Raw genomic sequence first — 63441 nt, forward strand, 5'->3', positions numbered from 1 at the left:
ACAATACATCGTTTTTAGACTGGCAGCATATGCAGAGTGCCCTCACTCTCACAACCTATTCTCATAAAAACGAATACATCAAACACTCATCATTGTGACTATGAGGGCGCTATTCATCTCTACCCTGTTTACAGACTAAATTTTGCATTGACTTTCTGTATACCAACACAAGCTAACACTACGACATATCATGAAATCAAGAGTGAAACAATTATGAGTTCATTGACTAAATTACTATTCAAATATCTACAAAATGCAATATAATAATAATATCTGTGAAATCTAAATTTATCTAAATTTTCTATGCATAGGAAAAGTTTTCGAGTTATGTTGGTCCAAGAATTCAAGTGAAAATACAAAAAAATATGTATCCATGTGCTGAAAATTTGGCAGATTACTGTTTAGTAGTGAAAGACTAAAGGAACTAACTACTCCCTATTTTCTACAAAGTACACTGATCCACTAAAACACTACAATAGGGTGAAACCAAAATTCATGGAAATATGGGGTTGGGATGGATAGCCAAATAGTCACTAAATACTTTTTTTTTTTTTAGGTATTCAGCATGGTGGTCAGTTTTTGATTCCAACTCACTGGATGACTAGACATTGGTTCAAATACACATCCCTATTTTTATCAAATCAACTAATCCACTAAAAGAATATAATAGGGTGAAACTAAAATTACTGGAAGTATGGGGTGGATAGGGTACTACATTAGTTCTAATAATCTCTTTGCATTGAGCTTCCAGTAAAATGGTCAGTTTTACATTCAAATTGGGGACATAAATATGTACAAGTACAAACATCCCTATTTCTTGCCAAGTGAACTATTCCACTAAAAGAAGACAATAGGGTGAAACCAATATTCAAAGTACAGAGTAGGGTTTAGTTTGGTCTACTGTCTAGTTCTACATTCTAACATATTTTACAGGAATTGAGTTTTATCATAGAAGAAGTAGTCTGTTTTTATTCTGACTTGGTCAAAGATATAGTATTGATTCAATCAAAAGTACCTGTTTTCTATCGAGTGGATCAGTCCTGTAAAATACTACAATGGGTTATACCATTATTAATGGAAGTATGGGGTTAGCCCCTTACCTAGTACTAGTCTCTAATACTGTTTAAATGCATTGAGCATTTAATAGTCAGATTTTATTTCTGGCTTACTGAGTGTAGTGGTTAAACATTTCTTAATAAGTTCTGTGAGCCATCAAAATGCCAAAATGGGTTATTCTCAGAAATGTGGATGAAAAGGTAAACTATTTCATACTACCAAAAACTTTCTAATATCAAATGAAAATTAGTACTCACTGAATCAAAAAAATGTTTTGGGAGCGAATCCCAATGCGTTATCAGGGGTGTACTACAATGGGCTGCTACTGGGAGTCACTTCCAAATTTTCATTTTTAATCTGCGAGTAGAATTGCCTGAAAGATTCAGTTGTTGTTCTGCTTTAATATGTAATACGATAAACCCAAGTGGTTATATAAGCAGACCTACCACTGGATCTTTCAGACTATAAGTAGAACTTTCCTCTTGTAACTATGTAGAGTTCATGAACATTCATTCTCATCTTTCTAATACTCTGTACGCAACGAGCTTCTATTTCTAGTTTAGTGGTGTTTTTGATTCCAACTCACTCAACCACATGAACATTCATTCTCATCTTTCTAATACTCTGTACGCAACGAGCTTCTATTTCTAGTTTAGTGGTGTTTTTGATTCCAACTCACTCAACTATATAACTGTGATATAAATAGACACATCACCTCAAGATGACACATCATAATCAAGTTAACTAAAGGAACACAACAAGTGATACAAACTTTCTCAGAAATTTTGAGATCGAACAGACAACATTTAGTACCAGCCGGTAGTTTTGTACTACTGACTAGGACAAACTATTAGTTGAGGACATAAATTTCATACAAACAAACACACATGGAGACATTATTTTTACGACTTGTGATGAGTACTGTTTTAGTATTACTTCGTTTACATTGTTTCTAAATTTGGAATAATTTTGTGTTTGTTAATAAAGCTATCAAAAAGATTATTTTTCTTTTATTTTAACTTTAATTTTTTCAATTCTAAAAATCCCATTTTTATGTATTAGTATTTTTGTTTGCAAAGTTGTCACTAATATTGCATTTATTTAAAGATTAACCTAAAGATGCTACATGATTGGTTGTGCGATAATGTATTCAAGGTGTGATACTAAATTTGCATATTAGTTCCTCTTACCCAGCTGGTGCTACAGAAGTCAGGTGTGATTTCAAAAACAGTATGAAGTTGGTATCTATTTTTACAATAGGACACTACCAAATTACCAAATAGGAAGAGACCTTTTAAACAGTGTTATCAATTACAATTCTTATTAGCTGGATGTACAGTAAGAAAACTATGTTGCTAGTATGAATATTCAATTGCTTGTAAGTTTTCATGTCCCTTGCTTGCCACAGCAAAACATCTCTTATAAAAGCAGCCATCTTGGATTTTCCCATAATCCTTCTCTATGTCAAAGGTTGGAGGTCAAACTCTGAAAAAACTGCTGCATCCGATAAATATTGATTATAAGCATAAATATGAATTTAAATACGATAAGATTTAATAATTTAGATTCAACTAATTAATTTACAATAAATTATCATTTAATATTAATAATATTTACAATTATTTGGAAAGAAAGAAAAATTGAGACCTAAGGCTGCCCTTTTGACCTTTAACACAGGGAATCAAGATGGCTACTATATATGTAAATGCCAAACTTTGAAGAAAATCAATGACATAACAGTCGTACCATAATAAAATATGTAAATGAATATTGACTTGACTTTCACTGGGTAATAATATACCATCAAACATACATGTAGCACCCCTGAATACTGTCTAAATATTGTTATACTGTCTAAATATTGTTATTTTGTGCATATTTGACACATGAATTTCAAACAATTTTGCAAACAGTATCATGAGCTTAAGCATTTTAGGGAAGCAAATGCAGCTTAAGCATTTTAGGGAAGCAAATGCAGCATTAGTACAAATGGGTTGAGCACCTTTCATTTCAAACATTCCTGCAAGCCACAGCTGATATTTCTTCAATGACACTGGGAAATAACAACCTCTTGACAGGCGTGTCTTAGTCGTACGATGCCGTAAAAGAGGCTGTGGTTTATGATGACAATTTTACAGTGCAAAGTCAATGAGTGTGAAAACACAAACTTCAGATCTAGATTAATTATGCATACTAATTCTAACTGTGAAATCCTATATATGGATTCAATGAACTTCTTATTGCTAAGTGCTTGTGTATATAGCAAAAAGTAGATTACATAGTTATCAATTATAATTTTAGACGATGAAAAGAATTACAACCCGGTCACTGTAACTGGATGTCTTGTTTTCTTAATTTTTGCTCTTATTATCGACTTATGTATGTAGATGTACTTGCTGTGTAAGTAACAAGTACTTGTCATAGTTCATACACTTAATATCAAATAAATTCCATGACTTTCCAGGAGTTTTTCATCTGTTCTCAACTTTGATCATTTTTCAGGATTGTCGACTAATGAAATACGCTTTATTTGTCAACACACCTGCTTTTTTAATATAAAATTCATACCTATTTAACTGACACTTTTACAAAAGTAACATCTATCATTCAGTCAATCATTTTTCCCATGAGTTTCCAGGGATCAATTGCATTTATCCAGGACTTTTCAAGAGTTTCCTGGAGTCTTTTGAAATTGTAGGACTTTCCTGGAGTTTTAATTAGAGTATGAATCCTCCTTTTTGACAAAAAGTGGGGTTATTGGGGACATTAGAAGTCTCACAGTACTGGATTAGTGTTATCATATCAGTGGAGCCATAAGTATTACATAGGATTATATTTATGGTCTGAACTATAATTTACTATAGCTCTAACAAACAACTCTTTCTCATGGCTCCTAATCTGAACTGGGCCTTTAAAGGTAAGTGTCCACTTGGTGAAATGGTACACTTAATCTGTAAAATACAACATGTCATGCCATGCCAGTAAACTGTAATCCATTTGAAATATCAGTGTACAGGGACATGTTAGGGTTTTGTAGAGCATAGTGTGAGTTAGAATACAGCATTCTATCATATAATATATATATAAAAGAGCATTACTGTGGGGAAAAAATCTTGACTAGTACCCTAGTATCAATTCTATGAACTGTTACATAACTTACACTTAGGTCTCACACATCACATTCATTTTTAATTCTCCAAAGTCACTACACTTCACTGTCTAATTGATTCTTGGAACCATGAACACTATATATTCCATTCACACGCATTTTCTGGACCAGAAACTTGGCAGTAGTTCACCTTTGACCCTGTTGTCATAGCAACATCCCAGTATCACCTCTTGGGGATGGCTACATTCATTTTCTCTAGTAGGTTCTTCAATTCTGTTCCTTCTCTATCAGATGATATCAATTCGTCCTGCATATGTGCTAGTGATGCTATAAGCAGGGAACGTTCTTTCTCAATATTTGTCAGTGCAGATCTGGTGACATCTAGCTGTTCTTTCAGTTTCTTGTTTTGCTGTTGTAGTCGGTAAGATTCTTGTACTGAAAGTGTTCCGCATGATGCACCATCTGGTTCTGTTGTGTCGTTCTTCTGATCTGTGGCTACATTGGAATAAAAATATAATCTATATTGACAAATATATAATTGATTTCACAACATACTAGTACATGAAACAGTATCCCCTCTAATTAGAAACAAAACTTTTGTTGGTGTGGGTCAAAATGATAAAAACTGTGCTCTCTTTGTGAGTCACTGCATCCTAAGGGATAGGTGATTACAAAATCTTGGTACATCACTGGAAATTTCTTTGTGACATCGACACATCAAATTGGCTTAAGGAACAAACTGACACAAAATCAATAGCGAACTTGTAAATAGGCCATCTTGAATGGTGCATTGTGGGAAAATGATATCATTCCATAAATACACATACATCAATCACTGTTGCGAAAACTGTCATTTGTGACCCCAAATAATCTATATAGTCAACTGAACTCTTCAAATCATTCTGAGGGTGGACAGATATAAATCAGTGCTCATCAGCAAATCCAAACTTTATTGACCAGAGGTATGAGAGATGTTCAATAAAAATACTTACAATTGAGGTGATAGACACCGTCTAAGGTTCTCTTCACAACAGCTGATTCTAGATATAACCCTATTGGTTCATCACAATCTGGGCGAGTTAGGGGGTATGCTGGTATAGTGTCACTCTGAAAAAAATTACATCATAAATGCCATGTTTATAAAGTGCATGGCAAACTTGGCTAATCATTGTTTCCATTTGAGTCATAAATATTATTTAAATTTTTTGAGCAGTTTTCAGGAGAATATCAAAACTTTTCAATTATATCCATCTTGATATTGGCAAAGAACAAATGAACCATATCAAGTGACTTGTAACTGCAACCACACTAAAATCAATTTCCACTTTTTATAAAAACCTGTGTTCTTACATCAATTTGGATATTGACGAGGAGTAAATGAATCCATATAGATAGAAACTGCTGTCCATCATATGAACCATATCAGGTGACTTCTTGTCGAAATCAAATTTAAATCCTTCCCCAATTTTTACAGAAATTACCATTCTTACCTCCATTTTGACGTTAGCATTCGATATCCTTATATCCATAGGCATGTAATCACCAATAGTTTCTTCTTCAATCAGACTTAATACATTAGTGATAGTTGACATTAGTATCTGTGTATCCATACCCTGTACTTCAACACCTAGATGTCCACGGTCACCAACACCGGGACAGTATTTCTCTGCATAGTTACCAAGTGTCAGTCTAACAGCCAACACTGGGTCTTCAATCGTAGGAGGGTCCTCTGATGGCACTTTACACTTACTTGATCCTTCTGTAGTGTGATTACAAAAGACAGTAAGTAAACAAGATTAGGTGTTATTCCCCATTATTCTTCGTTCAGCCAAGAAAAATATTAGTGACCTAAGGAGCCTTGTCACTACAAGTCATTAGCCTCGTAGTAACAATCCCTTAGGTCATAAATTTATTCCAGCTGGATGAAGTAATATATTAGGAAGTAATCCAATTAAATCTCCTCAAGCATATTTTATGGAAAGAAAACTGATGGTGATTTAGAACATTTTGACATATATTTAGTGCACCGCAGAACCAGTGACATAGAAACGAGTTGTCGTGATGTACAACGCGTTAACGACCTGGGTATATATTCCATATTTTCTGTTCAGAGATATTTTTATTGGCTTGTGCATGATATAAGTGTTTGAATATTTCATGAGGACATATATGTTGATGTTAACATAATGCACAAGTATAGACAGATTCTCATGGGTGAATTTTACCTACTAAATATGCAACCTCAACAAAAAGACAGTTTTGTGTCAAGACTAATCTTTTTAAAGAAGCATACTTTAAACTTTGTCAATTTTAATCTTTACAGCTTCATTATATTTACAAATAATTACATGGAATTTGTACCTTCATAACTATCGGTATAATTTTTCTGGTTAAGTATTTGAACACTATCACACAATTATATCTTTTTACTTTTTACAACTGTTACATTCTTGACAAGTTTCATCTTTTTTTGCCATTTTTCATACTCCATACAGATTTTTCAGTTGTCAATGTGATTTGACAAAGGATCCTGATGTGTTATTGTGTCTTTGTTATTGTTAATCTAGAGTTGAAATGTCTCTCTTTGTGTCAAAAACGTAATGTCCCATGAGTGAAACACCAAACCAACATCATTTTAACTGTATGTAACCACTTGCTACTCTTTAATGTCTCGGTTTATTAGGACATAAGTAATTCTGGCAGGTTGAGCATATATTACATATAAAGAAACAACTACTGGATCTTTAAGATCAGACTACATGTACACACCCTAGTCACTAGCTATAACTGATAACAACTACACACAACAATTTTTGTCATTACCTGCGATTCTCTTGGACAGGAACCACTCCACTTCATGGTTACCTTTCTCATCTGCCTCAAAATTACCAATAACTAATTTGATGGCAGTGTTCTCACCATCAAATTGTAGATTGAGTTGTAAATCTTGCAGATTTAGATCAACCACTGATGCCTGTTAAAAGAAAGTATAACAATATCAGAATAACAGTCTTTATCATTTCCATTTTACTATTCTAGAAAAGTTACGGAAACGGTGAGGAAGCCTCTCAAAAGGAAAACTGCTATTAACATAGATATGATTTGGGGTGATAAAATAGCACCTTAGTAACTTGTTCAACTTTGAAAGTTTGTAAAGAAGCTCTACTGCACTTGAGATATATTGGGTCATTTTGGGGATTTCCTGCAAGGGCTTGTGGGAAAACTTCTGGCGATGGCATCACATTTACCATAATGTCTTTGTCTTGACAGACTTTTACTTGCTTGTGAATTCCGATAGTAGATATGGCAAAGGGTGAATTAAAAACAAACAAAACAAGCTGGTTCTAGCTATCCTTAGCACTGGCATCTTCAACTTCTGATGATATTGCAAACATTTGTATAATCACATACACGTAACACCATAACTCCCACTATAGATCTTAGAGCACCCATTTCAGGGGTTATGCTCTCATCAACAAAGTAAGCAATTAGTGCAATAAAGCTGTACACTTGTTCAGCTATACTTACAATTTGCGGTTTTCTTTCCACATAACCAGCACTGCTGACCACAGAAGGTGTACTGGATCTACTGGTTGTTCTATCTTCAGTGACGATAGTCAACGGAATAGCACCAACACTCTCATTACTAAAGCTGCCTTCAGATTCACCATCCCCTGACACATATGTCCCAGCACCACCATGTGAGCCTTTGAAAGCCTCACTGTTCAGAAGTAAGTACTGATCACTCACATCACTTCCTACTGACATGGTTTCCCACTGGGATCCTGAATCCACAGATGAAGCATCATCTAAAGATGTCTGAGAACTTGCTGAATTTATCAAATCTGTGAATGAAGAACTTTTGAAGGTCTTCTTCATAAACCCAGCACTTTTATTTGCAAGGATTTGGAAAGGGTTGCTTTCGGGTTTAGGTTGGGGTGTACTTGGAATGAATAGGGGACTCGTGTCACCTCTCAGAGGTGGGGTTCCTGGCACAACGAGGGTGTCTCCTTCCGGTGGTTTCTGTAAAGAGCCAAATCTTAACTCATTCGCATTTGCTTTGTACTGAACGCCCTGACTAGCAGGTATTGCGAGACCTCTTCCCGCTTCCTCTGTTTGCGTTGATGGATCTAACAATGCTGCCTCTTCAGCTGATTCAACTGAAGCTGTACTTGATTCATTTTCCAACTCCAGCTTCACCTTTGTGTCATCACCAGAACTACTTTCGCCTGCATTCTTGTTTCCTGTATCATCACTGGCTGATTCCGCACTCACCTTTGCATTTCCATCAGTTTTTGTCTCTGTGGTTGGAGTACCTAGCCCACTATCCTGAGAAGCGATGCTGTCCGATTGCACACCTGCATTCTGGGTATCAATGCTCAGTAGCTGCATACCCTTCTTTTCTTGGTCTGTACTCTCCTTCTCATCTAGTTCCTCCTCTGGTTTTGGAATAGGAGCCATCAGAAGTGTCAACTCAGCATAGTGAAGCCTGAGATCTATAACCATTGACTTGATTGGACTCGGTCTTTCAAAGAACATGACATAATCTTCCTCTAAAGCTGCTATCAGGCTAGAGAAGGAATCGACCAATCTCAGCAGAAATAACAGCTGATAATGATTTAACATTATTCTTACTTTTGAGTCTGAATGGAGAACAATACATCTGTCAGGAACCTTTGCTTCTGCATCACTTGTCTCCTCGGAAACAGCTTCCTGCTTGTCAGTGATGGAAGAAGCCGAGCTAAAGACGCTATCATCTACAGTTGGTGAAGAGTCTGTGCTGTCAATACTCAAGCTCTGTACAATCTGTCTTGGAGGAGGTGGACTGCTGGTTTTCGAGTCGCTGTAATAATCTCTGGAGTCAGAGAACTTTTCTGTATGTGACCTAACATACACGGAGTCAGACATGGATCTGCTGACCCAATCTGGTGTGGTACCACTTGGAGAGGAATCTATGCTTTCTGTGGAAGATTCTGATTTGTAATAATCCTGGAGTAACTTTCTCCTGTGTTTCCTGTCCAAATAGTGTATTGCTTGTGGCTTGGAATGTTTACTTGTTGCATCATCTCTAGGTCGGTCCTCTTTAGGAATCTTCTTATTGCTCATTGACTTGGTATATTCCCTGCTGTTTGTAGGAAAGCATGCCCAGATCATCAGAGGGGTTGCTTCAACAAGCGACACGGGCCTACCTTTGGCACTCTCCGTTCCAAGGAACTCGGCCCACACTTGTTCAAAGTTTATGCACCACACATCTTCAGATGCAAAGGTAGAAAATGACTTGGCATGCAGAGGTGGGCCTTGAGGAGTATCTGAACTGTCCGTGACCTTATTGCCTTGTCGATCTTTTAAGTCGACATCACTCTGTTTGTCCTGAGCACCTTTCTGACTTTTATGGTCATCTGATTCTCCAAGTACCTCCCATTCTTCATCTTTCTTACTCCCAACACATTCTGCATTATCATGATCTTCCGCCTTCTGCTTCATGCTTGGTACTACACCATTTTGGTGCACCTTTTTCACAACCTCCTTAGCTTGACCTGATCCTAACAACTCTCTGTGCTCTGTTGTGTATGCGTGATCCCATAACATCTTAGGAAGAGGTTGCACATCTTCTGGTTCATTAGGGAAGACCTCAGTCTCATTAAACATCTTTCCACTGTACAGTTTCTGTAGAGTTGTTCCAAGGTCTGACTTGGATGAGTTGGTGGCAATTCTAGAGTTGGAAATGGTGAGTTGGGAGGACAACAACTGTAAGGACTTTGGTCTGTCAGGCTGATTAGTGATCTCATTCTCAGCAGGTAAAGTTATCTATAATGAAATACAAATATTGTATGTTGTAAAAGTTGATAACTGGTCAAATATAAATGTTTTGTATATTGAATAGTTGACAACTAAAACTACATGTAAAGTCTAAATTATATCAGTTTGACTTTGATTGGGAAAAAGTTGGTCATGTTTGGACAAAACATGTTGAATACATCCACTTGGAACATCATTTTTTATTTAATCTTTTTACTTATTTATTTATTTATTTATTTTTTATTTGTTTTGTTATTATTATTATTATTATTATTTATTTTATTTTATTTATTTTTTTTGGGGGGGGGGGTAATGTGTGTGTTGTGATAAGTGCTGATAATGATTATAACACCAGTTATAAATTTCATTATTAATATTCATAGCCTGCATGCAATTTAATGGAAAGTTAAAAATTGAAAACACAATTTCTTGATAGTAAACAGTACCAGAAACTTACCTTTGGCATAAGTGCATCTATTCTGATATCCCGGTGTTCAAACTCCATTGGTGGTCCACTATCATCCTTCTATCGTACAAAAATAGTGTTTTTTAATCGTTATGTTTATGACATTTTAATAATAGGGCTGAAAAGCTACTATTATCAAATACTGCAACATACTTTGTGTGAAGTTGTAAATATTTTTTAAAGTCTTTCCTCCAGAGGGCGCACTTCAAGCCAAACGATGCACACACACATATGGGTAGACTGAAAGCTACTGGTATATAAATGTGAACACTTCTTACGGATCACTCACAAGTGACTGGGTGATAAAAAGCAAGCACAATGACACATTTTTCGGTCTAATGTGCGGTTGAAATGTTTGATGTCTAAAACAGTGGCATAATGTTACCAAAATTAAATTTCTTACATGAGACTGAATATTTCTATGAATGTTCTTCATCATCCAAACTGTTGCCATTCAAAACAACAGCAAGTCCAGTAGGATCGATTATAATTACTTTGTTATCAGAGATTGAATATTCTTTCTCTAAAACTTGTCTTATACATCTCTGACAAGACACATGGTGTCAACCCTTTGTAGCATCCCTTACAAAGATGCTGATTGAACGTCACAGAAAAAAAGGGATTCGTTTTCCAAAAATGTTTGACCATGTGAGTAGACATTTCCATTCACAATTTCAAGTCCTTGTTTTTTCATTCATTTTCATAAAGTTATGAGACAATCGTAGACAATATTAAAGTAACGTTATTCATAACTGTCACTCAATATGTCATCTTTCAAAAAATATATATTAATTGTCATTTTTAGACTGGCAGTTATTTCCAACAACTGAACAACTCATAAGTCAACTTTGTAGAAAGAATATTAACTTACCATGCCAGTAGCCATATTATTTGCAAACTGGTATAGCCACAGAATAGTTGTGAAGTCTAAAGTTAAGTGAACTGGATTCAACTTAGCAAACACATTTGATTGGGGAACTGCAAAAAAATGTATAAATTTAATATTGAATACCGATTGTCAAATACAGCAGCAGCTTGGGTACATTTTAAGCAAAACATATGATGGACATTGGTAGGTGTTATGCACTGGATTCAACTTAGCAAGCACATTTGATTGGGGAACTGCACAAAATAAATGTACAAATATTGAATATTGATTGTCAAATACAACAGGAGCTTGGCCACATTTTAAACATATATGTATCAAATATGATGGTAAGTGTTATGCACTGTATTCAACTTTTGAAAATGTATATACATATTGAATACTGATAACACACAAGGAGCTTGGCTACATTTTAAATGAAAACATACAATGCATGCATCTAATATGATGGTACATGTTCTATGCATATTGTTTTGTTTCCTGTGTTATTGTAACAGAGTATTTGAGAATCTTGAACTCCACGAAAATGTCAAAGGGTATTTATCATACCTGGTACATTTAGAGAAGCTATTTTGCATAACTTATTATATTTGAATTTCTGTATTGTATCACAAAAGGTAGAATTTTCAATACACAGCATGAACTCTTTGGGTGTTAGGGACGATCGAACAATGTCACACAAGCTAAATAAATGAACTTCGTTTGTTTAGGACAAACCCCATTCCCCCTAACGAACCTTCACAAGTGCGACATCAACACATTTATATACGATGTAAACCATGATGAAAATTGTAGCAGTCACACTACCACTGTATGATTGATGCAATGTAAAACCATGATTGGTAGTAAACACATTAAAATACTACTGGAAACCCAACACTGTATATAAGAAGTAAATTTTAATCAACTTTTCAATATCTTAGTAGTAAATACAGAACCTGTTACCACTGAAGGTGTGAAAGTTTTCGAAATTTGGTTAGAAGTCAGAAAATGAAGTTCAGTAATCGCACTGATGCCAGACCCCTCCCCCATTATATGAATGAAGTTTGTTTATTGAGCTTGTACAATATCGTGCTATCGTACCTTCACAATGATGTCTGAAAAAGCGTAATACTTACGTGGAAAATCCAATCCTTCTGGGAAGTAGTACGAGGTGTATTCAATATGTACAGATGACATCTCTGGTGGCAAGAATAGAGCTTTCTTATCTGAAGTGATGAACTTCTTAGATGGAGCTTTATGGCTTGACTGAGCTGTAGACACTGAAAACAATGTAAAATCTTCAAGTCGAATTACTACTGTATTCTCTAACAACCTTGCTTGCTTCACTTGGGGTTTGGAAGATGTTTGACCTTTGAACTGGGGACCTCTGACATCTTTAGATTGACCTTTCAATGGTTGTTGACTTGGGTCATCTGTGGAAGGTTTCTTGGGTCTTGTTTTGAAGCGCCTGCCTTGTTCTCTTGCACAGTTGACTTGGTGTCTGAAGTGCACCATTAGATGTTCCACCCAGCTATCTCTGGCTGACATGGCTTCATCAAAACGATCCCAATGAGCTCGACTTGTGTCTGTATGGCAAAAAAAGACATTATATACGGTGATCTAAAATCTAAAGTCTAACTTGCTATGTGGTAGGGATATACATCCACTGAAAGTGTCTGACTTACTTGCTATGTGGTAGGGATATAGATCCATTGAAAGTGTCTGACTTACTTGCTATGTGGTAGGGATATAGATCCATTGAAAGTGTCTGACTTACTTGCTATGTGGTAGGGATCTACATCCATTGAAAGTGTCTGACTTACTTGCTATGTGGTAGGGATATATATCCACTGAAAGTGTCTGACTTACTTGCTATGTGGTAGGGATATACATCCATTGAAAGTGTCTGACTTACTTGCTATGTGGTAGGGATATACATCCATTGAAAGTGTCTGACTTACTTGCTATGTGGTAGGGATATACATCCATTGAAAGTGTCTGACTTACTTGCTATGTGGTACGGATATACATCCATTGAAAGTGTCTGACTTACTTGCTATGTGGTATGGATATACATCCATTGAAAATTTCTGTAGTGTGATCTGCATAGCGCCCCCTTCAGTTCGTCTTTTGAATCCAGCTACAAGTAACACACAGAGAATGATTAGTAAGTATAAGACATACATGTAATCAGCTAAAGTCACCAGCATCATGCCACAGTAATGACGTAAGCTGTAATTTTACTTATACCGTTAGTTTTTCCTACGTACTGTTAATAAATATAAATTGAAAATTTATCCAAACCATTAATGTTTTCTGGAGTATTAATTCCAAACACTAATAAGAACTAAAACTAACACACTGTCTACTCTAACTACAGGAACTACACAAACACACTAAATGTAGCATAGCATGCAAATTGCAAGCCACAATAAACATGTGTACTGATTTACTTATAACTACAGTGACAGTAAGGGAAAGTGGCTTTCATAGTTATTGAAAATCATGGTCTTTTTTTCCAGCTTCCAACTTCTTTGAAATGTGTATTTTTTACTTACTAGTTGTTTAGTTATTGCTAGCAGGATGTTTCACTTCAATGTGGGTTTAGTTTGGATTATTTGCAAATCTCAGTACAGAGTTTATTCGCTATAACTCACTGGATAATTTCAATTTTCACCAAATTAAAGTAGTGCCTTGGAAATCTTATACTTTTGGTACTGATTTGCTCCAGAAAACTCAAACTCATTCTCATTTGGATTCAAGAAACACTTTAAGGCTCTGTCATCGTGTCACCGTACAAATTTTTTGAAATAGGTCAAAATAATATCAAAATTAACCCCTTTTAGAATCCAATATGGCTGCCAAATCCAATATGGCTACCAAATCCAATATGGCTGCCAAATACATAACTCTATGATAAAATTAAAGATTGTTGATTCCTGAAAACAAGATGGTGAACCTCCAAATTTTGTCACTTTCACAAACCAGAGCTGTTATTTCTTCCGTGACACTGCGAAATAATGGTGCCATAAAAGAGACTGTGGTTTATGACGAATCAGATGCATTTCGTTCATTATTTTAAAAGGACCTTCCCAAGGCAAACTTTGGAGAGATTTTTAAGAGCATTGATTTCCACTCAGAGAATTATTCCCCGAGGCACATTCTACCTTAAGTCAGTTTTATATCACATATAACGTTACAATATACGCAGCATTATCATACACTCCTGGCTTCTTCAATTTCATAGTAATTAAGGGATCTTGTTTTTCATTTGAGCAAAAAATGAAAATAAGTACTGAGACTTGCCGGTTTTAATGACGTCTCCAGACATATACATGCTGCTGTGAGTTTTTAAGAAGACAATCACGAAGTGGTTTCTAATATTTTAATAACTAAATAATCTTAAAAGCTTTATGTTTCCTGCAGCCAGCATTATAAGACAGACTTTAGACCCAGAAAAACTATTTGGCGAAAAAGTCAGATGTTTTTGTCACAAACGTGTGTTAATGCAGTCTACACAATACTTCAGTATAGGAATGGATAAATATCCTACAAATTCAATGAGTCAGGCACACAGAGCATGAGTAATACATTGTATATTAAATGTTAGACGCTTGGCCCAGGCAATGAATTAAACATCAAAAACTTGTCTCAAAGAAATCTTGTCTTCAAAATAACGATAGGGGTTAGGAATTTCAGTGACCTTTCCTCTATTATGCTTTAATCCAATAGGGAACTTGCAATCCAGACTGAGCATGCTCAGATGCAAAGGATTATGGGATTATCTGTGGTTACTGTAATACCTAATCTGGAGCTACCGATAAAATAAACCTCCCACAATGGTCAGGGTGACTATAAATTGATTATCTGTGGTTACAATGTAACAATATTCTTTACAATACTAATTAATCAGTATTTATTATCACATTTCCCATGATGCAACATTCAACATGGCAGGTTTGCAAGTTCCCTATTGCAGTATTAATACATCCATATATTGAAAGCTCTAAATCTAAAAAAAACTTTGAAATGCTACAGACCAAAAAACAATGTGTAAAAACAAAAACTGTGTAAGTGGATAAAATGTGGGTAAGGTGTACATACTAATCTAGATTAATTAAGGTGTTAATTACTAAACAACCCCACAAACATTAAGCATTGTGAGTACTGAACAGCAACAATACCACTGCAAAATAAAAACCACATCACAATCTAATACTTTTATCGCAAATCATGACAGTTATGATGTGTTGTATAGCATTGTGAGTCAAAATGTGTAAAAAAAAAAAAAATTAAAAATTTTTTTAAAAAAAATTATCAAATAAATGTATTCCAGCAGTAATATGGATAAGAAATGCATAATTAATTTTGGATTTTTAATTACTAAAACAACTTTATGATGTTTTTCTACTTGAAAACACAATGTGAAACAACATAGACCAAATATGGAAAAGACCTTGCTCCACAGAAAGTTGAAAATAGTTTTAAAATGTTCAAAGTTGACCAAGTCTGTGTTAAATGGCTTATAAACTAAATGTGCAAATGCTTGTTATTGTACATACGTAACAAGAAGTGACTTGTACATGAACTGGGTTTATTTTTGACTTTATATAGATCAGGAACTCAATTTGTACATACATCTTACTTTGATATCACTTCTTTATGTAAAATAACAAACTTTTACACATTATTTTAGTTTTTGCTGTTTTTTTATTTACTAAGTATCAAGCACAGACTACATTTAGGATAAGTTGTTCACATTATTTTTTTCGAGTAGCAAAACATAGTGAAGTTGTTTTGTTAATTAAAAGTACAAAATAAATGTAATATTTCTCATCCATACGGCCACTTTTAATAAGTAACTAAACAAATAGCTAAATAAATAAATAATTGGATATATATAAATAAATATATACAGCAATAAGTACATTCTGCAGCTATGCATTAACAGTTATTTCTAAGATGCTGCAAAGCAACTAGCTATGCCATTGAAAATATTAACTTTTACACACAGAGGGAAAATAGTCAAAAGAATAAAACTGTGTAATATTTTCTTTCTCTTTTTTGTGTTTACTTTTACCTGCTCCGCCTGTTTGTGTGTAGCAATGGCAGCACAGATGGAAATAAATTTTGTGATGTTATTAAAAAAAAAAGAGAACTGAAACTGACTGGCATTTCAGTGAAGAAAATAATTGCAAGGACAAGATGATAATATCAAAGTAGCACAAGCTGAGTTCATAACAATGCCTTTTAACTCGCTGATTAAAATATACTTGATGGAGTATATAAAACGTTGATAAAACTATTCAAGTGTAATACTGATGTTGATGTATGTCTGTGATGACATTAAAAATTGTCCCAGTGTTGTTAGTACAGTTCTTGCCATAAATAGGTGTTTTTTACGACCCTTTTAGTACATGTACATGTAAGTATGCATACCAAATCATATCTAAATTACTGTGCCCTCTAATGATAGTTAAATTTTATTGTTGTGAGAAATGAGAAAAACTGTGATTTCTTGTGAGTCACTACATAGTAAGAAATAGGGGAATACCAAATTTTGGTGTGTCACTAGAAATTGTGTGTGTCAGTGGCACATCAAATTGGTTTAGAGGGCACACTGGTCACCACATAGTAAGAGATTGGGGTACACCAAATTTTGATGCATCACTAGAAATTGTGTGTGTCAGTGGTGTGATTAATTGGCTTAGATGGAACACTGATCACCACATAGTAAGAGATAGGGGAACACCAAATTTTGGTGTGTCACTAGAAATTGTGTGCATCAGTGGCAGGTCAAATTAGCTTAGAGGGCACACTCATGGTCACCCACATAGTATGAGATTGGGAACACCAAATTTTGGTGTGTCACTAGAAATTGTGTGAGTCAGTGGTGTGTCAAATCATAGACCCTCCTGGGTGGAGGGTCTATGGTCAAATTGGCTTAGAGGACACACTGGCACACTGCTTATATCATAATAATACAAGGTCTATAATTTAGATCTGCCAATAGCAAATGATGGTTAGGTATACTTATACGTAATAAGTAGATTAGAAAAAACAGTATGACTAATAGTAAAAATTACCAACAAACAAAGACAAACTCAGCTTATGCCCTTTAATTCAGAATGAAGCAATGACTTTTAAAAAAGCATCTATTAGTCATTTCCTGTTTGTGAGCTCATATTGGTGTACAAAAAAAATTACTCATATAAATATGTTGAATGTAACAACACAAACTGATGCAAACTGAAAACCTGTTACTGTAACAGTATTCTCTTAAGCCATGCCATAGAAGGCACCCTAATCCTGTTTTCAACTGTTGTAGAAGGCATCCGTTTCATTCACTTTTCAACCCAGCCATAGAGAACTGATAGTGTACATAATTAGTATTATGTTTTACACTATGCCATAGAGGGCACCCTACCCTTTGTTTTCAATAAAGGGCACCCTAATCACATGTTTTTCAACCTCCATAGTTGGTGCCCTAATCATGTGTTTGTCGACCCTGCCATAGAGGGCATCCTATAGATGATGATAAGACCTCACCTTCTGATTCTGGTCTGTTTTGTTCATCACACAAATGTAGGTCTACCCTGTTCATCACAATATGATAGGATGTCTCTACTACATCATGCTTCTCAAAGAATTTACTGATAGCTTGGGCATCAGCTGACAGATTCTGTTGCTGACTTTGTGATGATTGGTTCTTGTTGCCCTGGGCAAGGGTCTTGGCCTGTAAGTGAACACCTAGAGGTTAGAACCACATACTACACAAATACTATGAGAGGACCCCAAAATTAACATGCGAGTGCATGCAATGAAATCGGGATCCTTGCACACGTACTTTCAGTTTTCTCACTTTTGTGAGTGTAGCAAGCACCCTAATCACTACAAAGGCAAGTGAAAGTACAATGGGTACAAGTACAGCTACCCTAAGTACCAACACCGTCACTCACACATCATAGGATTTTCAGTTGTGTTTACCTAGCAACAGTGTAGAAATTATTGTACAATCATGTGATTTCCTCTACATCAAATGCTTGTGTGTTCATTTGTATACAACATTGTCTTTTTTTGTTACACAGCAGTGATAATATCAATAGTATTAGTGTGGTGTGCATACTGATGCAAGTAATCATTTTGCACTATTGATTTTTTAAACTACGTTGAAGAGGCCTGTTTTTCCTGCTATAAAATATTCGGCAACTACACATCCAGAACATAAGTTATTCCATATAGTCATTTTTGCATGTAAAGTGAAATTATAAATAGTTACAAGTTTACTAGACTGTAAGATATGTCATGTCGTTCCACCCTTACCGATGACCGATGTGTGAGGGCGCCCTGTCACGGCATACCTTATAGACTACAACCTTACCTGTGACTGTATATTGGTATCAGTCTTGACTTGGTTCTCAGACTGTTTATGTAGACCACCTAAATAATGACAATACTCTAGTACAGCCTTAAGTTGTGAGTCTGTTAACACCCATAGTAGATCCTCTAATAATAGTTGTACTTTAGACGTCACCATCATACAATCAGACAGTCGCTTTTTTATCGTAAACCGAACTTTGCCTTGATTTGTGATCAATCGTATTGCAGTGGTTGGACGATTTGGATTTTTCTTGATAGCATCGACTTCAATACGTAACGTCATCCAATCAGCTTCTTTGAAAATAAGTATTTCTCCACGGTTGTTATCTTTGATGCGTGTGAAGCGTAAGTCTGCAGTTTGCCAGGATGGATTGGTGCTTCGTATCCGAAATCTTGAAATCTATCAGGGAGTGAAGTAATGTCAGAGTTTTGTGAGAAAAGATATCCATCCTTTATAATATCTGCAATGATTGATAACTGATATAGGTTTGGATATTAAATACTAAGTACAAGATACGTAGATTTATTTTTGCATCTTAACTTTCATATATCCATTAGTGTTATTACATTATTAAAAGTAAATACATGTGTACAATATATTTATTACAAAACACAAACACAACCTGTAACACCCAACTACAGTGATTTCCTGTGTACTACTTAGTCTGGCTGTCAACATGGTCTCTAAGGTGTAAATTGTAACGATACCGTATAGGAACTAGACTATGTGAGTGGAGGTGTAAATTGTAACAGTACTGTATAGGAACTAGACTATGTGAGTGGAGGTGTAAATGGTAACAATACTGTATAGGAACTAGACTATGTGAGTGGAGGTGTAAATTGTAATGATACTGTATATAGGAACTAGACCGTGCCATACTGTAAAATCACAGTCACTTGAATCAATCTGTATGATTTTTTGTTTAATTACTATACATTAAAAAAAATACAGATTGATTTGAGTGCCTGTGTGTAAAATAGTACTATTTCACTTCATTGCTTTATTCATGAACCCTGTATGTGGAAGCTGTACATGTAATCAATCTGTAAACAATGCTACCAGTACAATGCACAGCAAGTAAAATACCAGTTATTAGAATGTACACATTGACACCATAAAACACATCATCTAGATCTCTCATTGAGAGCTAAATATAATCAACAGTTGTGATACATGATTCACTTAATGTACATTGTAACCCTGGAATGACACATACCAGGCTGATATTTAAAGCAATTCTAGGTACCTGCAATGGAATTCTATCATCAAGGTCTGTCAGAAAAGTAATGACTATTCGATTTTTAGGTCGACACCACAACTTTTGCTCCATGCTACAAATGCATTGCTATAGGAGCATGTGAAAATAAGTCAACCTTCTTGTTCTATTTTGACCCTCTAGCATGAGGTGAAATGCTACTGCAGATACCAAGAATTGAAACAGTATAATTCTTTATTTTATATGAATGCTATAAACAAGCGTGCTATACAGGGGAATCACATTACTTGGGTGTTACTAGTTGTAAAAGATTGAAGATAGTTGTTGATAGGTGATTTACCTGTGCTGAGGCATGGAAAGCTTTGGAATGAAAGTTGATATTGACAGCATTGACAATGACATAGAGACCGTCTATTACTTTGTCTGAAAATCCATACTTGCCTCCAGAACTGTAACATAATATATATCAATTTCAATCAAATAGGAACCAAATTAATGATAGAGTAGATGAGAGAGGTTAAACTGGTGGGTAATCTATAAAGTAATTATCAGGAGTGCATGGAGCTAGATAATAGATTTGTATGAGACAGATTGTCTTGCTAGAAAATACATCTTATTTCTTTTTTATACTTTGCTACCCAAATTCTGTCTGTCTGTCTCCATCTAACTCTCTCTCTCTCTCTCTCTCTCTCTCTCTCTCTCTCTCTCTCTCTCTCTCTCTCTCTCTCTCTCTCTCTCTCTCTCTCTCTCTCTCTCTCTCTCTCTCTCTCTCTCTCTCTCTCTCTCTCTCTCTCTCTCTCTCTCTCTCTCTCTCTCTCTCTCTCTGGTGTGTGAATATATGTGGTGTGGGGGCATTGTGTGTGTATGCGTGTGTTTGTGTGTGGTACAGACATGTACATGTGCATGACATGCTAGACATAAGAGAGATTAGAGGGATCTATAATTTAATTATCAAGAGTACATGGAGCTAGATAATAGACTTCAATGAGGCAGAGACTGTGTGTTAGGTGTACACTAAAGTGTAAGGTGCAATATTCAATTGAGACAATAAGACATACGATATACCTGCACCATGTGTACATGTACTTTCTGGAATGTTCTTATCTTACTTATCTAACTCAGTCAGTCAATAATACAGACATTTTGCAATGCTCTATGACATTACCAGACTCTTGACATAAATATTCTGAAATATGTGACAACAGTAATCAAACTACATTTGACTATACTATGATTTATGTGTATTCTAGTTTATTGCTATCAAACCAAATCTGCTCATACAGAAATTATTACTGGTATGTACATGACATACTATGATTTATGTATTCTAGTTTGTTGCTATCAAACCAAATCCGCTCATACTGAAATTATTACAAGCATGTACATGACATATGAATCATAATTTAGACAACCATGACAATTAGACTATTCATGAAAAAGAAGATATGTAATGATAACAGGCCTTAAAAATGAAATCTAAAATGTGAAATTACACTTTTTGTGTACAACAAAGGTATATAAACTATAGGCAAGGCATGGGGGGGGGGGGGGGGTTCACACTTAGCCAGTTGAGTCAATTCTGAGTCACCTCCAGTCTTACCCCGACCTAACATACAAAAAATATTTTAGGAAATACATTACTGTAGAAAGATGCATTGCTTTGACTTTAAGGAGACCTTTTAGTCATACATTGTAGCTATGAACTCAGAGTCCCAAACATTCATTCTTGCATGCTACCCTTGTGAAGATTACTTTCTCTAGAGAGAACACCTGTCTAATGCTATGAAGAACAGTCATGAATAAACTTATTCACAAACTACTCAAAAGAGGTATGCTATGTAGATGAGTTGGATGTGAGTGCTCATGTCATTCATTCATTGCATCTACTTAAAGTAACTAAGTAAGTTCTGTTATCATGAATAAACTCTTTCACAAACTACTCAAAAAAGGTAGGCTATGTAGATAAGTTGCATATGGGTACCGGTATATTCAATCACCATTTCATTATTAACTGCATTTCTTCCCAACTGAATGATTGAAATACCTGCTAGCAACTTAACTCCTGGTCTATGAGTAAGATGGATTACTTCAAATGAAATTGATACAAATCATTGACTGCTGTCTGGGGGTATATACAACATTTGAGTAATGTTACACTCACAGCTGACATCTGATTTCCAATACCCCAAGCCACCCCAACCCATTTCGACAATGTTGTTAACGACAATATTTTCTTAGTTTACCCAGTAATATAATGCAGTATATAATCATTTCCTCACATATCTTTTCAGATCTTCTCTTTGGAATTTTTCTTTTCAACATAGTTTTAGGATCTTAAAGTACATACACATACAAATCATACTGCAATAATTTTCTCTCGCTAGAATTTTTTTAAACTTTGTTTTTGGATTTTAACATATACATGTATGTATATCATAAAATTATTTTCTATCTTACGAATTTTTTTTATTTAAAACATTGTTTTTGGATTGTAACATAATATACATTGTATACCAGTAATATTTTATTTATTTCCTCTCATTGGAATGATTTTTTAATAGAAATATTTTGGATTTAAACATATACCAATCATGTGAAAATTGATTCTCCTTCTTATACAAATGATTGATTTTGTGCAAAAAGTTTGTATTTTAGCATGGATACTTACTTCTGATAGGGACATGTGACAATGTCAGTTGTTTTCACTCACCTATGTAATGGTATAAATTCACATGGATGTCTTAGTTCATCTGTGATTTTCATTTCTACTTCCACTTGATCCAAATACTGGCAAAACAAAATGAAAAATATAACTGTTACATAATTTGAATTTCATGAATCTTATGTTTTCCCTATTTTCCACAACATAAATGTATACATCTACATCAGAGCCATTTGCCAAAGGATTGTATATATGCACCAAATATGTGCATGACATGACAAATTGAGATAAGAGTATATTTGTACAATTACATTGTATAACTGTACTTTCACCCTTTAAAGCCTGACACTCTACATAAATACATAATTACATATAGCTTTATACAGAAACCAAGTCATTAAAAGGTTAAGTACGGCTTATGTTCACATTAGGGTAGCAGAAGTTGGAATCTTGTAAACATGCATACATTTCCATACCTAAGTTATACTCAGAACTACATTATGGTTGTAAACGCTATACAAAATCCTGTCAATGGATAATTTTTAGGATATACATTCTATACTTTTATACTGTCATGGCTATTTTTTTAATTTCATTGACATTATGTTTTACTGGTACCAATTGATGGCTTATTACCTGTAGTACTTATTTCTGTGGTATACAAATAATCTGATTCAGGTTAATCATACCGTATGTGGTGGTAATTTGACAGTTGTTGGATGATTATCTTCCATACATACTTCTGATAACAACATTTGTACCACATTTATCATTTCTAATCTTCATTTCTGTTGTATAAATGTAATCTGACTATAGGTGAACTACACCATGCATGGTAATCTGACAGTAGCTAGTCTATCAACTCACTATCATCCATACAATATTTCTAATAATAATAAATTTGTATATATATACTACATTTATTAATATCTGTAATCTTCATTTCTGTGGTATATAAATAATCTGATTCAGGTTATTTATACCATGCATGGTAATCTGACAGCTGGTGTATGATTATCTTCCATACATACATGTACTTTTAATGGCAAAATTTACAAGATACAAAATTTGTACAACTTACCAAACATGCTGGGTGTGTTTTAAGTTTTGTCCATGGTATCTAAAAAGTAATAAGAACAGAGATAATACTATTACTCTATACTGGAATATACTGCATGATCATTTTAAAGGACTTTTTTTTACATGTTTGTCTAGCCCATGCAGTCTGCAGATCCGACGGAAAACACTAAAATAACACTCCCTTCATCAATTGCTGTAGTAGTGAAGACAACTGCAGAGCCAATCAAGAACAAGCAAATGACATCTGCCCCACATTCACACTTGCTCTAATGTATAAAAAGAACAGTAACTGCCATAAATAGTAGATTTAGTGACAGGTTTGACAGTTTAAAAAAATCACATCATCACACCACTTTAGACAAAATGTCCTGATCAGAATCAATTCTTTTTTTTTTCCTCTTTTTTTTTTTTTGGCCTTATACTTCAAATTATAGATATACATTTTACTAGCACTTCAAGGAGTAGATAGAAAACTCGGCACTTCCAAATTATTTTTCTGAGACAACCAAACATTCACAATTGAAAATGTATGCTTTGCCTCATACTAAAGATATACCATGTACATACTACAGGTACATCAATTACTTACAACTTATCACCTCCCCTAAAACCAATATTAAATTCACAGGTGCTCATAATATTCAAGAAATCTTACAGTTTTGATAGTTCTACTATAAGTAGAAAACAAGTGCTAGTATTTCACACTTTGGTGCAACATCACCATGGAAACAGAACATCAGCTATTCAATAATGGATTTATATGTGTTATTACATGCAGGGAACTGGCACACACACAATAGTAATCCATCATTCTCACAAACCAAAGCTGATATTTCTTCTACAACACTGCAGAATACAGATGCCCTTATTTATATACTCCCCTTATTTGAGTATAACTATATGTGCTGCCTTTTGGGGTGTGTTTTCTAACACTTTGGTCTAAACTGGGGTCTGTTTTTTTTCTAGCTGAAGAGTCTAAAACAGGGACAACTTTGCATTATTTTTTATTTTGAGTGGTCTAAAATGTGGTCCATTCTCCTCTAATCATAAGTGCCATTAATTGTTCAAAAATGTTGCCTCCTAAGGAAAATGTATTTTGGTCTAAGATTTCATCTTTTAAAAAAACTGTAATGGTCTAAAACGGACTGTTGTTTTTTGGTCAAAGTGGGTCTAAAATGGGGCCTGGGGTCCCCAGCACTGGACACACACTCCTACCAGAGCTGACCACTGGTACTGCCCCCCCCCCCTCGGGGTAGTTATACATGATGTAAATATTGTAATAAAGATCCCCATTTCAGCAAACCTATAAAGTCAACCTTATTTCAATTGTTGGTGATTATATTAACTTCAGATCAATCAAAATTATAAAAACTGTTTTCTTGTAAGTCATCACATAGTAGGGGATAGGCCCAAATGTTGGTGTGCGTTAGGCCTTACAAAAAAAAATTGTGTGGTTCCGATTATGCTCTATTTTAGAATAGGTGGGGTAGGTAGATTTTTTATTTATTCATTTTTTTCATGTTTTTTTCCATATACTGTACACGAGTGTCTAGTTCAGGTAGTTATGTTTTCCATTGTTTTCCATACCGTCTCTGTGTTATTGGTTTCTTCTCATCAGATGTAAAGCCATAACAGATAGGAAGAACAGTTTTATATTGTCTTTTTAAGTTGATGTCAGTTTCCATATCCAAGTTATTTCTTGCGAAACTTCACAATATTGTTTTTTTTCTCGAATACGTAAAAAAAAAGTTTAGAGTCATTGTGAAAAAACTAGGTGGGGTCAGATAACCGGAACCAAACAATTTTTTTTTCAGGCCTTAGTGGCGTGTTAAATTGGCATAGAGGACACACTGGTCATAACTAAGAAATTGCTGTTTGCATTAGTGGTATGTCAACTGGCTTGGAGTTCAACTTCGTGGGTACACTGACTTCCATATTGATAGGACACAGTCACTTCATGTAATAATAATTTTATCAGTGACATCATTACGATGTACATGTACTTCTAAATTCAATCCCACTTACAAAATGTAGTGAATCAGATTTCCTGTTTATTCATGTCCGCTATTTTCCAATCAGTTTACAATCTCGGGTGACTACAACCCTTACATACAGGAAGTATTAGTAACTGTTACCATTTCAGTTCATATGCATGTACTGGGACATTTCAATTAACTTTGTGACTCATATATGTCTGGTATATCAGCCTGGAACCATGTCCATTTTATATGTACATACTAGTCAAAGTACAATGAAAAACAGACAAGATACAGGTACCTGTAACATGGACACCATCTTACCAAGCTATATGCATATATGTAATATGTCTGACATATCAGCCTGGAACCATGTCTATTTCAAGTGTACTCACTAGTCAAAGTACAATGAAAACAGACAAAATGAATACATAATGACATATGATCCCATCTTACCAAGATATGCATGTATGTCTAGCATATCACCCTGGAACCATGTCTATTTCAAGTGTACTCATACTCGTCAAAGTACAATGAAAACAGACAAAATGAATACATAATGACATGAATACCATCTCACCAAGATATGCATGTATCATATCAGCCTGGAACCTTGCTATTTCAAGTGTACATTGTACAAGTACTCATAATATTCAAAGTACAAGACATTTCAAGATGACATGCATCTTACCAAGCGATACACAATATATATACTTTCACCTTGATAACCTGAAACCATGACCATTTAATTCAGGTGTACTGATTCTATGACAGCACATTGAGTAAATGCATGTACAGTAGACAAGATGACATGTACACCATCTTATCAATCTATATACAGAGTGTAGAATTATTTACCTCATTCCCTACTATCTAATTATGCTTTTTCCATCTTTCAGGGCACATTTTTGGGTTCTTGTTGGCAATGTGCAGGATTTTTAGATCTTCCTATATGTGTACTTTATATATACAATCATACATGTACATCCAAGTTATGTGCATACACAGTAAAGTTGAAGAAGTTAATATAATAATCAGTTTATTTACCCCAAATAAATATAACAGTGGGTAAATGGGGAGTCAGGAACTAGCTTACAGCTAGTCTGGGCCTGTCCCCTCACATATTTATATACAGAAATTCACAGCAAGGTACTCAATATGACTCAAAAAATGTATTATGTACACATGATTAATATTACAAGTATACAGTTGATGAGTTATACTGCACCAGTAGATGTTGGTTGAAGATTTGTTTGAAACTATATACAAATAAAAAGAGTTACAGGGATGTCATTCCAAATTTTGTGTCCGAAAAAGATAGAAAATTGACCTGGGTTCGTACATACATGTAGTTTTGTATAACTTGCTGTCAAATTAAAATCTACAACTTTGTGTAAACTCAACCTTATAAACTAAATAAATCCTTCATGTCACATCAATGGTTCACTAAGAGTGTATTTCTATAAAGTCAGATTTAAGTGAACTGAAACTCAATCAAAGCACACTCTACCCTTTAAAGTATAATGGCCTTTTCATTTGTTAGAGTAAGACAGATTGTATTCAGCTAGGCTTCAATGGAAATTTATTAGTCACAATGTAGTATGCAGACGCTACCAGCTGAAGACTGTCATAGGAAATACGGCTTATGTTTCTCTTGAAGTCAGGATAAGAAATGAACGTTCTTGTTTCTCTTAGGACAGAGATTTACGAATTCACGAGCAGATGAGTTTCTTAATAAGAAATCATGGTTAGAAAATGATGCGGAGGATTTCAGCTCAACTGAGACAGCGAGAGCCAACGACTATAAGTATAAAACAATATTTAGTAGAAGCTGCAAGCTGAAGACAGTCTTAGGAAATACAGCTTAATTTTCTCATTAAACCAGAATCAAGATAAGAAATGAGACATTTTACCATTATTAACTGAAGAACTATTTGGGAAAGATCATATTAAGTACATTCTAATTTGGCTCCAGAGTGAAACCCAAGAATTTAATTGTCTGCTTTAGAATATCACCATTTGCCAGCATTGATAGCAATCTTTCTCAGGTTCTTGAAGGAGTCAAGAATGTATGCCGGTTGATGGCAAGAGGGTGGGAGGGAGGGGAGGAGAGGAGAGGGGGACAGAGATAGACTGAGACAAACAGAGACAGACAGACAGACAGACAGACAGACAGACAGACAGGCATACATACATACATACATACATACATACATACAGACAGACACAGACAGACAGAGACAGACAGACAGACAGACAGACAGACAGACAGACAGACAGACAGACAGACAGACAGACAGACAGACAGACAGACACAGGTTCAAAAATGGAGGTTGATTTGCCTTCAATGTTTGTCACTTTCACATTAATTTCCAAATGGCTTGTACTAGTAAAGCAAGAGATAACCACCTGTATGACTAAAACATGATATATTATTATTTCTTCCCCATACCGTCTTTCACTGTGACTACATAAAATATACAACATCCCCTTTATTTGTAATAATCTTTACTGGCAAATACCATATTATGCATATGTAGGTGTACAATCTATATATTTGCAAAGATAATCACTGTTACTGTGCCAGTACACAGGTAAACCTGAGTGGGAACACTGCTTATAGATACCCGCTACTTTTAATTTACTCTTAATTAAATGAAAACATATCAGGACTAAATTACCTCACTCGAGTCACTGAAACTACACGACAGTGCTAGTACGTTTATCTAGCCATCTGTGTTGAAGGTGGACTCTGTCAATTGATGAAAAGTTAGAACATACGGTTTCATGCCATAGTATAGAATATCAAGTGACTGGACTTCATAACATTATAATGCTTCACGTAGCAAGTCTGTATTACTTTGGCGCCACACTGAAACCATGTATATGTACATCATTTCCTTCATCGTCAGAAACATATTAAAAGCATAGACTCTACATATATAGTAAGAGTGCACGCTCAAAATGAAAAAAGCATTGTGGAGTACACAGCTTCTGCTTTTGAAGATTGATATTAAGAATGATCTTTAGTCTAATATAGTTTGTAAATAAAAATACCGTTACATCTTTGTAATCTTCTCACAGATAAAAATCTGTTCCCATGGTTTCAGTATGCATGTACACAAAACACACTTTTTAAAAAAAAATCCTCAATATTTTTCTTCATTCAGCCAAGGAAAAGACAAGTCACCTAAGGGGCTTTGTCACTACGTTGATACATGAGTGGTGACAAAATCTTAAGTCACAAGTATTTTTCAGCTGAATGATGAAAAATATTGATCAATAATATAATTATACATCCTCAAACATAATTGATAAAATATCAGGAAATATTTTGATTCATATTTTGGGCACCAGATTGTCATGATATAGAATAAACAATGTATACAATCAATGAGTTGTAATCAATGACAATATGTTGACTTGATGTGCACATTCAGTAACAATATTGGTTATTGAATAAAGTTGTATTTATTTAAAATCTGATAAGATTCATGTTATGTGTGTGTGTCTGCATCTGTGTCCGTGAATGTCTGTCTGTCTGTATGCATGCATGCATGTATGTTGTATGTACGTATGTATGTATGTATGTATGTATGTATGCATGCATGCATGCATGCACGCACGCACGTACGTACGTACGTACGTACGCACGCATGTATATGTACATGTGTATGTACGCATGTATGTGTATGGAAGTGTGTTTGTACGTACGTACGTACATGTATATGTGCCTGTATGACCAGCCGCTACACTCATGAACATGTGTCTGCAGAGAACATATACACAGCAAGCACTCGATCATACTAATACATGTACTCCCAGCATGGGGTACTCTGAGGACATCACACTAGCACTCCCATGTCATGGGTATATTGTGCATCCCAATACATGTACTCTGAGGACATCACACTAGCACTCCCATGTCATGGGTATATTCACTTTCTGCATCATTCTTAGTGACTCTGATATCCTTCTTAGACACAAGTGCACTTCAAGAAAATACAAGGATTATCAAGTATCATCTCTTTATTATTTCCAAATCTTGATTTCACTTTCTCCTATTCCCTTTGAGTAAAATCCACCTCACAAAACAACTTGATTCATTTTTGTCTTCCATTTCATGGTTCTACTGGTGCTATCCTCTGTGGGAAAGACTTTCTAATTTATCCCTCTCAAATGATATTAATAATAAAACTACTCAAATACTAACAACTATATCATAAATTCATGAAAAAAGCAGACTTCGTTCTTTTATAAAGGGGCAAATGAGTAATTTTGAAATCCATGACTCATTCTTGGTGGAGGATTTTTGGAAAAGGTACACTGGAATGACTTACTCTTTTCCCATTTGTATTACCGTTACTATTATACATTGGCAGACCTTTCACTTTCACCATATTTAAATCGGCTTCTTGTTTTCAAATTCCACTCAAATATATAATTGTATTAATTGGTCTATACAAGTAAAATTCATGTAAGGTAAATTTAAAGCTGTGTTTTTGTCAAGATATTTTTGTCATTGAGGTTCCGCACCAAAATGATGGTGTAGTGCATGGTAACTACTACTGCTAGTACAAACTTTGCGATTTTATGGTCTTCAGCTAGTTCTCACACAAAGACTACTTTGTACTACCAGACTTGTACATTGTGTTTATGTACAAGAACAAAGAAGGCATTTTAATTCCTACTTATTTTTGCTTTTTTGTTTTCCAGCGAAACTAGCGAAAATTTCCAGATTCACAGTACTCTATAAATTTCTCCCTTCCGTTTATGGAGTTTCTTAAAAATACCTCTGCTATTAGACTATAGCAGAGGTATTTTTCTACAAAAACAGAGACTTGGTAATTTCCTTAACAAGTACTGAAAATAAAACAATACATTAACAAGTAAGGAAAATCAGTTATTTCACAGTGTTAATTTCCTTGAGTTGATAATGTACCGGTATTTCCAGAAAGTCTAAATGGTTTCAACTAGAAAATCTTTCATGGATGAAGGAGTATGTTTTGTTGTTAGCAAATTACAAGTGAATAGAAATTTATATAACTTTCCAAAGGAAATGGAAACAGATTTGATTTGGTTCAACCACATTTCACAAATTGTAATGTAATTGAAACATATGTACATGATATATTTGATGCAATTCAGATCTCAGAAGATAATTACACCCATTAATAAATTCTAGGCCTAATGTGAATTAATTCTATTATACATGACGTAGTAACACTAGATAAATATCAGTAGTCAACACTGTCTGCAGGACAATCTTGTAAGTGAATGAACTTCACGACTCCGCCTTACACCCCCACATACCCCCCCCCCTCCCCCAAACAATTGTGGACACAAATTTATGCAACCAGAAGTGAATGATTTCCATTAAAGTTGGCGACAGGTCACAACTGTCTGCAAGGAAATTTTGATATAGGTGAATAAACTTTTGGATATCGAAGCACCATACAAAGTCCAGACCAGTTTCATATAAGTACCGGTATGTTATTTGCCAAAAATACCCTTTCATATGATGTTGATGTGAGAGATCATTTTAATAACTGCAAGCCGTTATACCTGAAATATACCACCAATAGCGTTTGTAGCACAACACATCTGACCAAGTTTCAATCTCACTGACCAAAATTAACATTTTTACACCTAATTTGCATATTACTGATGAAATCATTATATGCTTAATATTTCTTCATCTATATACCAAAAGATGCATCCCTATTACATTACAGCCCAATCTGCTGAGTAGTTTTGGAATTATAGGTTTTGACCAAAAAGACATATTTTTAGCCCTAATTTGCATATTACTAAGGGAATCGTCATGTCATGAACAAATCTTAATCAAATCACCCCTCTGAATGTTCCCATCAAATTTCATGCCAATCTGCCCAGTACCTTTGGAGTTTTTGACCAAAAATCACATTTTTTTTTACCCCAAACCCACATCTCTGATGCAATCATTTTTATTTGAACAATTCATAACTAGACACCAGAAGTAACATGACCACCAAATATCAAAGCAATCAGTCCAGCAATTTTTGACTTTAAGTCGTTTACACACACACACACACACACACACACACACACACATGGATGCGCGCGCGTGCACACACACGCACACACACACACACACACACCAGGCGATCCCTATAGCACTACTGAACCTAACCTCAGTTCAGTTGTGCTAAAAATGACCTCGGGTAGCAAGGATTTGCGCCACTCCTTGAACTTGTGCTTAGAAGTCCAAACAGAAGTCATTATGTAGATTAAAAATCAAATAGACAGAATAGTTTCTGCTTCTAATATTAAGAACATTGTTGTTATGGTGATAGTAGTTTGTACTTCATAAAATACCAGACTTTGGCCCCTGAAATTTATGTTTACTATGGACATAAGATTAGGTGGCTGGTCTCATAAATCAGCATTGAAAGGCTAACATCATGCATATGGTCAGTTTGACACCTATTAGAATCTCAGACTCCTATAAAGAACACACTAGAAATGGCGGCTTTTCCCTTGATGTGATGACGTCACTTATTTGCTGTAGCAATAATCTTTTAATCCTAATTAGGGGGCCGTTGTTTATGTATGTAGTTGAGATATTACGTTTCATCACCTAAAATAACGCGATATTTGGGCCAAAGTAACTGCAATAATTGTAGCGTTTGATGTGATTTTGAGGACTTACTCTTCAGTGTTTGTACTTTTTTTCATTCCAATGTTTAACTGGAAGCAAAGCTACAATTCCTGCATTAAACATAAACGTAAATAGACGGAAGCCATTCAGATCTGAATCACAAAGTTGGGTGATAGTGGCACTGTGGTTGGGTGGATTTTTCTGCTAAATTACGCCTTGCCTGCCAAAAATTCAGACATTTCCTAACTCCAACATTAATTACGGAGCCTTCAAGACCCAAGCACACTGTTCAGAGGTAACCCCAATTTCCATCCGGCAAATGTAGCAACGCATGCAGCGGACAGTACATTGACATCTCGCTCACGTTTTCAGTGTGATCTCGTCTGATACTGGTAGATGATGCAAGTCACAACTGTGTGTAGGGCAATCTTGATGTGAGTGAATGAATTTCAAGATCCACCCCCATCCTCATATGGCACATACATGTAAAATGTTAACACACAACTGACCACACTGTGACTGTTCTTATAAGCAGGACAGTTAATCTCACTTTGCAGTTGAACTGAGTTAGTTTCGTAAATTGGACAAAACAAGTTGTTTACTCAGTAGAGTTCTCCTACTGGTACCTTGAGAGTACTGTATGTGGGTAATGATCACAGCTAGGAATCCTTCATGTCTACAGGTAGTAAACATACCAATTGTTGTTACTTGTTATGGCAATTCGACTGGGCTCATCTTTGCTAACAGCAATATATCCACAGACTGGAGTAGGTACCTTGAAATGGCAGATAAACTTTCCATAACTCGCATATTTATTGATAGTACCTCCCACATTGGCATATATATTGTCTTCACTATCAACATCAACTCCTTGAATGTTATCTATCCTGTTGGACTCTGTATCATCATTACCAATTGAGAACATATATCTTAAGTCTGAATCTAACACAACAAGACACCGTTTGTCGATATCTGATACAATCACCTGATTTCTGCTGTTGACAACCACACAACATGGCAATTCAAACTCTTCATTGTTAGGACCATATACTTGGCAGTCACCTACATGTCTTCCATCAACTGTGTACTTCCTAACACCAGGTAGATTAGAATCAGCAATGATCACATGGCCATCTCTGGTCAAGGATATTCCAGAACCCCGCACACGTTCACTCTGTCCAAATGTTCCAATGAGTTCACTCTTTTCATTGGTTACTACCACCTGACGATTACCAGTATCAGTGATATAATATGTGCCATCTGCTGATACTGCTACATCCCACATTGGCGCAAATGGATTGGGGAAATTATCAAATGAAATGACAGCTCTGCATTCATTATTCCAGTTCACTATCTGCACTCTTTGATTGAATGTGTCTGCAATCACCACTTCTCCATTCAAGTTAATAGCAATTCCATTACAGCCACTATACTGACCAGGCTCAGACCCCTTTGCACCATAGGATTTAAAAGTACCAGGTTTGGGAAATGCAGTGAAGTAAAATGATGAACTATTCACTTTCTCACCATTTACTCGAACCTTTACTTTATAGTTGCCTTCTTGTGCACACTTTACTTTCACCAAGTAATGGCCATATTTCTCCTGTACCAGGTTTATCTTACGAGTAACTTTATCTGGATGTGTAACTTTTATAGAAAGTGTGTCTGAGCCATCTATCACTCTGCCATCTGAGTTTCTAGTTGTTATGACAACAGTCTGTTCATCACCAACTTTCACTATCTTGGAGACAGGACCAATTGTTGTCTTTGAAGCAGACGTTGTTGTACTTTTCACTGGTTGTTCACTTCTATTTGGCCATTTCTGTTGTAGATTTTTCTTTGTTACGGTTCTATCATGGCTGTCTGTGAGATGTTTGTCAGGATAGTTTGCAGACGATGGTGACTGTGATCTATCATATCTAGGAACCACTCTTCTGTCACAAACAGCTGCATATGTCTTAGGTCTCACATCAACAACTTTTGCAGCTTGTGAAGCAACTTTTGAACCAGAATCATTGCCATGGACTGCTGGTGAATCATCTCCTGGAGAAACATCTCTCTGAGCCCGAGGAGGAGCAAACGGAATAGCTTTGGTTTGACTTTCTGTGGTATTGACTTTTGTCAAAATTTCACCTACATTCTGTCGTAACACTTCTTTGCTTGGTGAAAAGACAGACATTGTAATATTACTTTTAGGTTTTACTTCTGAATCACTCTCATTTGTCAGTAGAGTTGTGATGCGTTCTTTCACTTCTCTTTGAAATTTCAGATATTGGGCAGGGCTTGCAAACTCAATCAGGTGTTCAGCATATTCAATCGCACTTCTTAAAGTAGTTTCATCTAGTTCTAGAGTTTTCAGTTGAGACTTGAGTTCCTCATTGCTATCATTGAAAGTGTCTTGTAATGTCTTCTTCAAATCTTCTTGCTGTTGTAGGAAATAGTTGATGATTTTATGAATATGGTGCACCATCTCACCTTCTACTTTCTGACAGTTAATTTTCAGTTTCTGGAGTTCAGGTTTCTTATTTTCACCACACTGACCTGTCAAGTCAAGTTTGACTTTCAGCTTGTCTACCAATGTCTGCACTTGCTGTTTTTCATCTACAGCAGCTTCCTCTAAGTACCTGTGTTGGTGTTGTGGTTGAGGATGTTCAACAAGGGCACACTTCATACACAATGGGACCATGCAGACAGTACAGTAGATTTCAACACGACTATGCGGATGGTTTTGACAATAGACTGGAGGTTGCGGTATGTTGATGGCTCCAAACTCTCCTGATGTATATTGATCTAAATCAATCAACTGATGGTCTGAGGACAAAGCTAAATTTCTGTGGGCTTTTGTACATCCTTCACACAGACATTCAGCACAGTCCATACATCTAGTAACTGCTATGCTTTCCTTACAACCACCACACTCTGGTCCATCATCACTCTTACTCACTTCCTTCACTGTTCCTAGATAGTCAATAAGACTAGTCATCAGAAAATTTGAAGGCAGTTTTTCAACTCCTTCAGGTGGAATTTTACAGCTGAGTCTACACTCAGGGCAAGTCAACTTACCACCATTTTTTTCAATCCATGTAGTCAGACACTCTATGCAGAATGTATGAAGACAGGGTAAACTCTTGGGTGTTTTGAAGACTTCCAGACACAGTGAGCAGGTCACCATGTCGTCCTTCAACTTATCCCTTATGTCCGGAGCATTTGATGCCATGGTTTTGCCGTACTTTCACTAGCAAAACTTGATGATAGACTACAATGTATGTTAACTAAGTGCCGACAGTATATATTGTTCCATGGTTACAATTCTAACCTTTGAAATGCATGTGACAAGTGTTGAAGTGGAGACATCCAAAGTAAATTTTTTGTATAACAAACTTCACACTCAAAACAATGCATGTATCTAAATTATGTAATTATCGTGACACATACATGTAATACTATACAAGCACTCATCAAAAGTTTGCAGACAAATGTCACTGAATGTTGTTTTTACAAAAGTACTGACATGTAGTTTATAACCACCAGATCACATAATTATTCATATTATGTGATTAACCTGGAAATTAACAAATTGTTTTAAAACAAACACATTGAGGTACATACTGAGAAAATTATATATTGTGCATGTATATATGAAATACTTTTGTGGTGAGGAAGTCACACAAGAATATTGTACATCCCATTGTCTTTTATCTTGAGGGGTTTAATGAGTCACTAACAGTGGGTGTGCTACATGTACATAATGTCACTCCATGCTTCACCCCCCCCCCCTCCCAGCCCCACTCAAACTTGAATCAGGTAAAATGTTAACTTTTTCATTCATTGTACATGAACAAAATGTATATTGTAAAATGTGTGAACAAGCTACTTAGCTAGCTTTTGATGTTGACAGTAAAATTTATGCCTATGAGTTGATCTCGCTATATAGTCTGTAAGATGACATTCCCCTATGCCATGCTATATTAGCTAGCACTCATATCGGGGTTTACATGTAGATGGTTCAACATATCTTATATATAGTCTAGATCTAGCTACTGTATATTACGCACCATACATGTAACAGTAGGGTTGTTACTACATTAGATACCTACAGTAGGGTTGTTACTACATTATAGGTCTACAGTAGGGCTGGTTACTACATTACAAACCTACATGTACAGTAGGGTTGTTACTACATTATATATATATATATATATATATATATATATATATATATATATATATATATATATATATATATATATATATATATATATATATGATATATATATATATATGATATATATATTATATATATATGATATATATATATATATGATATATATATATATATATATATATATATATATATATATATATATATATATATATATATATATATATATATATATAATATTATATTTATACTAAAAATATGGCAGCCATAACATTGAAAGTCATTTGAATTGAATTGAATTGAATTGAAATTTATTCCACCAGAAGAGAAAAATATATACACAAACTCTGAAAGCAACGGATAAAACATTTCTGGTGAGGGCCATGGAAATAGTTCGTAGGAACTAATCAATGTCCATGGACCATACATGTAGATAATAAATACAAATTTGGGCTGGTACGAGTTTCACAATAACAACAAAAATACAATTCTTAGTAAATAAAGAGAAGTGTTGGTGGCAAAATTATATGGAAGCTTATAAACATAACGGAAAAAAATAGTAAAATAAGAACAGGAAACAAGCACAAGTTCTAATATACAGAAATAAAATTACAGTGGCAAATTGAAAGAGACAACAGATAAAGGTTATTCCCTCAGAAGATACTGCTTTAAATTTTTCTTAAAATTATGTCTATTGTTTATCGTTCTTACAAACATAGGCACAGAGTTGCAGGTTTTAATAGATGCATACTTGAAGTTGTGTTGACTAATTGAAAGGTTAACCTTAGGGATTGGAAAGTTACCAGTGTTGAAACAGGAAGCAGAGTAATCGAATGTCGAACTGTACAATAGAATACAGAATTAAACATGGAAAATAGAATACAAATTTAAAATTAAAAAATGGAAAGTTGAGTTGTAAAATTTCATTCAGAAATGAAAGTTCAGTTGTTTAATTGCATTCAGTTTTGGAATGACGAATTGTAAAATGGAATATAGAACAGAAAAATAGATATTTGTGTTGTAAAATTGAAATAAGAATAGCAAAATGAGGAGTTGTAATTTTGTCATGGATTGGACACCATAGCATAGTCTAATGGCAGAAGTATTTTTTTTTAGAAAAACACAGACTTGGTAATTTCCTATAAAAAGTACAGTGAAATAAAACAATACATTAACAAGTTAGGAAAATGAGTTACAAGTCAGTTATTTCAGAGTGTAAACTTAAAGATCCTTGAGTTGATAATGTATGCCGAGAAAGTCTAAATGGTTTCAACTAGAAAATCTTTGATGCATCAAGGAATATGATTTGTTGCTACGATGTACCATTACAAGCGAACCATTACAAGGAACTTATACAACTTTCAAAAGGAAGTGGAAATAGTGTGACTTCGTCAAAACATTTTGTACAATTGACAATAAAATTGGGATTTCTAGTTGTCTCTTAGGTTTGCTTACAAGGGGAATTGCAGTGATCATGTGATACAATAAGAATACATGTAGCTGTTGGTGAAAAATATGTCTCCATATCTGCAGGGCTCTCGACTAATCAGAATGCAAGATTGGTGACAGGTGACATATACATTTTGGGTAGACGATGCAAGTCACAACTGTGTGCAGGGCAATCTTGATGTGAGTGAATGAATTTCAAGATCCACGCCTATCCTCACATGGCACATGCATTAAACACACAACTGACCAAACTGTGACTGTTCTTATCACGAGCAGGACAGTTAATCTCACTTTGCAGTTGAACTGACTGAGTTAGTTTTGTAAACAGGACTAGTTGTTTACTCAGTAGATTTCTCCTACTGGTATGTTATGATTAGAGTATGCCATTATTTATACAGCAATACTGTCTACAGGTAGTAAACATACCAACTGTTATTATCATTTGTTATACCAAGGCACTTCGGTTCATCCTTACTGACAGCAAGATATCCCCCGACTGGAGTAGATACCTTGAAATGACAGATAAACTTCCCATTGCTATCACATTTATTGATACCACCTATAACTTTGACATAAATATTGTCTTCACTGTCAACTTCAACAGCTCCAATATCATCTATGTTGGGCATGATATCATCATTACCAATTGAGAACATGTATCTCAAATGTGCATCTAACACAATAACACACATTTTGTCGATATCTGATACAATCACCTGATTTCTACTGTTGACAACCACACACCATGGTTTTTCAAACTTTTCATTGTTAGGACCATAAACTTGACAATCAGCGACATGTCTTCCATTAACTGTGTACTTCCTAACACCCTGTAGAAGAGCATCAGCAATGATCACATGACCATCTGTGGTGATGGATATTCCAGAACCCCACACAAATTCATTCTGTCCAAATGTTCCAATGAGTTCACTCTTTTCATTGGTTACTACCACCTGACGATTTTCAGCATCAGTGATATAATATGTGCCATCTGCTGATACTGCTACATCCCATGGCTCAAATACATTTGGGAAATTATCAAATGAAATGACAGCTCTGCATTCATTATTCCGGTTCACTATCTGCACTCTTTGATTGAATGTGTCTGCAATCACCACTTCTCCATTCAAGTTAATAGCAATTCCATTACAGCCACTATACTGACCAGGCTCAGACCCCTTTGCACCATAGGATTTAAAAGTACCAGGTTTGGGAAATGCAGTGAAGTAAAATGATGAACTATTCACTTTCTCACCATTTACTCGAACCTTTACTTTATAGTTGCCTTCTTGTGCACACTTTACTTTCACCAAGTAATGGCCATATTTCTCCTGTACCAGGTTTATCTTACGAGTAACTTTATCTGGATGTGTAACTTTTATAGAAAGTGTGTCTGAGCCATCTATCACTCTGCCATCTGAGTTTCTAGTTGTTATGACAACAGTCTGTTCATCACCAACTTTCACTATCTTGGAGACAGGACCAATTGTTGTCTTTGAAGCAGACACCAATGTTGTAGTACTTTTGACTGCTTGTCCACTAGTAGTTTTCTCTTCCTGTTTTAGATTTCTCTTCGCTACTGTTCCATCATGTCTTCTTATCCTGTGAGAACTGTCTAAATGTTCATGAGGACAGTTTGCATAAAATGGTGATGGTAATATATCAGATCTAGGAATCATTCTTCTGCCATGATAAAAGGTTGTCTTAGGTCTTGCATCAAGAACTTCTGAAGGTTGAGATATGACTTTTGTATCAGAATCGGCAAAGACTGCGAGTGTGTTATCTCCTTGAGTAACAGGTTTGTGAGGGTAACTACTCCTGGTTGGTTTTTCTGTGGTATGGACTTTTGTAAAAAGGTCCCCTACATTCTGTCTGAACACTTTTTCACTTGGTGAAAAGGATAGTGTAACATTATCTTCAGGTTTTACTGCACTTTCATTTGTCAGTAGAGTTGTGATACGTTCTTTCACTTCTCTTAGTGACTTCAGATATTGTGCAGGGCTTGCAAACTCAATCAGGTGTTCAGCATATTCAATCACACTTCTTAAAGTAGTTTCATCTAGTTCTAGAGTTTTCAGTTGAGACTGGTCTTCTAATGTCTTCTTCAAATCTTCATGCTGTTGTAGGAAATAGTTGATGATTTTATGAATATGGTGCTCCATCTCACCTTCTACTTTCTGACAGTTAATTTTCAGTTTCTGGAGTTCACGTTTCTTATTTTCACCACACTGACCTGTCAAGTCAAGTTTGACTTTCAGCTTGTCTACCAATGCCTGCATATGTTGTTTTTCATCTACAGCAGCTTCCTCTAAGTACCTGTGTTTGTGTTGTGGTTGAGGATGTTCAACAAGGGCACACTTCATACATAATGGGACCATGCAGACAGTACAGTAGGTTTCAACACGACTGTGTGGATGTTTTTGACAATAGACTGGAGGTTGTGGTATGTTGATGGCTCCAAACTCTCCTGATGTATATTGATCTAAATCAATCAACTGATGGTCTGAGGACATAGCTAAATTTCTGTGGGCTTTTGTACATCCTTCACACAGACATTCAGCACAGTCAATACATCTAGTAACTGCTATGCTTTCCTTACAACCACCACACTCTGGTCCATCATCACTCTTACTCACTTCCTTCACTGTTCCTAGATAGTCAATAAGACTAGTCATCAGAGAATTTGATGGCAGTTTTTCAACTCCTTCAGGTGGAATTTTACAACTGTGTCTACACTCAGGGCAAGTCAACTTACCACCATTTTTTTCAACCCATGTAGTCAGACACTCTAAGCAGTATGTATGAAGACAGGGTAAACTCTTGGGGTTTTTGTAGACCTCCAGACACATCGAGCAGGTCACCATGTCGTCCTTCAACTTCTCTCTTACATGTACATCCAGAATATTTGATGCCATGGTTTCAACTTTGCCCAGCAAACTTGTCAATGGATGGACCAACTATATGTATGCCACAAGAGGCAACAATACAAATGTATATATTGCTACATGGTTATAATTTAACCTTTGAAATGCATGTGACTCATGTTGGAGTGGAGACATACAAAGTAAACATTTTGTATATCAAACTTCTGACTCAAACAATGTATCAAAATTGCGAGATAGTTACACATAGAAGTACACATACAAGCATTTAACAAAATGTTTCTGGACAAATGTCACTTAATGTTGTTTTTACAAAAGTACTGACATGTACGGTAGTGTATAAACACCAGATCATTTTATGTGATTAACCTGGAGATAAACAAAATGTTTAGCATAAAACACATACAATGAGTTACATACTTCAGGAGAATTACATGTATAGCAGCACATTATCAAGTCTCATTCAACAAAAAGAAATATCTATGTGGTGCATGTATAAAGAGTACATGACTAGCGGTATAATGCACTATAATTTTCTTTTTATTGTGACTGAAGAATAAATTTAAGAAATGTTTCGTTGTGAGGAAGTCAGACAGGAAAACATGTAAATTCCATTGTCTTTTATCTTGAGGTTTAATAAATCATTAACAGTGGGTGTGCTTGTTCATAGTGTCACCCCATTATTAACCACCACCACCACCAGCGCCCCCCACCCCCACCCTCACCTTGAATCTGGTAAAAATGTTCACTTTTTCATTCATTGTACATTTACATTGTACAATGTTTGATCAAGGTTATATTATGATGTTACAATGTAATCCTTAGGCTAGTAAAATTTACATATACTGTATGATTATGAGTTACTACATTATACCTATAGTAGGGCTTGGATTAGCTATTGTATGTGTGTACATCATACATGTACATGTACACGTAGACATGTATAGTTACAAAAATTGATGTACGAAACCTTTTGACCCCGTTTGACCTAATTTGCATTTTTGTTTGTTTTCTCCCCATCAAACATAGGTGTGCACTAACATCAAACAAAGAATTAAATTTGCGCAGCCTTACTACCTATACTGGGAAGGCCATCACTTGGATGAAACCATTATGTTATTTAGGGGTCTCAGACTCTACATGTATATACTACCAGAATCCCTCAATGGAGATACTTTTTTACTACCAATACTCATTCTTGCAAACCAGAACTATTGTTTCTTCTCTACACTTCGAAATAAAACTCTGGCATCTTATGGCTATCAAAGCCATACCTCACATACACATAATACATATTCATAAGCAATGACATCATGATAATCTGACCAATTTAGATAACAGCAATGGCCTCATGTTTTGGCGAATTATGGCAACTGTCGCGTTTGCGGCAACGCAGAAAAACTACAGGGAACTCACACATACAACTTTCCCAAAAGAAGTCCTTAAAACTAGAATTGGGGAGTACAGCAGAAATGATGGAGTTTCACGCGGCGCATTTTTGACGCTTCAGTAAAAAGGCTGTGGTTAGCGACGATGATCAACTGAGTCCAACACAGCTAGCTAGCATGAACAGCAAACGTTGTACCGATGCATGCACTGAGTGAATATGAATGGGCGATTCAAAAGACCCAAGTAAAAGTTACTAGCCTTATTTAAATCTACTCGGATAACCAATATTTGATGGGGTTAACTTAAAGAGTATAAAGTAAGAATGGGAAAAGATTTGTTGAACATTTATATTAAGGGCTGATAAATTGGTACTGTACAGAGTATTAATACTAGTACGGGTGATGAATGCAGTCGTCCCGGCATTCTTAACTCATGTACCTGAAGACACGGTGCTAAAAGGTCGTACTTAATTAGCATTTAGCCCAGATTCAGTTCCTTGTAAAATCAAGAGTATGGTAAACAACGCTTCAATCACTACAGGTTGTGTGAATGGAATTAAGTTTATCTCGAGTGAACTCGCGTGAATCAGCCAATCTTGGCTTGTTGTAACCATGGGTAATAATATTGAGATAATCCATGTTGTAACCTACTAGTACTTGCTACAAACTCATGATTGTATCGGACACCCGGTTTGACAGTACAACAAATCCATGCTCTCACAAACCCTGCTTGACACTTTGGGGCAAGATTTATAGATCATTATTTTATATTCATACATGTATCAATCCAATCTTGTTTGTAGGATGGCAAAAATAAAATTTCAGCAACAAGAACCAACTTGGCCTAGTCAGTTTTCAGTGTACGTACTCAGCTCTTGCCAAGGCATTGTATATCACTGATACGGTACTGTAAAATGGTCGTGGTTTGCGACGATGCCAATACTGGGAAATCCATCATTATTTAGGCAGAACCCCTCTATGGAGGGACATTGATAGATTTTTCTTGTTCCGCAATCAATTTCAGGAGGTATACTGGAAATCTAGCATTTTTTGCCATATATGCATAATACCCACTAAGAAAATATGTGTATATGGTATATCAGGCCGAAATTAGAAACTGTCAATGGGAAACAGACATGGTTGGTAAGACTTGCTACATACAGGTCTTACCCGGAACTTGTTACTTGGTTTAATATCATTTAAAGTAAAATGATATAACCAAGTAGCATCACCACTTGGATGGAACCATTATGATTGCTGGGGGTCGCAACACTATATAAACACTAACCTTTATTGTAACTTTGTTGCATACAGCTTTAGTAAGTACTACCCATGTTGGTAAGTCCATTACCTCGATGGAACCATTATGATTGCTGGGGGTCATAGCCATTGCTGGAGGTGCAACACTATATAAACACTAACCTTTATTGTAACTTTGTTGCATACAGCTTTAGTAAGTACTACCCATGTTGGTAAGTCCATCACTTGGATGGAACCATTATGAGTGCTAGGGATCATAGCCTATTGTTGGAGGTGCAACACCATATAAACACTAACCTTTATTGTAACTTTGTTGCATACAGCTTTAGTAAGTACTACCCATGTTGGTAAGTCCATTATCTGGATGGAACCATTATGAGTGCTAGGGATCATAGCCTATTGTTGGAGGTGCAACACTATATAAACACTAACCTTTATTGTAACTTTGTTGCATACAGCTTTAGTAAGTACTACCCATGTTGGTAAATCCATTATCTGGATGGAACCATTATGAGTGCTAGGGATCATAGCCTATTGTTGGAGGTGCAACACTATATAAACACTAACCTTTATTGTAACTTTGTTGCATACAGCTTTAGTAAGTACTACCCATGTTGGTAAGTCCATTACCTGGATGGAACCATTATGAGTGCTAGGGATCATAGCCTATTGCTGGAGGTGCAACACTATATAAACACTAACCTTTATTGTAACTTTGTTGCATACAGCTTTAGTAAGTACTACCCATGTTGGTAAGTCCATTACCTGGATGGAACCATTATGAGTGCTAGGGATCATAGCCTATTGCTGGAGGTGCAACACTATATAAACACTAACCTTTATTGTAACTTTGTTGCATACAGCTTTAGTAAGTACTACCCATGTTGGTAAATCCATTACCTGGATGGAACCATTATGAGTGGTAGGGATCATAGCCTATTGCTGGAGGTGCAACACTATATAAACACTAACCTTTATTGTAACTTTGTTGCATACAGCTTTAGTAAGTACTACCCACGTTGGTAAATCCATAAGGTCCATCAGAACAGTTTCATCAAGTTCAATGTCACTCAGCTCTCCTTCTCCTTTAAATGTACTCAGATTGATTTTGTCTTGAGACAAGTTCTTCACGAACCTGACAAAAAGATGATAAAGAAAACAGTGGTCAAATACATTGAACGTTTTTGTCTACAATATAAACTTTATTTCAAAACAGTGTGATGCATGTACATGCTATTCACTGCTTTAAGAATATGCCTAAGTCCTATTCCAGAAATGTAGTACATCACAATTTACTGGTCCTCCATTTACGGTTATTTCTATGGGTGCCACAGTGTGACACATGCCACATATCAATTATTCAATCTGGATGCATACATACACATGACGCACATGTTAGGCAGTTGTGTGGTACTGCACTTTATTGCACTTTCAGCTTGCATTATTTCTATGGGACTTCACAAACAGCCAGATTTGTAATATGTGAATCTGGGTGAACACATACACATGAAGCCCATCGACAGGTGTGTGGTAACTTCACTTTATTGCACTTCCAGCTAACTTTACTGTTTTCTATGGGCTTCATGCAAATACAACAAGAGTCATGAGTGAATCCGTATGAAAGCATGCATGCATGCAAAGTCTATATAATAGAACAAGTCTTCATTGAAGACATAGGTTCAACATTTCAACTAACTATATTCTAATTTTTATGACCACTATTCAGTCATTTTTAGTATCAAGAAGCCCATGCAATTAACATTAACTGAAGTGTGTTTAATTGCAATTCCATCTATAGTAATTACATGTACATCCACATATGGGTTTCATGAATATACAAGATTCAAAATAGGTGAATCTGGATGTATGGACATGAAGCCCATAGAATTCACAAAATTACAGTCTATGTACACATCCATCTAATGTTATTTGCTTTGTGCATACAGCCCAATTTGTAATAGGTGTATATGTATTATACCTTATAGCTGGGCTACAATACTATTTGACTATTTCAGATAATTTGTATATACTAAAAATTACATTTGGAAGGTGCATGTACATGTATATGCTACAATTTCAATTGCATGCCGTATTGAGAGATTGAAAATTTCTTGAAAAGCTCGCTCATGGTGTGAAACTAGTTGAAGATTCAAGCCTTTTTGGAGTGACTTTCTACTAAACTACAGTATTGAGTGGGATCCCTATAGTGTTGAGTACTCCAAACTCTATTAACCTGAGTATATCTCCATTTACAAAGAGTCTCCAGAGAGAGTTATCTTATCAAAGACATACAAGATAAGTATTTATTACTCATCTCTCTCTCATAAGAGTGCCAACATTTTATGAAACCTTGGATATCTCCTTTATTTTAATAACATATTTTAACCTGTAAATTTATAAATATGTACATTTATATTCTGGCCTAAACAATAAGATTTTTATTTCAAATGCTAACACAGCCATACAACCCATGAACAAACACCAGTGCATATGCTTAAATGAACTTGCACCGAGTAAACACTTCATGCAAGACAACATTAGGTAAAAGACCAATAAAACTGATACAAATACAAAACAAGTGTCTACATTGTGGGTTAACACTATGCTTTTATCAGATTGTTTATAACTGTTCAAGTTATATAGTAACATTAACAGTAACAGTTGGACTACATTGTTATAATGTACAGTGTTCTATCGGTGAACAGAGTATGCGATCCAGGCTCATGTGGTCTCTGCATGAAACTTGTCTTGCAAGCAAATGCACTGTTGTTGTTGTTTTTTTTGTTGAATCTCCCCATCTCCTCCCACATACATGTACACACATGCATGCACCCACACATGCATGCACACACACACGCACACACACACACACACACACACACACACACACACACACACACACACACACACACACACACACAGACTAGAAAGGGGTATATTTATCTGTCATAGAAATCAATTATAGGGCTATAAATACGTACAGCTTGCTGGATTAATTTCATAATTAATGTCAGTCATAACTTGATTAATAGACAGAAAGGATACAAATAATCCTGTCTTGACACAGACAACGTTATTAATTGCATACTGCTTTCAGAGTTTTTACAGTACTCAATACACATTCCTTGTTGGTTTCAGAGTTTTATGATTTTTAAAATTTTGCATATTCTTTTTAGAGTTTCTGTAAATCGCACTGTGACATATGTGTAGTGCGTTTTCTAAGAAATTAAAATAATAATAATAATAATAATATCCATAGCTACTAACTTTACACTAATGTGTTTTGTAGTAATAATCAGAGCTCTTAGTCTTAGACAGACATAAAGTGTGATAGCACAAAGATTTATCACATTGATGATATAAAAATTTTATCTGGCTACATATGTTATTTTTACGTAGTATTCGTACATTAACCTGACAGCGTTATTAATTGCATATTGCTTTCAGAGTTTTATTATTATTGTATTAGCCAATGTACATTCCTTGTTGCTTTCAGAGTTCTATGATATCCTCCTAGTCTTAGACGGTCATAAAGTGTTATTGCACAAAGATTTATCACATTATAAACATTTTATCTGGCTACATGTATGTAGTATTTTTACCTTGCAAAATACAACCCTGAGGTATTCAGACTTATAATATGTGACACTACACACAGCATCACTGTGCCCTCTAATGATATCCAAATTTTGTTGTTTTGAGTCAAAATGATAAAACTGGTATTTCTTGTGAGTTATTACATAGTAAGAGATAGGGGAACACCAAATTTTGGTGCGTCACTAGAAATTGCATGCGTCAGTGGCATGTCAAATTGGCTTAGAGGGCACACTACACACACCATGGACTACTGTATTTGTATAATGCTTTAAATAACTGGCAATGACTATGGATTATATGAAATTATGCATCAAATTTGCACTTTTGTACTAACATGACCTCTGATGCTACTTTTGACTGTATTTTACTAGCCAGGAATTCATGCAGATTGTGATTTAAACTTTGCTTGTGATTGGAAAGCTAAATTTAAAATCTCAATCTGCATGGATTCCAGGCTAGTATTTTATCAACTATATTTACTTTGTGCAATAAAATATCTTTACTATAGGCTCTATAAAAAGAGGAAGTGTTGACAAAAAATGCCGTTTTGCTAAATAAAGTTGTCTCACATCAAAGAACAGTTCACCTTCAAAACTGTTTCCATTTATTGCATTAATATACATTACAATTTACACAATCATATTACTTTGCCATTGTTACAGATAGGCATGTCTAGGAAAAATGTTAAACACATGAAACTTGCAACATTAGCAAGAATCTGTCTCTGTGTATCAACCCTGGCAATCTACATTTTGTAACTGGGTGGAAATCAAGATATTAAAATTTAATGTATACATGTATGTACATTCTTCATATAAATGTTCTGGGAGACTGTAAGACACATTGTTTCAAATCCATCCTCACCGACGTGAAAGAGGTTGATGTGCGAGGGCGCCCCATCATGGTGTAGCTTATAGACTAATGTTAAATATTACAATTCATACATGTAGCATGTATTTATATGAGTGTTTGGTCGTAAAATTGGGAGGAAATCCTTAAATGCAATTTGTAAGTTGATTAATAACATATCCAAGGAGTTCTTATTTGTAGAACTGAAATTCTGTCCATTTTTTCAATTTCACATAAAGCCATGCTGAATTACTAGTCTATTGTTGGTTTCAGTACATCATTACACCTATTGTCATGACATCAACTATGAAGGCCAATACAAAATATGTTACCAAACTCACAAATGTTTTAAATTTCTTTTGTTGGCCTTACAATTACATGTACATGAAAACATCATCAGGTTTAGTAAGAAATAGTGATACTGATACAGTCATAAATAAATCAATTAGTGAAATAACTGGAGCATGCTGTATATTATGTAATTGGACAATTGTAGATTTCCATGGGTGCCCAGTACTAACACATTGTAACTGTACATGTATGATGGAGTTGATTAGCACTGATATTCTTCCAATCAATTCCACAGACCAAAACCAAATTCAGAAAGAAACTAAGTAATAAGTGGTAAATTTCATGAACTTTTTTACAAGTTTGTTTTTTATTAGAAGACAAGACACACTGCTAATGCTCCAACATGTAAACCTCACCTATGTAGTACAAAACACCACTCCAGGAAATGAAGTCATTTTCATAAACTATGGGTTATGGTGAGTTATTTCATGATTTTACATTACCTACAATTATTTGCAATTTCATGGGCTATTGCATCATGGGAGTCAGCAGAAATAATGTATTCAAGTTGCACACTGAATATTCATGAGAGCTGTTTTACACTGTTAGGGTATAGGCACTCAGGACTCATGAATATTCAGTGTGCAAGATTGACTGTTTGTGTCTGAAATTGCAAGTAATTGTACATATAGATGATGTAAAATCATGAAATGCTTCAACCCACAGTGTGTGAAAATGTCTCTCTTTCCTGGAATGGCCTGAAGTATGTGATAATTGGACATTGAACAGTTTTGACAGTATGTAACCTCATAATCAGAGGAATAATGAGTAGATATTCACACTCCATTCTTTTTAATTTATCTCAGTTTACATTAACTTAACATCTATGATCATAATTTACCTCAGGCATCATTTTCTTGTTATGTATAAAGGACAGCTAAAAACTAATAAAAGGCACTGTCTTTCTCAAGCTTTGATAAATTATTTTCATCCAGTAATTGGATGATTTGGTAACGCTCATATTGCCCACAGGCAACACAATATGCATCACTGAACTGACTGACGTTACCGCGGTAGTATTCAATTTAAAAGGAATGATTCTAGGCTTACACAGTGACAGGATGGTAATAAAGATTTGAAAGATGATAAAGAATGAAATATTGGCATCGCAATTGTAGATTTTCCTTCCGTTAGATACGGAAATATGGATAAAATCTGAATCCCTGCATCAATTGTACATGTATGTGATAAGAACATTAACATGTACGCAACTGTGTGTGTTCAAGTCAAGAATCAGTATTACTGGACATACGATAGATATGATGGCTGTTATATATATATGTACAGAAGACTTTTATATGTACATTATTTTATTTTATCAAAAAAAACACTCAAAATTAATGAAAATACGTGATATCTTGAAAATTCACAACATCAAAGGAAATATACAATATCTACAAAAAACACAAAATCAAAGAAATTATGTGATACATATGAACATAAAAAGCGATGACGTTATCAATAGTGAGATAATCATCATTATCTTTGCCGCTTTCAATGAAAAATGCTGAGCGGCATTGAAGTAGAAGATTTCTAAAGCCGAAAACTTACAAGTTAGTATTGAGTGTATCAAGTCATGCATACAAACTGATACAATGTAACACTACATGCTGTTAGCAACAATGTATCTACAGGCTACATCTGACTTAAGTTTTAGATACATGTGGACTCAGTCGTGCAGGCTACATCTGACTTAAGTTTTAGATACATGTGGACTCAGTCGTGCATGATTATTAACTAATTTCTCTTCAAACACGGACTACATTTTCAGCTTGGCATTTTCTCAACCTAAAGTTCCACAATTTGGAAATGTACTCCATTCTAAAGACTTGTAGAAATGAGGACAAGCTGATTTTATCATAAAAATACATGCAAATTGTCTAAATCATTTTCAGATGAGGTATTTAAAGTAATTTTGAGCTTAATAACACATGCACTATTTCAGTTTAATACAGTGTTTTATTTAAGGGCGGTAAGTAGGTAAAATCTACCGGGGTTCCCACATCATTTTACCGGGGTTCCCCACCTAAACTATGATACATTGCATGGGAAGCACTACCAGTTTTACCTCTTTCCCCCTTTCTGTTACCGGGGTTCCCAAACCTTAGCAAAAACACTGTGATATATTTTAAACTCTAAAATTACACGATTTAGAGATCATGCACTCCATTATTTATAACGAACTGATGTTATCAAATAAAGAATATAAGATTATTATCAAAATCATTTCCAGACAAGATAATTCTGAAGTTAATAGCACATGCGCCATATCAGCTTGGCATTTTCTCAACCCTAAAATTAGACAATTTGGAGAATTAATGAATTCCATACTAAGACTTTCAGTATTGGACAAGCTGATCTTATCACAAGTATACAACTACAATATACATGTTCAGTTGTCTAGATCATTTTCAGATAAGGCTTAGAAGTTAGAGTAACTCATAGAGTAACTCACCTTTGTGCCTAATATTTTGGAGTTGTTGCCCATTTTTGTAGAAAATAGGACTAACTTATCTTATCATAAATATTACACATTTTGTATATTTTATATCTACTGTTGTCAATGGAGAATATTGTTCAGAATCATGTTTTCAAGAATCAATAGGAAAGTAAAAGGTTATTTTCTATTGGTATTAAAATCGGAAACATATGTGACATTTCAATCCATCTACTACACTCCATAGTAAAATGTGGATGGATCAAAACATAACTTTCATTTCTAATTTACTGTTCCACAGTAACTATGTTTTACTGTCCTATCGGTAGCTATGGTAACTAAGGTACAATGTATATATACTATATGACAGAGCATATCAGTGTGTCCTCTAAGCCAATGTGACGCGCCACTGACGCACACAATTTCTAGTGACACACCAAAATTTGGTGTTCCCCATCGCTTACTATGTGGTGACTCACTGCATATCTAAGATGTAGGAAATGAGGTATTTTAATGATTACTTGACAGGGTAATTGATCTCAATGTCATCAATTACGCAATGATTAATGATTACACTTTGACATTCTTAATTCACCCTACACCATATTTCACATACCATAGTTGTGTAATGCTAATATGACTGTAGAGTCTCTCACAGTCCTCGGAGCTTTGCATTACTAAAATTAAAGCTAAACGAGTTATTTTGTATGTACCAATACCCAAGCTTTGTGAAAACATGGAGCATCACAGTCACACGTCAATGAATGGTTATCTCTATGTGGTCGATGAGGGTGGCATACGGTACAAGGATATTCGAGTTTGGTTATGTAGATGATATCGGTACATACATGTACAAACTCATATAGCTTTAATTTAGTAATGCGAAGCTCTGAGGACCGTGAGAGAGTCTAATATGACTTAATCCCATGACATGTGAGTGCAAATATTAAAGGTGTACTATGAGCATTTGTACAAATACTTGAGGTGATCTCTGCTGCCGTATGTTCACAAACATGGTGAGTGAAAGTGCAGCAGAAACCACAAGCATGACTGCAATTACCCCTGAGTACCATATTAAACCTACACTAGGACTCAAGATTCATAAGGTTCTGTTGTCATCATATACAAATAATACATGTATGTTTATAAATCCAAAACAGCACATTTCTTTTTTGGAAAAATATGAGTGTGTACATTTCAATTTTGTGTATGTTATTAATATGGAATGAGCACATGTTCATTTTACATATAGGTATGCAGTAATGTTTTTAGTATAATTGCAGTGCAAATACATGTACAAATATATGAGTGTCACTGATAGTAATAGTAACTTGACACAAGATAAAACAGTACTGTATGATTTGCATACATTTTTTTCTCTATCATTAAAATGCAAGAAGTGAGTATCTGACACTGTGAAATGAGTTTGTGTTATTTCTATAATATTGATGATTAATTTCACCAAACTAAAACCCAGGTTTTACTAACTGCACAGTGTTTGCTTTGAAATGTTTGAAACTAGTCTATTCTCTGTCACTGAAAGAGCTAGTAAATTGTATATTAATTTTCTGACATTTAGTTAAATTACTCTGGTACTAAAATCTGCATTTACATTTGTATCACCCTATAAAAAACTGACATACATATATTAAAACAATTTGGAATTAGTGGAAATTCATGTGTATAAGCCAAACAGATCAGATTCTTATAAATGAACCTATAAATTCGTTGTAAATACAATACTACTCTGAGACTTAATACATCAAACGTTTGCAGATTTATAGTTCCAATTTTATCTCTTAAGTATTTTATGACTTAAGTACATACAATGTATACGTAATAAAAGTAATTCATCACAGAAGTGAATATTACTGTGTTTTTAGTCTCAAAACTAGCCCTTCACATCTTTGGCATTTACTCATTATTTATTTATGCAACAGACCTAAAATCTAGGCATGCTGCAATACTTTACATTCATAAATTCAGTTTGCTGACAGCAATACATTTTCGCCCACATTCGCTATCAAAGAAAACACATACATACATGTATGTATGTATTCTACAAATGAATGTCTATTTTGTATGATTGTGCCATATTTGTAGGAATAACTTCACTCTTCAAAAATCTATAGAAATAGTGTAGTAGCATTAGTCCTTCAAGTCTACAGGTATACAGGCTCTTCTTTTACTCTTCTACAATCTATAGAAATAGTGTAGTAGAGAGTATATTTATCTACTAATGCAAACTGAGAAAAATATTTTTATAGTAGACTTGGTGGCCATCTTGGAAAATGGCTGCCATCTTGGATTTTTAAAGATCCCAGTCAGATGAATGAAAAATATACCCCACTAAAAACATCTGTGCAAAGTTTCATGCTTGTATCATAATTTGAATGAGATACCCGTTATCTGCTCTACTGATAAATGGTGCTGTAAAGTGACTAGTGGTTTTTATGACAAAGGGTCTGAATACAAGTAGACTAGAATTCATGCAGATTTAAATTTTGAATTTGTTATTGAGATGGGGAAATTAAAATTCAAAATCCTCATTCAGTTCAGTTCATTTAGGGACAAGTATCCACAGATAATAAAGTCCCTCAGTTCCTGTTAGTCAAGCGAAAATGCTGATCAATATTGTTCTTGAAGTTATTCGTGTCCTTTGACATGATTACATGGCTTGGCAAAGCCTGGATTCTAGGCTAGAATAGAGGCTTAAAACTAGGAGAATTATACCTATAAAGTCACACATGCTGAGAATATCAGCATAATTGAATTAAACATAGACAGAGGACAAATGTTTATAATTAAACGTACCATGAGATTTTGCTGAAATGAGTGTAACCTTTGACCTAGTTCTCACTATAGAATTATCAATATAAATTACAAACACATGGGCAATGATAATTGATATATGGACTGATATGACAGTAATAATCCATATTTGACAAATTGATGATCATATCCCCCTCCATCACTGGATAAGTGATCATAGATAAAGTAGGAAATTCACAAGTCACAGCAACCTACAAATATAATTACGATCTCTAAAGTGCAGCTACCAGAAGTTTTTGTTAAGAGAGGTAAAGTCTACCTGAGCTTACCATAGTTGAGTGCTGTGGGATTTTACTGAATCATACAAGCTATGAATAATGTAAAAAACATATTTTAAACTAAACTTTATTGAATTGTCATATTAAACTAATAATGCATCAATACTTTCAAGAAGTCTTTCCAGAGTGTATAACATGATTTGCTGTATTTTATTTTCATGTCAGTTTTTCAACCATTTACATATAAATCCCATTTGATATACTTTTATTTTCTAAACATTTTTTCTTCAATTGCATGTACATCATGTCAATTTTAGAGCAAGTGTTTGTTTATTGAAAAATTTTGGATTTCTCAAAGTTGATTTCATCCCCTCAGATAATAGATTTGGTGGATTAACATACAGTACAGAGCAAGCATAATGGGATATTGTGCATGAATTATGCTTGCATCTTTAAAGCATCATGCTGGAGAAGTTCATGAACTCTATTATCTGAGGGGATGAAATCAACTTTGAGAAATCCAAAACTTTTCAATAAACAAACACTGGCTCTAAAATTGACATGATGTACATGCAATTTCATCAACTGAAGAAAAAATGTTTAGAAAATAAAACTATATCAATTGGGATTTATACGTAAATGGTTGAAAAAATGACATGAAAATACAATACAGCAAATTATGTTATACACTTGGGGAAGATTTCTTGAAATTACTGATATATTATTAGTTTAATATGACGATTCAATAAAGTTGGGGTATGTTTTTTACATTATTCATAGCTTGTACTATGATCATGATGATTCAGTAAAGTCCCACAGCACTCAACTATGGTGCTCTATGATAACAGGTGATTACATTGGACAGTCAGTTCAAATATACATGCACACATTACTGCTAGCCTTGTACCATGTGCACAAGACACTTTAATAGATGAATGATGTCTAGTCACAGTAAGGGTTTAGAACGATGATTCATGTCTCTACAAATTTATACATACATTACAGATCAAGAAATCCTTTCTAATTTGACAGCCCTGCATTCATCATCATTGTCATTATTCGGTTGTGGACCAGGCGACCACAAATTTTCTCCAAGCACACCAATCAATGCCAAGTGCATCAATTTCATATACTTTTAATTTGTAGCATCCCCTCAAAATCCCCAAGTCCATTGTCCATTGAGATATGATATAGAAATACCCAGCATTACAGCATCAGCTAGCATAGTATTAGAATAAAGATAATAATATTTCATATCTTTGAAAAATCAAATTATATAATGCCTTTCTCAATTCCCTTGGCATTCACCTGGTGTTCACTGTTTGACGAGTCATGGGTTAGTATTATGCTTGAATAAGGTAAGTACAAATCTTTAAAAAGATGAAATCAAATTTATAATCCCTTTCTCAATTCCCTTGGCATTCACCTGGTGTTCACTGTTTGACGAGTCATGGGTTAGTATTATGCTTGAATACAGAAATTACAAATCTTTGAAAATCAAATATAATAATTATAGTAATGTTACCATTTTTTTTTATTCCCTTGGCATTCACCTGGTGTTAATAGCATGACTAGTTGTGGGCTAGTATGGTGTGTGTGATAAAAAAGCAATGATATGTGATTCATTTACAAAATTACATTACATGTATAATAGAGTACATCTCAAGAAAACCCATTTTCAATTCACTAGCCCTGCATTAGCTTGGTGTATACACATTAGTGACTTTAGTATGAATAGATTAGTTGGGGATTAGTCTAACCTTGTGTTTGAATAAAGAAAAGGTTATTTTAAATCTTCACAAATCCATAATTTTAGTACAACTCAAGAACCTTTTTCTAAATGTTAGTCTGATAGCATGGCATGGTGTAAAAATTAAGAAATTATTATTCAATGTGTTATACACAGCTCAGAATCCCTTTTCAATTTGCTCATCTGGCATTAACTAGACTAGCAAATAGTAAATGCCTACAAAATAATATTACAGTACATACAGCACAAGAAAATAAATCCTTCATTAGTTCACATTAGCCTGGCATTAACAGTACCACTAGTTGTGAGCGAACACAGTGTGAATAAAAGAAAAAGTGATTCATGTCTTTACAAAATTATACGCACAATACCGCTCAGAAATCTCCGGCCAATTTTATCATCCTAGTGTTACACCAGTTTTAATGGTGTGCTAGCATAGAGATTGTACCGGTATGAATAAAGAAAGATTCCTGTCTTAGCATCATCACAATACATACATGTATGCACAGGTTTTCACATACACACATCAATTCTTTGTTTTCAAATTTTGTAACAAGGTAATAGTGTGTGATTGAATTCTTTACTAAAATAACATTCAAAGAACACAACATGCATTCACACAAACGTACATGTACATGTATGACATCGACTGTCAGACAGACAGACACAGATACTGACAGACACAGACACAGACACAGACACTGACAGACACTGACACTGACACAGACACAGACACAGACACAGACACAGACACAGACACAGCTTTACACACACTGAGACAGAATACATGTACTGGTTGTGCCTGCCATGTCTAACGTGTTCTTATAATTATCTAGAGATATAATCTATGCGATGCTCTACCTACATGTATATGTATGTAATTTAACAGCGGACGTAGAAATAATTAACTCTACTACAAAGCAACAAATCAACATTTAACTTAAAAACCAGCTGCCTTTGACAAACATGACATGATCAGAATGTCTATAAACTGTACCACTAGTAAGCTGGTATGAAAGAGTGCAATGCAATGGATGTTTTTAATACTGATATACATTTGTACTAGTCATGTCATGTCATGTCATGTCATGTCATGTCGTCATATGTCATATGTCATGTGTCATGTCATGTCATGTCATGCCATCATGTGATGTCATGTCTAACATCTTTCTGTCATTCTCTCAAGACAGTCCTATCTCTTTAAACATTAGTCTCGGCCTTTTTCAATTGCCTAGTAGTAGTATCCTATGTCTGTGAATCCATTGTTTTCCGTAAATTCATCCATTTACTTCTGCTTTCAGAGTAGAAGCTGTACAAATCGTGTTATCATTATGTTACATTATGTTATGTTACATTATGTTAAGTTACATTACATTACATTACATTACATTACATTACATTACATTACATTACATTACATTACATTACATTACATTACAACATGTACATTACATTACATTACATTACATTATATAACATTACATTACATTACATTCATTACTATATGTTATTTGTTCATGTCCTATGTGGACTCGGCAAATTATAAATACAGTTCTCAATAGTACAGTATATAAAGAAAAAGTCCCATCCATCCTTCTGGATTATGAGACACAGGGTACATAAAATTAAGTAAATGAATAAATAGTTGTAGATGATGGTTTGTCTCCTGTGATTGAAAGTCTCATGTAGAAAGTTAGTACTATTGTAAGTTTTACATAACTCATCCTGTAGTATTTCATGTTTCAGCAGTGACAGTAGTCATGGTGATGATAGTGCTGGTATATACATGTATGTCAGGGATGTCGCTGGTAACCATCAAAAATAACTTCACCTTTCACGGTCTATGTTCAGTTTTCTCCATAGACTAAAATTTCTGCTTAATTTTTACAATCTCCCACATATCTATAGCTACATGTACATCCTGAGGGTGGGGAAGGGAGGGGATAGGGTGAGGGTGAGGGTGAATTACACTTTTGAAATGTTAAAATTTGACCATCAATTCATATTCATTAAAACTTTCACATGAACTGTTTATAAATAATATAAATGAATTATTTTGTAAATACAGATTAGAATTAAATCTGTAAATTGCAAAACACAAACACAGTTGTGGGGTTCTGTTCTACAAATTCATGGTCTAAGTGCTATATTTGATCATTGTTGACCTTGCGTACACTCACTGATAACTATTATCAACCTTACATCAATGTTTATTCCTTGTCTATTGGTTCTGACGTTTTACTGTCAAGAAGTGATGGATGCTAGTTGTCAAAACAGTCACTCCCTTGTTTATCTATAGATACAGGTGTGCTGTAACAAACTAATTCATTTAAATGTTATGGAGGTTTGGGAAGAGTGGGTAAACATATTTTAAAGAGGTAATTTGGTACATTTTATATACAATGTCTTGTTATTTATTCATTTTGTGAAACATTGACTTAAAAGCTGGAAAAAACAATGTACTTCCACGGGTTACAGAACCATGGTAACATCATGTTTAGAAATCTGTGAAAAAATACAGTTTCCTATACATGGATCATCCAGGATGTGAATTTACCATGAATTTATGTGGGGTAGGAAGCCATTGAGGCTTTAAAAGACCCCTTACTGTTCTGAGGTGGTTATCAATACAGGCTTTAAAATGATTAACTGATGAATTAGCAATAACCCTTTGTGGTAAACTGTTCCAAATGTATATACATATCACACAAGTATTTTGGCAAGAACTTAGTAAAATACATGTATATGGACTCATAAAATTCTACCATAGATTATAGGGTTGACATTCATATACTGTAACCTTACAGGATTTAACTAAAACTGTTGTCTGGCATTCAAAAGTCATTGCAATATCAACACCAGATGTTTCACCAGCTGTTCGAATGAAACATTTACAATGTTATTTTATACATTTTGCAACTAAATACATGTAATATAAAACAAAAATATGAAGGATCAATTAGATATTATTCCCCAATATTTTACTTCATCAAACTTAGAAGAATACAAGTGACCTAAGGGGCCTTGTCACTATGAGTCAGGAGACAAGTAGTGACAAACCTTTAGGGTCACAATTATTTTCTGCCTGAATGAAGTAAAATTTTGAGGAATAATATACCTCCTCAAACATAATGCATGAAAAATCTAGAAAAATAATGGCGATTCTGAATGTTTTGACTCATATTTCAAACACTGCAGAACCAGTGACATAGACACAGGTTGTTGTCACTTGTGGTATAGAACAACCAGGGTATATAACCCATATTTTCAGTTCAAATACAATATCTTGCCTTGTGCATGGTACAATATGCAATATTTTTGAATGGACAACAAAATTACATTTTTCTTCATATAGCCACAGACAGTGTTAACTCTATGAGAAAATAATTAATATAACATTCCTTGAAAATGAAACAAAAAACAACCAAATGTTGTAATGATTTTATTAAAAGAACTAGTCATGGGCATTCTATATGCATTTTTTAGCTTTCAGTGATTCAAGCTACTTTGTTGTTCGAACCAATTTTTGCAAATTTCCATTAAAAGTGAAAGTGCATCGTCAATTTTGTCCCTTATCATTTATTATACCACATGCAAAGTTGTACATGTTCAAACAGAAAATATGGAATCTATACTCTGGTCACTCTACATGTATCATATACAAATGTACTATACCACAAGCAAACCAAGTTGGACATGTTCAAACAGAAAATATAGAATATACCTTGGTCACGCTACATGTATCATATACTATACAAGAAGCAAACCAATTTGTACATGTTTGAACAGAAAATATGGAATATACCCAGGTCACTCTACATCATGGCAAAGTGAGTCATTCTGTGGTGCTTCAAATATTAGTCTACATGTTCAACATTGCCACTATTTTCCAAATATTTTGCTTAAATTAAACTTGCATGGGTTATATCATTTTCCAATATTTTTCTTCGGTAAGCTTAAAAATAAATGTGACATAAAGGGGCTTGTCAAGTATCTTTGACTCGTAGCAACAAGACACTTTATTTCACTTGTAATTTTATCATCTAAATTAAATAAAACGTTGGGAAATAATATATAATATATTGCTGGGACACCTAGCATCTGCTGGGGAAAATTTAATATTTCATATGTATGTTGTTACTTTTCCAGTAGTCGCAACATATGGTGACAATATCATGAAATATTGTTTGACGATTATTATACCAAATTGAATACAAAAACAATATTATTTCATTGTTTGTTATTTTTTGGATAAGCTGACTATTTAGCTTGTGCCATAATAAAAGCCGTGAAGTAGGACAGTTAGAAATAAAACATTTTATTTGCTGCGTGGTATGAATGATATTGATATTCCATTATAAATTAGGTATATAAATATAAAGTGCCGACCACAGGGAAATCGATAAATATCGACTTTGCTATCTTTTACAAAATTTATTTTCGTTTCATTTTAACTTACAGCGTTGATAAACGGCTTTTGACAAAGGCATATAAAAATTTATGTACCACGTCGACGAATGTAGAAGGACCGTCAATACACACAAGTTACAGTGAGTGTGTACACCGCGTAACGTAACGTTCTACTCTACCCACGTACACAGTTGATGTTGAACCGTGGTTGAAATTTATCACGTCTGTATTTTAATAAACCGAAATGTTCTCAGCCTTCTGTCCTAATTCTACGCTAATTTTACGCGAAAAATAAAGAAACTTGGTGTGATATTTTCGAAAACCTCTTTTTTATTCTATCGTCAGTAAAAAAAATTGTGAACAGACGACATGTCGGCAACTCTTTGGTTTACCTGAGGCTGACGTCTGCAAACATCACGGCGTTATACTGTTAGCTACTTACTTGCTCAGATGTTTTATTATTTGGTTCTTTATCAGCGACGCCATTATCTCCTTTTGACTAGATAAGCTTCCAATTTCCCTGGACGAGATTTCTTCATGGCGAAATCACTGTATATTGAGACAATATCCCGGAATCGATCAGCTGTATCTTCAATCTCGGTCTTTCATGACGGCAGCCATTTTCGAAAAATTAACTGGTACCCCTAAGTTAGCGAAACCTTGTACTGAATGAATAAAAAAACGGGGGGGGGGGGGGGGGCAATATTGGGCCGTCACCCCGGCCGTCGCGTGCGGCACGCAAGTGAAATTGTAATTTTCTTAGCCTATACATACCGACAAATTTTAACAAGGAAATGCTTCATGTTTCAATAACGACTTGTAAATTCTGATAATGATGATAGTACACACGGATGTCGGTGTGACTGTACAGTGTATCATGTAGTGGCGGGTTGGGGGGGGGGGGGGGGGGAGGAGGAGGTTAGCTGCAATAATTGTAGCGTTGTGCTGCGATTTTGAGGGTTTTTTCGTCTGTTTTGGCGACTTTTTAAGTTTTGGTGTTTAACCCGCACCTGCTAGGTTTGGGGGGGGGGGGGCAGAAAGAAGGGATTTAGCTTTAAAGTGGGCATATGGATGAGGATTTTTAATTTATGAAGCAAATTTATCATGGCTTCCTACTTAAAAAATCAACGTGAAACAACATAGGCCAAGTCCTTGTTTGTATAATTAAACTCAATAAATTACTAAAGATTAATAATTTTTACACATTAATATTTTAGCTTTTTGCAAAGTAATGCCTTATAAACATGCACACTTTGTAAATGTTGTTTCACGTTGATTTTTCAAGTAGGAATCCATGATAAAATTGTTTCATAAATCAAAAATCACAAATAATACCGAATCCTAAAAAAAAAAAAAAATAAGAAAAAAAAATAAAAGAGTTTGATTTTGAAAGTGGGAATAATAACTATTCACACTGTGTTTACCCAACGCTAGCACGGAGACACGGATGAATGCTTTACAGAGTACGGTGAGTTTGTTGATTAATTAATTGGGATTTAGAACGTGTGGTAATATTCACAAATACGTAACACAACATAAGCTTAATTGCTCTCGCAATTTCACCAAATGCAATGAAATGAAACGAGAAAGAACAATCATATCTCCATAGCTTCATTTCCACTGTATGTTGGGTAAACTTCTTTTCGAAAAAGGCGCTTTCTCTCAATTTTTTAGCATTCCGGGCATTACCACACAATTTCATTCATTTTGAATTGATTAGAGAGTTGTAGATAAATATGAATTTTTGAAAAAGAAAAGGGTGAGAAGGTAAAGTTATTTGTCATTTTTCTAGGAAGCTACACAAAATGCACTTTGACAGTGTTGATGCCATTACGAACTGTCTGGTGATACGAGTTTGATCGCCAGGTTTAATTTTAATTCACTATTCATAACTGTAGAGGGCGATATACATAAATATCAAACGTCAAGAAATGCACGCACTCGTCTGTCATATCGGTCATTCATATGTACTATAATGAATTGTATTCCTAGTTAGTTTACTATTGTTCACATATGTTGACGTTAGATATTTTTACATTACAGACTAAGCTATGACAACTTTTAGTAGCTAGAGTATTATTTCAATGTGTCGTACGGTTGCCGTAAAGAGGTGTGTAGTTTTACAACGATGGATTCTTACATACTACTTGTCTGCAGTCTGTACTCAAATTTATAGTATTTAGCTAGGACATATAGCCACTAGCTCATTTTCAAATATAAGTAAATAGTGTGTCCAGATAACCACACCTAGCCCCCGACCCTAAACCTACTTTTGCATACAAGAATATTACAAGTTACATCTATTTCCGTGTACACACCTTCAAGCGTTTGCCCCACTGTGATCACTTTTAAATCGTATTCCGGAGCGGAGAGAAGCCAGGTCTTTTTAGATTATAGCAGTACAGTCTGCATAGAATAAATACTAAGATTGTCTTCATTTGTTCTTTTACACCTCATCAAACTCTCTCGGAAGTATTCAACGGTGACAGATGAATACTAGTATCTTATCTGGGGTCGAAGTAATTTTTTTTTAAAAAGAAAAATAAATAAATAAAATTCCGCCCTACCTACCCTATTTTTGAAGTCACGTTATTATTTTGCCTAAGAATGATAACGTGTTGTGGATGTGATTTTAATTTAGTAATGGCAGTTTAAATTAGCAAAACGTTTAATGTATTCCCAACACGTAAGCCTGTATGCTGATTATGGAAGTTTTATTGACTAAAATCAGACACATTAGTACATAAAGCGCTCCTAGTGGCGAAACTGTACAATCTGTCGTCTTTCTGACAACAGGAAAATGGGTTTGGTGCGGTATCATGTTCACGTGGACGGTTTTTAGGTCTTCAAGGTCGTCTCCCTCTCCCTCCCCCTATCTATCTATCTCTCTCTCTCTCTCTCTCTCTCTCTCTCTCTCTCTCTCTCTCTCTCTCTCTCTCTCTCTCTCTCTCTCTCTCTCTCTCTCTCTCTCTCTCTCTCTCTCTCTCTCTCTCTCTCTCTCTCTCTCTCTCTCTCTCTCTCTCTCTCTCTCTCTCTCTCTCTCTCTCTCTCTCTCTCTCTCTCTCTCTCTCTCTCTCTCTCTCTCTCTCTCGTTTTGGCACGTGCAACCGAGCGAAAATCAAGTGATATGAAATCATGAAATACTCAACGTTTACTCAATGAAAAGAGCTTTATTTCCTGAAGCGGCTTCCCCCTAGCCCCGGTCCCTTTAAATATTCTATCCGAGCATGGTCATGATACAAAAAATCGGGTTATGATGTATTTATGAATATTTAAAAAATACCATCATCGGTGTCTGTATGTAAAAAGTCATCTATGTACTTGAATATAATCTTAGCCAACAAGCGATTGTGTGTTGTAAGATTAATATTACACATTACAAGAACTGTTTAGCTAGCCTTGTGATGGAAATCGCCCTTATTTTGTTCGCATCTTTTCTTTGGACTTTTACAATTTTTAATTGGAACTTTTCAATACTTATCCATCGTTTGTCAAGAGTATGCCACCCACTTCAAGCTTCAGACTTCTTGCATCATCTTTCACGTTAAAGCATTGATGAGACAAATAGTGCCACCAACGGTCAAATCGAAAATCCCTCCTTAT

At 35.0% G+C, this 63441-nt stretch overlaps 1 protein-coding gene across 1 annotated transcript; it reads right to left on the minus strand.

Moving 5' to 3' along the window:
* Window positions 1-4323: 4323 nt before the first annotated feature.
* Window positions 4324-60391, minus strand: LOC144448512 (bridge-like lipid transfer protein family member 3B). The gene is made up of 17 exons (XM_078138778.1): window positions 60281-60391; window positions 44367-44529; window positions 23639-23677; window positions 22606-22682; window positions 20236-20344; window positions 18680-19078; window positions 17848-18034; window positions 13352-13438; window positions 12435-12884; window positions 11302-11408; window positions 10422-10490; window positions 9631-9973; window positions 7694-9576; window positions 6989-7139; window positions 5656-5924; window positions 5158-5272; window positions 4324-4660 (listed from the first exon to the last, which is right to left on the minus strand). Exons 1-17 carry the CDS (start codon window positions 60322-60324, stop codon window positions 4389-4391), a joined length of 4764 nt encoding a protein of 1587 aa, XP_077994904.1. The 5' UTR covers window positions 60325-60391; the 3' UTR covers window positions 4324-4388.
* Between the last annotated feature and the right edge of the window lie 3050 nt (window positions 60392-63441).

The sequence above is a fragment of the Glandiceps talaboti genome, chromosome 17, assembly GCF_964340395.1.
Source record: "Glandiceps talaboti chromosome 17, keGlaTala1.1, whole genome shotgun sequence".
Taxonomy (NCBI): domain Eukaryota; kingdom Metazoa; phylum Hemichordata; class Enteropneusta; family Spengelidae; genus Glandiceps; species Glandiceps talaboti.

Excerpts from the sequence above, each read along its gene's own strand:
- LOC144448512 (XM_078138778.1), bottom strand. The coding sequence starts at position 60,324 with ATGGCGTCGCTGATAAAGAACCAAATAATAAAACATCTGAGCAA. Across the intron at positions 9,974-10,421 it reads TAGATGCACTTATGCCAAAG|ATAACTTTACCTGCTGAGAA; the intron begins GTAAGTTTCTGG and ends ATTTCATTATAG. Across the intron at positions 5,273-5,655 it reads ATGCTAACGTCAAAATGGAG|AGTGACACTATACCAGCATA; the intron begins GTAAGAATGGTA and ends AATTTTTTTCAG.